Source organism: Symphodus melops (genome assembly GCF_947650265.1).
Source record: "Symphodus melops genome assembly, chromosome: 22".
Lineage (NCBI taxonomy): Eukaryota > Metazoa > Chordata > Actinopteri > Labriformes > Labridae > Symphodus > Symphodus melops.
The window spans coordinates 6,801,207-6,873,295 of NC_136712.1; the positions used below are offsets into that span (position 1 = coordinate 6,801,207).

At 40.3% G+C, this 72,089-nt stretch overlaps 1 protein-coding gene and 3 long non-coding RNA genes across 6 annotated transcripts; 3 read left to right on the forward strand and 1 right to left on the reverse strand.

Moving 5' to 3' along the window:
• The first annotated feature begins 10,859 nt into the window (after positions 1-10,859).
• LOC306818174 lies at positions 10,860-17,076 on the forward strand. Its single transcript, XR_013778144.1, has 3 exons — positions 10,860-11,046; positions 14,924-15,059; positions 16,938-17,076. It is a non-coding gene; the product is annotated as an uncharacterized lncRNA (long non-coding RNA).
• nrf1 (nuclear respiratory factor 1) lies at positions 12,069-22,392 on the reverse strand. Of its 3 annotated transcripts, none has more exons than XM_079335549.1 (11): positions 22,280-22,392; positions 21,907-22,051; positions 21,259-21,373; positions 20,990-21,116; positions 20,713-20,853; positions 18,232-18,390; positions 17,761-17,976; positions 17,582-17,680; positions 16,930-17,087; positions 15,144-15,265; positions 12,069-13,194 (listed from the first exon to the last, which is right to left on the reverse strand). In XM_079335549.1, exons 1-11 carry the CDS (start codon positions 22,346-22,348, stop codon positions 13,034-13,036), a joined length of 1,512 nt encoding a protein of 503 aa, XP_079191675.1. In that variant the 5' UTR covers positions 22,349-22,392; the 3' UTR covers positions 12,069-13,033. The 3 variants fall into 3 exon arrangements, with proteins under 3 accessions (XP_079191675.1, XP_079191674.1, XP_079191676.1); XM_079335548.1 differs by having other exon boundaries at positions 15,132-15,265; XM_079335550.1 differs by having other exon boundaries at positions 15,132-15,265; positions 22,292-22,377.
• Positions 17,072-22,403, forward strand: LOC306818173. Its single transcript, XR_013778143.1, has 4 exons — positions 17,072-17,146; positions 21,254-21,395; positions 21,889-22,037; positions 22,266-22,403. It is a non-coding gene; the product is annotated as an uncharacterized lncRNA (long non-coding RNA).
• Positions 22,404-25,069: 2,666 nt separating this feature from the next.
• On the forward strand, positions 25,070-35,604 carry LOC306818170. The gene is made up of 4 exons (XR_013778141.1): positions 25,070-25,129; positions 25,230-25,356; positions 25,925-26,004; positions 34,729-35,604. It is a non-coding gene; the product is annotated as an uncharacterized lncRNA (long non-coding RNA).
• The last annotated feature ends 36,485 nt before the right edge of the window (positions 35,605-72,089 follow it).

Sequence of the window (72,089 nt, forward strand, 5' to 3'; positions counted from 1 at the left end):
TATGAGACGGGGCCTTCAGAGAGCAAGTGATGGTTGGGAAAAGGTTCTGAGGGTTAAGTCAAAGATACTAAAAAAATATGTTGCTAGTATTTTCTTAAATACTGGTGATCTGACAGCTTGTCAACCAATCTGCATGAACCATCTACAACATGTATCTTTCTGTGTGTTGGGTTTCCAGCTTAGGCTGGCTGGCAGGCAATGGGCCCTCTCTGGTTACAAGCTCTATTTCACTGGAACAGTAGGGGGGTGGGTGAGGTGATGTTGGTGGTGATGCAGCAGCAGCAGCAAGCACTGCAATGATCCCTGCATCTTTACTAATAGATGACCCACTGACAAACATGATCCACCCACCACCACAACAACACCATCACCCACAAATCAACTGCTTTAGTTTCGTGCAGAATAAGAGCGGAGTGCTGAACCATTAAAGTAACGATAAAATGTTTTTAATTATTTTCGCATATTTTCCATCCATACAAAATATGACCAGTGAGCTATCCATTTTTGTCCCTTTATTTTTCCTGCAAATGGATCCTACTGAATAATCCCCTGTTCAATAATCCTCCCTTGGAGCTAAATGTTAAAGGCTGAACTGGGAATCATAAATCTACATTTCTCATCCCAAACGATCACTCTTATCCTTTTATCTGTTATTTAATATTATTTACAATTTCAAATTTTACATTTGTATTTATTTTATTTGTGTGTTTGAAAGGCCTATTCAATTTAAATATTAAGATCTATAGGCATTCCATGTTTCTGACGAGCTTTACATAAAACGGTATCGGTTCCTTCCTGACATTTGCAACATTAATAAGACACGACTGATGTGTTTTCGCATAGCTTATATTCAATATTTCTGAGTTGCAGTAAAATAAATGATCTGCACTCAAGTATTTTTGCAACACAATATTGCATCCTGAAAAAGTGATCCCTATTGTTCTAATTTTCTTTAGGAGCAGCAGACTAAATCTTTCCACATTATTATTTTATTCAGCGCCCTATATCGTATGGCCTGTCTCGCTTCATGATAGACGGACGTGTGGCAGCGGTACAAACTCACCACGCGTCAACCTGATCCCTCCGCTAGCACCTGCTCCATCGGACTCCGGGCACGAAAGCAGCACAGAACCAAAATGAGTGTTTTAAATATTCATATACGGATACTCATCTCTGTATACACGCTAGAGATGATCTACAGTTCAAGTTACAGGTTTTCCAGGTGGAAACCACGTCAGGCTGCTTAGGAAGCTTCCAGGCTCCTCCACAAGTCACCGCGGATTGATTTCACTGTTGCTACTCAATCTGAAAAGGCTGTAACAGAACCCAGCCGCATCACCTCTAAATATTACACGAGTTTTATCCACCTAATTATCTCCCCATTTATCAGCAGCAGGTAAATGGGCTCTCCAGCCACCCGAGAGGAACATGGGTGGAACTCAGGTCCCATATATTAGGCCTCTACAATGAAGAAGGGGGCATACCTGGGGCTCAGCAGGGGACCCATGGGTGCTGTTCAACTCTCTGTAAAGGAAGGAGATAGGGAGCAAGACCCAGGTAAGCAGCTGAAGCGGGACAACAGGCCTCCACCAGGTTGTATGTGTTTTTTCTAGGGGGAGGGGTTTGAAATACTACATCGCAAAGAGCCTGAAAGGCCTCTCTGTTTTGACCAAATATCAATGATGTTGCGGAATTACAATTTCTACAGCCAAGTTATTTGTCTTTCACCGGAAATGTTATGCAATATGAACGGAGTAAACACTAGAGCAGGCTTTAAATGCAGTATTTGATAATCATTAGCCATCTGGACGTGGTCATTTGATCCTGCGGCATCTCGACCCAAGAACTGCAGCCTCAACAGCATCAGCTGACTAAAACTAATCCGAGGTTGGGGGGCTGGGAGGATGCGCCCAATATACTCTCTGATATATGCCTGGAGGTTTAATATCTAAAAATGCAGCGCTTTCAGGTTGGAGTGCACACCAATGAGCTATATAATCTTGCCGATTTTAGAGGCCTAAGTGTAAAAAATAGCCTCATACATACACCTTTTTGTCTCACAGGCTACGTTTTTACAACAAACTCTGTCTCAAACTCTTTGTCTCTTCATGGAGTTTGCAATATGGTCAACGTGTGCTGGACATCTGGGTAAAGTGTTGACCTACCAGGCCTGCAGGCCTCTCTGCTGCCTGTAAAAAAAAAAAAAGGATTAGAGATAATAAACTTACATTCTCTGTCTTTGGGAAACAAGACTAAATAAATGATACATTTAAGCAATATGTGCTCGTTTGCAAAATGCATATAGGCCTGTTACTGGAACATTTGATCTACATTTAAAAATTTTAAATATTAGACTTTATAGAAATGAATAAAAACCAACTCAACCGTAAAGTAATGTTTGTCTTAGCTGGTGTATAAAAGTATAAATCAAATCTTTTTCTAAAAAAATATATTTTTCAGTAAATCCAGTAAAAGCTTTAGTATTTTTTTATGTCAAAATTAAAATTTAAACTATAAAAATAAAGATAAAAATAAATAAAATTAGTTTATAAAAACGTTATCTGGATTAAATTTAGGAGCAGGGGGTTGGTCCAAATTATTGGTCAGGAAATCGTTTAATCCGGAGAGACAAAACCAATCCTCGTCCGCTCAGACTGCAACACTCCCCGAGTTAAAGAAGAACCACGTTTAAGGTCTGCTCGCCCCAAAAGACATTCACCTTAAAAGCCGACGAAGAGCGCGGAACCCGAGGCCGTGAGAGCAGAATGAGAGTCACACGGTCAGTTTGGATCATTTCTTTGGTGCGGTTTGAGGTGTTTCTTTTGTTTTTGGGCAAATCTCTGAACTCGCTGCCTGTCCCATGAGGAGGAAAAACTGATGGAAGCTGTTTCAGCACCACCCTACAAAAACGCCCCCTTTTAAGAACACAGGTACACCGGCTGGTACTAAAAGTACCATTAGAGGCCATGCAGTTTAAATAAGCGGGTATGGTTTTACACGGAGGCATAGTCCGAACATTTAAAATGTCGAAATAGAGCATATATTTAACAGTTAAAAGTACTGAGGGCCACGGCAACTGCTGAAATGCACACCTTTTTAGGAGCTGTGTCGTTCCAGACAAGGGTTTCACCTGTTGTTTCTAATTTGTGTGCCTGCGCCTTTAAAAAGGTGCACGGAACACCTTTTCTTCTCTCAGTGTGCAGTTTGCACGCGCAGGTAAAAGGGAGGTCGCTGGGGGAGTATGGAGAGAGACAGAGAGAGAGAGAGAGAGAGAGGGGAAAGGAAGGAAGGAGGGGATTCTGTGGGAGAGAGGGAAGAGGAGAGGAGAGGAGCGCAGGGCTGAATTTGACATTTGATACTCAGGAAGTCCAGAACGCCGCTTGGATTTCTTTTGTTTCATTGTAATTCTGCAGTCCTGCTGCGGGCAACACAGACCTGCAGCTTCTGTTGCCTCAACACCACTTTAATAGAGGAACTCTTTCAAAGATTAGAGTAGATAAAGGACAAAAACTTCTGATGGGGTTGACTCCTTCACAGTTTCTAGCTCCAGGTATGGCGCGCACAGCGATGGACTCAGAGGAAGGTACGGACTACATTCTTTTTATGGCTTTGCGTTATAGGCCTAATTATACTTTTATTTAAAGGCTTCTTTTTTATAATCAATCTAGCAAGAGAGCGTGAGGAAGGGGAAGCGTCATGGTAAATATCTTAAAAATGTTACTCCCCCAAAAAAATAAGAAAGAAAAAAATGGTTTGGAACGTTCTGAGGTCTGTTCGTTTATTTAGCGGATTTAAAAAAGCAGAAACGTGTCACTGCGACATAAGTACAAACGTAAGGCAGCATAGGACCTCTGATTACTTGATACGTTTCAATTTACCGGATTAAACACAATAGAATAATTACTGGTTTAAAAAAAAAAAGAAAATACCGTTTATATTATAGTTATTTAAATAGCCTATAGTCTATGTTATTCCTGTGAGTGTTGAAAGCTGCTGGTAGGCTGTCTCAGTTGCACCTGTTTATTTTCAGAGGCAGAAAGGTTTCAAACTACAGTCCAGGTATCGCGGCTTAAACAACCTGATCATAAGGAATAATACTTGCTTTAAAACTAAACTCAAAGACGAGAGTAGGCATATTCAGGATAGAAGGCTATTTACATTATGTCAAAAGCAACAACCAAAAGAGTTGGTGGGTCTACGTGCCATAAAATGGGAGCTTTTAATAATGAGAATGTTCACCAGTTTTAAATTTAGTTTACGAATTTTTTTTTTTAATTCTTTGATCATCAGAATTATGTTGATCACCTTCAGAGGCCTGTTGCTTTGAAAACAGGACATAGAGAAAGAGTCGAGGTTGCATGACTGATGGAGAATTTCCATCGTGCTGCGGGACTTAGTGGAGTGATAAATCCTCCTGAAATAACCGTGAAGTTGAGGACTTGTAGACTCTATTCAGACAAATGCGATTAAGTGGAGGGGCTTTTGAAGCTGCTCGGAATTAACGGTGCCAGAGACTGCAGTCCGTAGAATAAAATAGGAGGAATCGTGTTTTATATTCACATGCGGCTTCTTAACCGCGCATGTATTTGTCTGACCAGTCTACCTTTTGTGTAATCTGTTATTTTCTCATTTTTAATCTCGCAGCAATGTCCTGATTTGAATCCAGTTTTTATGTGATCGTGTGCACAGAACACGTTATGAAATGATAGTGTTTTTTTCATGAATGAAGTAAAAAAAAAAAAAAAAACTAGAACAAAATAATAATAATAGGCCAACATAAATATTGAATTTGTGCAAAACTTCTAAAAATATACATTTGAAAAGATTTATTAGTTACTTTAATGAGAAAAAAGGTTGGTTCTAGTTTATTTCGGCTAATGCAAATGGGCTTTGTATTTTGACAGCTGGCCTTGCAGACATATTTAAGCATGATGACTGTATGTATGTATGCTATCTTTTGAATAGATAGTTATTCAAACAAATAGTGTATTTGCAGAAGGTTAACAAAAAAGAGGTTATCTAGATGAACACAACAACTCAACAAATTAGAATGAACATAATCTTGCAAATTACTAAAATAAAGATGAGTTCCTGTGCAGTTGATCTTAAATGATCAATGTATCACCCACCTCACTGTAGGTGCTCTTTAATAAACAATGCAACAGAAATCTCCATTCTTAACTAATAAAGTATGGAATAATGAGGCATAATAAAACCTTTAAAAGGGACACAGGTTCTTCTTCGACTTGGCTTTTTAGTGATATTGATTTCTGCAGGAAATGGCAATGGGAGTCCTGCTCAGGGAGCCATTTGGGCATCTGAGGAATCACTTAGTACATGGTTTGATCGCTGGAATCAATGGGACATCCATGCACTGCAGAGTCCGGGGTGAGGGAGCTAATGGCTGAAGTAGGGTGGGGCGTCTGAGGACGGGTAGCCTCTGCGACTCAGGATTATCTGCAGTGGGAAGATGCTTTTGAGAACACATCCAAGGTCAGGAGATGGATCATTTGCGTGTACTTCATTTTTAGAAAGCCGTCTTTTTTAAACAAGCTGATTTGAGAAAGAAAGAAGCAGGTTTCCAATCTTTTGGAGTCTTTTTGTGTAGAAAAGGTTTTGCATGCTCATTGGAAAGCCATTTTAAATGTTTATTTATTGCGAGGGGTCACACAGGACTCTCAAGGAAGCTATTTTCTGGAATTTGTGGTTTGTGATAATCATGACAATCTAGAAATTGTTCTTCTGTTTCTTCTCACCCTTTACATATGATCGATATTTTCTTATCTAATCTGTAAAGGTCTAATTGACCATGTTAGACAAGGTGGCAACAGTGATGGGATAATACAAAAAACTAATCTGCAGGTTGATTACAAAGGTCAAGTATAGGGTGGCACCCTTTGGATAAATTAGGGGTGTTGTGGGGCAGACAGCCTGGATGAGTAGAGCTTGTTTTTAAACAAGAAACCCCCACAACTTTTTTTTTTAAACCAACCCAAATCAATATATATATATATATATATATATATACACATTTTATCTGGTTGCATCCAGAGTTTTACAGCTGCAGTCCTGCCATGTATGTGGGTGTAGAGTTGTGTAAGTGACTTATTTCGTGTTATTGTGCTGTCTTTGGCCCATGGTCCTTTCTTCGAAATCTAAAGATGGCAGTGCAGGCGATTAGCAGTGAACAGCTAGGTGAGGATGTTTACTCTCTCCTCGGATTGACTGGACTTATATTTAGATGGCAACACCTAGACACGGTATCCTTTGACCTGTTACTTAATGCGTGGATCAATCCACCGCAGTCGCACTGCAGTGTTTCTCGAGTCCTGCTGCGTCACTGCCAAACGGCGGACATTTTTAACGCTCTCTGTGCTTCTCTTCCTGTGTCCGCTTTTTTTTTTCACTCTCTCTCTCTCTCTCTCTGCAGGCTTTTGTTTCTGCTCTCCTCGTGGAGGGTCGGGGGTCTAGTTTGCATCGGGGTTTTTTTCCCTCACAGGCTGGCCGGGGTTATTAGGGTGATAATGACTCCTGTTCTGTGTATGGCACTGGTAGAATTCACTGTGAGAGCTCACTATCAGTGAATTACCATAGGGCCATAAACAGAGCAGAGAAAGAACCACTTGATGATGCCCATCCATGGCAGCTTATACTGTCTCTGGCTCTCCTGTGCTGTGCTTGTGGGCGGGGTGAGTGTGATGTAATCCCTCCGTTGTGGGTGCATGAATCTTGCTGGGTACTTCAACAAGCTCTTTCTTTCTCCGGTGTGCTTCTATAACAACAGCCGCTCCTCTTCTTTGCCCATTTTGGCACTAGCACATTTTTGCTTCTGTATATATACTTTGAGCAATCATGTGTAGTGCCAATATAGGACAAGATAGACTTCCATCGCTTTGGCATAATCCCTGAATCTGCATTTATGGTTTTTTTTTGTCTCTCAGTTAAAAAAAATCCTCCTCAAGTACTTTTCTCCATCCAGTTTCTTTCATTTAAGTCAGTCTTTCCTGAACATGCACTCAAAGTGGACCTGAATCTGGTATACATGCTGACTCTTGTCGTCTAAAAGCTGATTAAATTTTCGTCTCAAACAATGACCCATTAAGACGCTCTAAACACAACTGAGCTAACAATTTAATGAAGGGAGAAGTCGATGTGCCCCAAGTTCAAAATCAACGGCTCCTGATATGAATCTGAATCTACATCTCCGGACTCCGTGTCTGAAGAGGCCTAGCAGCTTTCTGGTGGTGTTTGGCAATGGTAGAACTCACACTGGTGAGGTAGATGGATCCGGTGGTTCTAGACTTGCCAACTACTGCCTGAGAGCACTTGCCAGCCAAACGAGAGACAATGAAGAGGAAAACGCAGGTGAAGAAACCCTCTCATGGATGTTTTAGTCCGAAAGTGAGTGAGTGGCTGACGGTGGTGAAGGGTGGGGTGAGACTGTGTTCCTCCCCTGCGCACCCCAGCCTCAAAGCTCCAGTGACACTTTGATGGAAAGACTTTATAAATATCAGCTCTGGGTCTGCAATGATTTAGTTGGATTCAGGTTTAAAACATGAACTGTTTGACCCCTTGGATTTGGAAAAAAGGAGGAGGAGGAGGGAATAAACTGAGATGTACTGTATGGAATTAAAGGGATTTTTGAGCTTTGATACAATTGAAATGTGTCTCTTGGTAATCATACAGAAAAATGTTGATCAGGAAACCCAGAAACATTACCACTCATATCCCTTATTTCAAGATTTACTTACATATAAGTGTTACAAGTTTTCATGCTGAAATAATATATTGGTGATCATGTTTCTTTGTCTATCCATCACTCTTCAGGTTTGACTCTGCTGTATGAAGGGCTCATTGGTGGTGCAGAGGTTCAGCGTGTCTGCCTTCAGCCCACCATCAGGGGGTTCCTCTCTTAGCTCAGTGGCATAATTGGCAAACTGTGCCGTATCATCTTACCCCTCTCTTTCAATGCAGCCTTTTTCTCTCCTCCCTTCCCAAACGAAAAAAAAAGGGTGGAGAGCGAGTCTTTCTCAGATGTGGGGTTTGGTTTGCTGTAACACTCCATTGACAATATGTCTTGAAAAGCTGCTACACACTGAGCTCAGTATATATCTGGGTCAGGGTCTGCTAATGTAGGTGACGGGGGGATCTGAGGATTTAAACCTCTTTATCTGCCTTTGCATAAATCCTGCTTTATAGCCTACACTTCAGCTTTAGCTAATATGATTTGTATTGTTACCAGTTTTGCCTGCAGGGCAGCTAAATTTGATCTGCATGGACGTGGACATCGAACCTGCGCAGAGGAGGCCATCTTGCTTTTGAGCCGGTCGAGCCATTAAAACAGAAAGACCGAGTAAGTGCAGAGGTTGTTGCTGAATATAATTGACACACAAGCCCAAATTATTATTCACTCATGAAGGTTGACTGTGATTGTGCCTCTTTTTATTAAATTTGCATTGTATATATCCTATGCACGTTTAAGATTACTGCTAGCTTTTATGACATTTTTATCATTTTAATTCTTCATCTGCGATTGAAATAAATGCTTTAAAAATTCAGATCCATGTGTCAGTCTCCCTCTAACGATCTTCTCTGCAGCAAAGTGCATTGTGGGATAACCCTTGTCAATGCAAGGCCTTCTCCAGATGGGCCAAGCAGCTCAGGTTACACCACATTTTTCAGTTCTCTTCTCTATCCCACAGCCCCCCTGGCCCCTTTCTCCATCTCTCTCACAAACGCACATACACACACACATACACACACAGTTTGTGGGTTGGTAGAGTAGGGCTGAGACAGTGCTTCGCCTGTGTTCTAATGCAAGCTGCAGAGCATTAGTGAAATGAGATTATCGTCGTTCTTACGCAGTGTCTGGGCTGGAGGAGGACAGAGGTGTGAGCTGAGAAGGTGAGGGTGCCATTATTAGACTATTAGACTACATTATGGGGGGGGGGGGGATGCATCACCAGCAACATGTCTGCTGATGCTAAGGCTTCTGGGAAAGCTCGTCCAGGTTTTTCAAAAAATGTTTTTGTAAATGACGGTTTTCCTTTTTTTTTTTTCTTCAAGACTCACAAGACGTACGTTTCTTAGGAATGTTGTTTCAATTTGGAGCTTACATTTATTTGTAGGAAAAGGATGCTTTTTTAAAGTTGTGACCCAGCCCTTTGCTCAGGCCGAGGGGCAGGAGATTATCTCTTGTCAGAACAAGTGGGGGCTTGGACCGCGAGCCGTTTGTACATATGTGTGCGTGCCCATGTGGAGTGCGGGGGTGTAGGGCCATGGATGCACGTATTAAGAAACGATTAGTGGAGATTAAAGCTCTGCCCTAGAGTCTGCCTGCACGACTCCAGGCAACAAGAATGACCAACCCCTCCCCTCTCACCCTGCAGTGACCCCCTGTGGAGCCGGGCACTGAAGCCCAGGCTACAGCCCTTGTCAACCTGCTGCAGGGGAATCAATAGCACTGCCTGGTGATCCTCCACCACTAAACTATATTGCCCCCCAGGACGGAGCGTAGGCATTCAAACTGCAGCCTAACTACATTGGATGGTTTTGATGAAATCAGGTTCAAAGTCAGTTAAATGGGTGTGATAATTGTACCATGTGGTATGATGCACATTGACGTACAGTAAGCTGTGTCATGCAGTGTTGCAAAAGCTTCCTCCTCTAATTAGATGTCAGTACAGATAATAGTCAAAACGTCCATTTTCTTTTAAAATATTTGTTTCAGGTTTGGAAGCTTCGAAGTGAAACTCTGTCATTTCCAAATAACATGCGGTATACTTATATGGAGCACAACATTTCTTTTTTTCTTTTTCACGGACCTCAGGAGCTCCATATTATGTGTTGAAATGTTTAAAATGGACCTAGGTTTAGATTATTTATCAAAAGTTTAAATTCAAACTTGGTAGTGGATTGAACTGAATACCACCAATAGAAACTTTGATTTGATCAAACGTTACTCTTAAAGTGGGCGGATGTTCTAGTCTATTTTTAAAACCTAATAATATATCAGAAAAAAACGCATCAAATGAAGCTGGAGGTAGCTGGGTGGAGATGACAGCATGACTATCCTTGTTAAACCTGTGCCTTTTAATTACTCTGCTTGCTTCACTTGTAAATTATGCAGTTGTTTAAGTGTAGCTGAATGGATGAGGGGTTAATGATAGAGATGGTGGAAGCTGAGATTTAGGCAGCGTAAGGTGCAGACCTTTTCCAAGAAAACATGCTAATAATGGACTTTTTAATCTCCAATGACATCTTGGTGCACATCCATGCAACATACAAAAAAAACCTTGTTTCTTTCCTACAAAACATATGACATGCCTCTAACAGTTGTTGTCCCTTTTTATAAGCATACATGAAGAAGACCAAAGCAAGAAGGAAAACAATATATCTTCATCATCTGAATGCAACGTGGTTCAGCTTTAATCTGGAGGGAGAGCAGGATATTCACTGACGCCTGCTAGATTAAGGCATGACCGCTTCTCTCTCTGTTCTACTCTGCAACAGAAGGGACCAGATAGCAAATCCCAGGCTTTAAAGCAGAGGAGGTTCAGGCAGCTTATGATGTAATCATGGCCCTGTCTGTCACGGCAGGGAAGGTGGGGGGTGCTTTTGATTTGTGTGGTTATTCGTTTTGTGATGACTATAGAATATAATCAAGAGAAAAGGGTAATGATGCAGTTGCGTTGTCAGTGTTGAAATCATACAATGTAAAATGTGTTTTTTCCCCCCCTCCATGATAAGGGTGAGAAAGGGTAATTAAATTGAAAACATGTCTGTAACTGCCTTTCCTGGCTAGTTTTGTTTTTCCAAGTTTGTCTTATTTAGTTTGCTTCTGCCGTCACTGAGGCGGAACTAATTATCTCCTTGATTGTTCCATACCTACCTGTTTAACTGACGCACCTTGCCAAAAAGTGCCAAAACAGAAGACGAAAAGCGGAAAAAGTTAAGCAAGGATAACACACAATGAGAAGAAATTTAAAGAGAATAAGGAAGAACGATTTCCGATTAGCCCCGACTAAATAACAAGCAGCCGACGAGGTATGTACGTGAATGTTATTGCTTGTGTTTATGACGTATTCTAATTAGCCACGTGACTATGTATACAGGACTAAATAAACCTCGTCTCTTAATATAGAGCTCGTGACTCGTGTTGTTATCTGTGGGAGCTACAGTGTCCACACAGACAATTCCAGGTCAAATCCTAAACCATGCTGGGCCTGTCCCAAATGAAGATGTGTACTTTACAAATGTAATTAATCTTTGAGCAACACTTAAGGCCCACTGCGGAAACACTTAATGATTCTTGATGAATTAGTGTTTTGTTTTTTTTTTAAAAAGAAAAAGAAAAGAAAAGCGGAATGTATTTTGTGTTGTTATAAAATCCCACTGACATTTAGAGAACAGCAAAGAGAAGAGGTGCCACTCTGTCCACAGGGGGCGCCAAATTCAACAAACTAAAAGTCCCTCATTCTGTAGGACCTAAACCAGGGGTCTCCAACAAGGCCCTCAATAAGTAGCTCGCCAAGCAAATCCAATGTATATTAAAAAAAAAAAAAAAAAAAAAATATTTTATATCAGCAACTCTAGATCTTTCTAACCAGATTTCAATGCCCTGGTCGACAGCGTGCAGTGTCAGAAATGTCATTAAGGTAAGCATATAGTAATATTAAAATGTGCGAATATACACTGTAAAAAAAATTAAAATGAAATACACAAGGGGAGTAGAAGTAGCTCACGACCTGTCTTATTTTTTGAAAGTAGCTCTCAACCTAAAAATGGTTGGAGACCCTTGACTTAAACAATTGAACAAAAATAAATTTAAAAAGAGATCCATTTAAAAGGTGGTTTCTTAATGTCCATGTAAGCAAAGGTTTTTGTCTTTTAACCAGCTCAGGCGCTACCTTATCTTCCTGAGGTAATAGGCTTTATTTTACAGCCCTTATTTGATAAGTAATCACATTTTAAAAACATTACATATTTAATAATATATGTTTCAAAATGTCAAATATGAACAGTTGCACTTTTGGTGCATTACTCTGAGACTCAAAACAGACACAGAATGAAAGATCAAGAGCAGCCGTTTTATTGGACCTTTAAATACTGGTGAGTTGAACCAAAATGTTACAGCTGCATGAAACATCATCGATTCTATACAAGCGGTGTTTCGTTGCAATATTCAAAGAAATGCTTTTCTGATGTTCGCATCACAAAAACTGCGCTCGTGTCCAAGTATGACTTCCTGCGATATACAAAGTGAAGTTGACCACCAAGAGGTCCTGGGTGATGTCGAAGGAGTTTAAATGTCGAAAAATAACGCAGTAAGGGGTGCTCCTTACCGTGCACTGTAAATCATTTGTTTTGTTAGACAAAATGGCTGCTTCAGGAAGACAGTGTAGCAGTCCAGCAGTAAAAAACACCTAAATGTATATCCTGAGTCTTGGCATGAGCGTGGACTACAGAAAAACAGCACAGGGAAAAGCACACATCATGAGGGATTTCAACGTCTTATTTCCAAATACCAACAAGAGTTAAAGGTGAGTCCATTAAGAGCAATAATGAAGACAACCGAGAGGAGAGATTTCTGACTGTGGCACTGAATTGTAAATACGTCCTAAAAACAAAAGAGTCAAGCACAGAGACGGTCATGGAAACGGACAATAGTGACAGTAACACACTGTGGGTGAATCAGCGGTGGCTTTCCTCCTGGGCTTTTTGGTTCATCTTTGTTTGAAGTTTAATTGAAAAGAAATAAATACTTAATTCTCAACATCACAGTACAGAGCTAAAAAAAACCAACAAAAATATGGCGCTAATTGGGAGAAAAATTACACAAAAAAAAAAACACAACACACTTTTTTACATAGTAAACACAACGCAACGATGCCTCACTTTACTTCCCCTGCAGATGTACATTTAAAAATATATCTGACATTGTACACAGCATGGTTTCTTGGAAAACAGTAGGATAAACATAATTTCCACGGTGGCCTCTCAGTGCCTCCTACTTCTTCCAGGGTCACTAATGTCATTGCTCCAGGGTAACAACCTCTACCGCCTGGCCATCCAGTGTGACAGTGTTATCTATGCGTGTGGCAACAGGTGCCATGGCAACCTGGACAGGCCTGTTACCCTGGGCGAGGCTGGTAACGACTGTCTGGTACATGCTTACTGGAATCTGGACGAGACCTGAGGAGAGGACGCAGAGATTGTTTGGATTTAGACACACTACACAAGCCGTTATTATATGCAATCTTTTTTTCTTAATCCACGATCGTACGTTTTATCTAAAGAGGGAATCTCGCCATTAGATTTCATGCCATGGGCCGGATTCAAGTCAAGTGTAGTTGTCTGTGACAGGAGGCGGCCATGTTACAGAGATGGCATTTCCAAACAATGCTTCGATTGAACTTTCCCAGCCCGCTTCCCCCCTTGCCCAGCTGTGTGCGTGTGTTTCTGCCTGTAGGGATTATCGCTGCAGTCACGTGGGCCTCTGCCCCACCCTACAAGCTGTCACAGTGTCACAGGCAGGCAAGAAGGTCAGCATAGGGGACAGCAGAGGCTCATACTCATACCTGCTGCCATTACTGGGAGCTGAGACACTAAACATGAAATGCACAGGATACACACTACCCATGAATCCTTTGAAATAATAAAAGAGGTGAAATGGCTAAAATACAATCTGGGGTAGAACTTATTATATCTTAGATTAAAAAAAAGGAAAACTACAGAAACTCCTAAGAGGCTCCTGAAAATAAGAACAGCCCCTTTTTACGAGGTTAGCCTGTAATTGTAGGTCCTATAATGTGGCCCTTTTTAAGCCCACTCGCCAGTGATTTGTGACAGGGTTAAGTTTCGCCGATGCAGGTAATTGTGCTGTTAGTGATTATGTTGGAGGGCTCAGGGAGCAGGGCACTGGACTGGCATGGTGACTTCCAGACACGGCACAGTCACCGAGTGAAGTGCCTCCCTCGTTTCTTACTTAAATCATAAGGACCGTGTCTGGCGTGGCTGTATTTGGTGTGTGTGTGTAGTAGGGTTTTCACGTGTGTGTGTGTGTGTGTGTGTTTCTGTGTGCCTTTGTCCATGAAGGGTCACTACACAAGCCAATCAGCGGCGTCTGGACCAGTGCACTTCAAACGCTGCTCTCCACTCGGGTGTAGCACTACACTGATTAGCTAAGGTCAATAGTCGGGAGAAGGACTGGCTTTGGCAGCATTAGTTGTTGAAGTGAGCGGCTGCAGCCAAACGAGTCCTCATGGTTTAGAAAGCAAATTGCCAAACAACAATCTGACTGCAGATGTAAGATTGAAAGGACAAATATGCACAAGCATACTGAGCAGTTTTTTGCCTTTTTGACCAATGTGTTATCACATGCATTCTGTCATAGACAATGCCAAGACTCATATTTAATAGCACTTTATCTATATGTAATAGGCCATATTTAGAAATCCACATCAGATAATGAATGTGTACATCTTTGACAAGTGGCAGCCTTACGTTTACAGCAACAGGATATTGACTGAGTTGATGCCAAAAATGGTTGTTAACGCTAAGCAACGAGGATGCAAGGATGTGATTACAATCCCAGCAGACACACACTGCCACAGCAGTGCATGCAGTATGCATGTAGGGAGGTCGACGCTGCAGCCAACGTATCATTAAAAGCAGGGAGTGTGCGAGAAGATACACACACACACACACGCACACGCCATCTGTCACATCAGCACGGAGTAGATTAGAGTGTAGGAGCTCAGAGGTCTCACCGCAGTGCTACTGCAAGGAAGCTCATGCTTAGTAAGACTAATTAGAAATGCCACTGGCTGGGGAACACACACAAGTGGCAATTAGTCAAGATGTGAGGCCAAAGTTTCTTTACAAAACGCATCAAGTTTTCCATTCTTGTATTTCCGTTTAGATGATGACCAAATCACCCAGGATCTCCCACTACCTAGATTGAGTTCTAGTTGGCAGATGCATTGTGGGCATCGAAGGACACAGAAACTTGACCCAACAGAATGAGGAACCCTAGAAGTGCGCTGCTCGGAAGAAATGTAAGTTACAACATATTACTGCAGAATTATTTGTATTTTTGTATTTTTTTGAGTATTGAAAACTATAAGCACCTGTGTATGTACCTGTGGCATCTTGAACCCCTGCAAGTGCCCCGACAGCAGCTGCAGCGTCAGCCAGCACAATCTGCCCCCCACCTTGTAGAGTGGCCTCCGCCAACGTTGCCACGGCATGGGCAGCTGCCTCGCTGCAACATAAACGAACACACACGGAAGACGGAGAGTGAAAATCATTAGAATGCAAATTTTAAGAAAGATGTCTACAAGCATATGAGGTATAACTTCCCGACAGAATCACTGGCACAATGCAGAAAGTGCAGAAACACACACACACACACACACACACAAACATGGTCTTCCCACAAAGGACAGGCTTATTAGCGAGATGCGGGTGAAGATGTAGGAGTGTATGAGCCCTAAGAGGCTTTTCTTGTCTGGACTTATGGAGAATCTGTCACATCTCCCTAAAGGCCAGGTGCTGCGGGTCTAACAAAGCAGTTTTATTAACTAGATCCATCCAGTGGAATTACTACGAGCCTATTACCACACCAGCTTCGTTACGAACAAATGGAAGTGTTCACAGCTTGCTTGATAATCTCATGTGAGACTGAATTATGGAGGACAGGAGGGCTGGGCCATATGGACAAAACAAAAATCTATCTTGATATTTGTCAGCTAAACGTTGATAAACTATATTCATCTTGATTATTTACTTTGCATCTTAACAAGACAAAACATTGCCACGCCCCGGAGGACACATAAGGAAGAAGAGGAGGACAAGAGGGGGCTGACAATGTACAGAGTTAGACTGCATGAGTAATGTCCCTGTATGACACCCTATGTTAAATAGTTAAATTATGGAGTTAAAGTCCAGGAACATCAATATAAAGTGATTATTTGTTGATAAGGGCTGATTTAAAAAAACAAAAACATTATAATATTTTGGTAAAAATGTAAAAACGGTAGTGACGACAGGGAGAGAAAGAGGCTCCTGAGGTAGTAAGTGGAGACAAAATGTTCCACAGCCTGTGGAGCTGAGAGCCCAGGTAAACAGGAGGAGGAGGAGGAGGGGAGAGGAAGGAGGACTCAGGTGGGTGCAGGTAACAAGGCCCTGTGGGACATACCCATACACTTCTGAAATGATTACCTTGACACCACTGCAGTGACAAAACAACCGACATGTCAGTAACTCAGCAATAACTGCAGGAAGATTTCAGAACCTGTTCGTCCTCTTTGTGTCGATCATGAACGTGAACGCTTTACCAGACACTTGTTCTTTAATGGGGCGCAGTTGTCGATTCAAATGGAATAACAGTTACAGAATAATAAGAGAAAAATTCACTGAGTTCACTGAAAGGAATATGAAAGTCGAAAGCAATAGTCACAGAATGTGCAGACGTTCAATTGTTTCCTCAGCTATTTAATATTATATTGCCTTTTTTGCAGCAGCATTTGAGCGGGCCCATCTTCTTTACTCAACACATGGCAAAACAACCAATTTCATAGTGATGCCCCTTGAATACAGGCTAATTATTTTCATGCTGAACAAGGCGGATGATTGGAGCTTTACTCATTTCAAGGGGACACTGATCACCTGCTCTGACAGTTGCCCCTCTCTCAGCCGGAGCTGCTGAGTAATTATGGACTGTTCTAGTTAAAGCCCTAAACCAAAATCTAAATAAATATTAAAATCCCTATTGACAAAACAGTAAGTGGAATTCTGCGGTCTTACAGTACACCATAATGTTGTCATTATTATGATATTATTATTAAAATGAGATTTACTTTTTACTTTGAAGCCGTGATCTCCAAAGACTTTAAAACATTATGTGTCTACTTCTGTCGCTCTCACCCGTTCAGAGCCATTGTGACGGTGGCTCCCTGCTGCATCTCCTGACTGGCAGCGACGGCGGCTTCGGCCAGAGAAGCGACAGCCTGCGTGGCCTCGGAGGCCTGAGTGGTTTGGATTGTCATCTCGCCTCCTTGGAGGGTGGCCCAGTTCTGCTCCACCTTACGCAGAAACGACACAATTCCATGAATCGGATGAAGATCAGCAGTGGTGTAACAAAGTAAGTAGCTTGTTGTTTTTCAGTTTGAGGGATCCTAACAAGGTTTTCTGAAGCAATTCAAGTGAAACGGAATTTCCAGAGTATCTCACTGTTGTGCCAGGATAGAAACATGATAGAATCATTCACAAGGTGGAAGGCAGGTGATAATGTAGGGATGAAAATCTTTTTCTTTTTTTTCTTTTTTCTAGTTTAGGAATGATAAAAAAATTAAACTGATTAATACCCAGATAGGGCTTTATTGAAATATTTATTGACAGATAATTACAAAATAATTTAGATTTTACACAGGAATGCGGGATTAAAACTGGGAAATTGCATTTTTTAATTTCACTTTTAAAAACAGTTGCAGAGCTGGTTGACCTCTTAAACTGTGATTTTTTTTTTTCTTCATATTTTATTGTATAAAAAGGGATTTGAGGTGTGTAAGTGTGTTACCTCTCCATCAGTCACAGTCGAGTAGTTGACCTGTGCAACCGTAACACCAGGCAGCTCGGACGCATCAGCCAAGGTGGCGACCGTGTGTCCTGTACCAACCTGAAAGAAAGAGCATTGAACCGCAGAATGAATGGTGAAGCACAAAGACTGAGAAGGTCAGTACAGCTTCCACAACTTACCTGGATGAGCGAGACGGTGCCGTCAGGGTTGTTGACTGTCTGTACAACGGTCTGTGAGGGCACGAGGTGGGCGATGCTCTGCGCAGTGGTCAGGTGGTGATGGGTGGCCGTTACAGTGGTTATCTGTTGGTCTTCAAAAGCGTACAACAAATCCTCCCGGCCGTGCTGCTTGTAGCAGTTCTTAACAATGGTGCGCAACGCCTGCGTCCAAGACACCTAAGGGGAACGAAATACAAGTTTACATGGAGAATAATCCTAAAAATAGATTTCAGGATTACTGATAGAAAAGATAACAGCTCAGCGTCAGCAAAGACTGAGGAGGATTGTTTATTCAGAGACAATTTATGGCTCTAACAGGAAAGGATTAAACTGCATTGCCTCGCTTGCATGCTGATTAAAAGGAGAACAATGTTTCAAAGTTTACTGTAGGTGTTTTTGGACGCGACATCGATCCAGCAGTATTTTTCTCACCCTCTGTTTCTGCTCCTCTGTGCGGACGTCACTGCGCACGTTGGCCCACGGGATGTCTTCAGGCCACCACACCGGCTTGCAGCTCTCTTTACCCCAGCCAGGTTTCCCTCGGCCCGTGGAGTACTTCAACATCTCCGGGATGAACGCTCTCAGCTGGGCCTGGAGCAAAAGTAGACGGAGGAGAGACACACATTTATTCAACACAACTTTGAAGGGGAAAGGCTGAATTGTCCAACACAGTAACACATCGTCCTTGAACAAGCGCTTGGGGGGGGGGGGGGGGGGGGGGGGGGGTCATATACCTGCGAATAGAAATAGTCTTTCTAAAAGGGGAACAATATTATCATGTTTATTAACAGACCAATCTAAAATTGGGAACATCTGAGGTGATCTTAAATCGTTTCAGCTCTCCTCTCTGAGGCTCCTGCACACTCAGCATTGTCAATATTAAAAGGAAAATCAATGGCCAAAAACAAACCTCATGATGTGTGCCACTTTGCCAACACAAGTTATTATTATTCAATGATTTTGGGAAGATCAGATCATGAAGTGCGTTTACCCTTTGAGTGTCGCATTAACAAACAAGGAGCTTCTTTGTCTTAATGTCAAGAGTCCATCACAGGAATAACATGTTCTTAATAATGCAAATGTGAGGCTTCTTATTTTCAAAAATCAATCAATACGTACAGAGCTACTCATCCTTTTTTTTTTTTTAAAGCTAAATTTTCTTTTCTTCCATGCACACGGCGATTTTGATTCCATCAATACGTATTCTAAAGGGAAACTTGTCGGCTGTTGATGCTGCAAAAGCGTACGTTCTTCATGTGTGCCATTGAGCTGCACACACATATCCCCCTGACCGTTACATCAACACTCCCAGAACCTGCACACACACTCACTAACAGGCCGGGGTGGGGTTTAGCGCCCATGTCCTTAGTGTCCTGGTAATATGAAAGCATCCGAGGGATTATATTGCACAGTGAGGCACTGCAGCGTCTGCCTGCCTTGACATCACGGTCTAAATTTGGTTCTGGGAGAAATAAATCCCTTCCTCCTCCCCTTTTAGACCCCTGTTTCGGACTCACAATCACACATCACCTCTACGCTGAGTTCTTTAGTGCCAAGAGATATGACCTAATGGATTCCAGATAGGAAAACAGTTCTTCATCGCACAGCTTTGGGGAACAGTGAATGCATCTGGTGGATCCAGTAAAGGGGCTTCACCTCAGCCAACATTTGGCACTTTGACAGAACAATCTGGATTAGCCCCAGAAAAAGGACGTAGCAGCAGCAGCAGCAAAAAAAAAAAAAGATGCTAGCATTTCCACCTGTGGCTGGTCCATGCGTGGGTGTATGTGGATGCATGTTTGCTTGGCCAGATGGCCTAATTACAGTGGCTACTGATTTAAGTGGCATGTTGTCCTCGAACCCACCACCCAGCCCCCCAAACCTAATCCTCCAAGCAATGGTCCAATCAGTATTTAGGAAGGAGGCTATGTTGCCGGGTCCCTAGCCTTTACAAAGCTGGGGGGTAATTATGGGCTCAGGCTAGACCCGGGATCACCTGCTGCAGGTGCTCCATAAATCTGATTGGCCAATCCTTTACCTGCGTCACTAAAACTCACTTGGGATTTCTCTGTACCTGCGCCATACCCCACTGCAGATGTCTGCGTAGGAGACCTAAGGCCTTCCTGGTACGGATCAGACACACAAAGGTAGAATTAGCTCACTTTCATCACAGTTGTATGTACTTGTGATTTCCGAGGATGATCAACATTTCTAAGCAGGACAGGGCATTATGATGTCACTAATTGACCTTAGAAAAAAAAAAGAAAAAAACTCCAACCCCCCACCTGGCTTGGCCAAGCTAAGTGAGGCAACAGGTTTCTCTTAATCATCTCGTCCTACAACTTCCAGAAAAACAAGCACAGACTAACACCGAACCTACGAGGACACATCTGGCACTGGGATTGGCTACGGTACTCCAAGGGTTTTAGGGCTGTCTCTGAGGGCCGCTAACATGCTGGCTAGTCTGATGATGATCCAGAGAATGCGTCAGCAGCACTGGGAGGGCAGAGTAAACAAGCCGGGCTCCCTGGGGTGAAGAGAGAGAGGTTGGCAGCGGTGCTAAGGTTGCAGTGAAAGACCTTCTGAGTGCAGTAATATCCTCTCTCTGTTCACTGTTAGCCTGACTTCAGATGAAGACACTACGTATACATGCTGAACACACTCTTTTCCATGACAATGTGTGCATGTATTTTTGAAATAATTCTGGTTAAATTGACGGAACTCTGGCTTATTGACTGATGTCAAAATGAAATTGTGTGTTTGACCTTGATAAAGCTAGCTAAGCTCCTGCTTACAACATAAAACACATTAGGTAAAAATTGCCAGCTGGCGCCCTCTGCTGGAAGTCTTGGTTGCTATAAATACATAGGCGATGGACAGTAATTGATAAGCAGAAAGAGAAGTGAGCCTGACCTGGGTCATTTTGTCCACAGACACAGGGATGCCATCAATGGTGAGAGGGGGCAGCTCAGAGGCCAGCTCTCCACCTGCAGGGGCGTGTTCAGCAAGAGCGTTCTCCAGGTCCTCCAGCATCATGCCCTTATACTTTCTCACCTGCAGTGTACAATTCCAGATATGTGCATGAAGGTCTGACAGCTTAGCCTGATCATAATGGAATTTTGCAGTAACTAAGGGACCTCAGGGAGGTTTCATTGTGCAGCAGAGAATGTGTCCTGCCTGTAACACTCACCACGTTCTCCAGGGGAGCAGCACCAAACACCTTGAATACAGGGTTGGGTTTGCAGGGGGAAATACACAGCACGATGGCCTGTTGGCCCACTCTGGTAGTGTACTCATCCAGGGTTGCCCGTAGTTTCCTGTTAACACAAAATTATTTTCCTTAATGTAGGGAAAAGAAATCTGCTCATTTGAGATTACGCAAGAATCTGATTTTTTTAGTCATCGTTACTGTTGAGTAAAAAAAGTAAAATACTACCAATTGGGTTTTTTTCAGCTCACCTGAGCAGACGAGTCTGCTGCCTCTTGCGGATTGAAGGGTTGGATTCAAAGATATGAGGTCTCTTTCTTTTCTTACCGGTTGCCACAGCAGCAGCAGCTGCCATGCCTACAGGCCCTGAGAGACGAAGAGGAGGACGGTAAGTAAAAAGAACATGTTAATAATTAAACTGTGCAACATATCTAAAACTCTCATGACACGTTCTTTTCTTTCAAGTCTGGGATTATCATCAATGTAGAGTCTTAATTGTTGGTATTGTAAAATCTTTCATTCTTAACCCAGTTCATGAAAGGATACAGGTGAAGTTAAATCACTGGCAACATTTGGTTTCTAAGTTAATAAGAAATTCTGTAAAGTATCTTTGAGTGTTTTAGAAAAGTATTACATGTTTTTTTTTGTTTTTTAAATAAAACAGGAGTAGGCTAGAAGGAAGTATCTGACAGGAGGCAGATTATTATTCCTCCATTAAATATCCACTAGCACCACCTGCTGTCCATTTGAAAACACACCATTGACCACGAAGATGCTGATTTGTATCTGATGTAGAATTTTGGAGGCTCATGTTTAACTGCTTAGAAACACCTTCAGAAGGTGCTGACTGTTTTCAAAAGCTTAACACAGATGTTTCCTAGGGCAGAGTGTTGAGGTACCTGCAGCCGCCAAGTGTGCTGTGATCTCATCAGTGCCGGCCGAGTTGAGGATATCGGTGTCATCATAGGGATCATCGTCTGGTGAGGACGTCGAATCTTCCTCAGCGCTCATCATGGATGCTTCAGTAAAGGTAGTGACATGTACCTATACACAGGAAGGAAGTACAAAAAATCAGGTTACATTTTTGAAGCAGCACCCTTGTAACTGATGGGTATCTTAGAATTGTGTTACTGCATCTATTCTGGTTTACTGATCTAACTAGCTGGTAAAGTGCAACTAGCTAAATAACATGTTTTGCTAAGAAGCAAGACAAGCTTATCATTCTTAATTTCCACTGTTTGATGTTCATGTTTGTTAGTGCACCAATGGGACCTGTTGACTGACAGCGCTGGCCTCGATCGTTGTCATGTGTTCCGTCTGGTGAACGACGTGTTCGTCCATGATTCGCCCGCCTGGTCCGCACAGCTGGATCTTCGGTATCCACTGAGGAGATAACTGAGGAGAAAGAGGGAAAGGAAAACGTGTTTTACTCTGAAAGAGCACAAAACTGATTTTGAGAAATTCCTGCTATATTAACTATTGATATGTAGCTTTGCTTAGTAGCATCGTATTGCATTAAAGAATGACGCAGTGTGTACTACCAGCTGTTCTAAATATATATAATATAATATAATTTTATTAGTCCTAAACCAAGATTTGCTCGGAATTATATGCCAGCACAACTTCATCATGCTGATCACTAATAAAGGCTAGATGTGTAAAAAAAAGAAAAAAAGAAACCTCATTCATCATTACAGGATCAAGCAACACAAATGTATTTATAAGGGGGAAAAATGCCTGCTGTGTTTATGGTACACACAATGTGTGTATTCATTCTCTATTCTTAGTGCGCCATACATCTATGTACATGTTACACTAATGCACAGTAGTTATTATTCTTGTTTCAGATTCTTATTAAGCCTGTAAACTGCTGGTATTTATCCAGACTGCTGCTGTTCTGCTTCTAGAGGCCTTCAAACTGTACCATACTTTATTTAACTAAAGACAGAATTAATAATCGTTTTATTATACAGTTTTAATGTCTTACATGTTAGGCCTTATGAAATGGGTTGCAAATCATTAATTCAATACATGATAAACAAGGTTGCTTAAAGTCTGAGTCTAGTTGGTTCGAGGAATCAGTAATGTCAGTTATTGTAAGTGAAGAGGTTAGAGATGTGAGAGAGCTGAACATCCCTTAAATCATTTGGCTTAAAATTGCCCATACAATAAGCATTTTTTTTTTCTAATTTGGATATGCATGAACCAATCCTTCTATGGTCAATGCAATAAACAAGTAAAATGAATCACTGAGGCAGTTGAATAAGAGTAAACCTGCTCTCTTTATTTATGATGTGTGCAGTTGATATATTTACTTGGACAGGTCTGACGTCCATTGTCCCACATTTAAGAGACCTGGGACAAGAAGATAGTTGCCAATTCTGGTACAAAACTAAAAACACGCAGTGTTAGAATGACTTTATGACTTGAGGTTTATTTGAATTCAGCACCACCTTTACCCTCTGTGGACTGTAACGAGCTGCAGACAGGAGGATCAATGGAATGATAGACGAAACAACAATAACACTGATGTTTGATCAAAGCCATGTCGTGTTAAAAGCTGATTAAAAGCTGTTCATATACAACTTGCAGTTTTAAATGGCTAACATTATGGCCCAAACATTGAGTGCTGTAATATTTGTAAACCTGCCGGGTAGGTTGACAACAACGACTGCTAGCCATGTCCTACATTTGGCTAATAAGCTAGCTGGCTAACTATTTGACTGTAGCCTCGGTAATCTGAATGAATATCGACTATGATCGTAAACAGCAGCGGTTTGCATGAGATCCAAACATCAATATACATAAATAAATTCAGTGTGCATTGGGTGGTAAACATCGGTTACACATCTGCTCACATGAAACCCGCGCAATACCAAACAAAACAGACACCAGGCCCAGCGGCCTGCGACTCATTCAATGCTATTCTACTCAGTCGATGCGCGCCTACGACACGATTCGCCACAAAAAAAGAAGCCGTAAATGTATAAAATCTTGCAGCAGTCAACATCTAAACAATCTGCATGTTCAGCCCCAGCGCTGCCGGGTTGGATGATGCGGCTGCGCCGGGGCTGAAATAACTGGAGATTGCGCGGTAGGGCACTAACCTCAGAGCGGCTGCGCTACTTCGGGCCTGCGCCGTACAGCGAGAATGGGACCGAGCTTGAATGGAGGACAAGAGAGGGGAGCCAGCACACACACACACACACACACACACACACACATATACATACATACACGCACACAGCGAACAGACCGCTCACAATACTGAGCTGCACTAGTGGTGCCTTCAGGTACACCTCTTTTGTTGCTCGAGCCAATTCAGATGAAGACTTTGGAGCGCGTTTTTAAGTATTTGGGTAAAAAAAAATAAAAAAACGTAAAAGCACCTCTTGATGTGTTTTGTTTCTGTCCTGCTATCAAAGACGCACATTGTGTTGAAAAATACACTTTAAGTGAAAACTTGCCCATATGGCTACAAAACGTTTTTAATTCAGCTGTTTAACAAGCTCTGATTATACAGAATGTACTCTTTATTTAACTTGGCACTGAAATCCCTCTTTTAGTCAAGTGATTCTTGTGTCTTGTAAATGTTTTGTTTGTAGTGTTTTTATGCTCTCATGTGCAAGACAAATTCCAGGGGCGATAAAAGGTTTTCATCCATTCAATTGCACGTTATCTTCTTAAAGTTATTTGTAGATTTAAAAAAAACGTTTCAATGTTCAAATTCAACATTGAAAGGAACAAAAACAATATTAAACAAATTAAGTTGTCATCATATTTCTTACACAAAAAAATTCTAAAAACTGTAATTAGAGTTGTCAACAATCAATCAAATTATCAGAAGAAAAAAAATGCTGCAAATAAAGGTGAAATAACCTTATGTTTAAATATTTGCAACTGTCTTCAATTCTAATAATAAACTAAGATGTTATATATTATTGTATTACAGTTCAGAAGAAATGTTTTTCTAATGTTCCCAAATCGGTCATATTTGTACTGTAAATAAATTTCCGATTGTTCCGATTTTTCTTGAATGTCACACAATACCCAGCAAACCACGCCCATTAGAACAAACTATCGCACTACAGGCAGCTGCTTCAGACGGCCCGCTTCACTAAGGTAAAGTTAATTGATGCTTGGCTTGAAAAATAAATATAAAACAAACATGACGCTTAACATTATATTTCCAGAGTTTAAAAATGTGTTTACTTAATTTTAGTGTCACTGCTGCCAAATTTCGACCAAAACAAACTTGACGTGTAATGTCTCATGAGCACCTGGCTGCAATCAGCGATACCCCTGTGACGTCATGCGCCTCAGCATGAAACTGTTGGTTTCCCCATGAGGTTAGAGATGACTTGTTTACACTTCTATATACTTCTATATAACAAAAAACAAAACAAAAAAACATGAACTTGGACTGGGAAATAGCCCAAGGTTTTGTGATTTAGGCCTAAAAATGTAAATAAAATAAAGTAATTTCTTATGTGTATTTGTTACCTCTTGCTCAACGAATTCAGGTATAACATGAAACTGCCCAGCTTTAAGAAAACCCTTATTCCATGATTTCAAATTTCACCTATGCAGAGATTTTGTTTTGCTTTAAATAGAAGGATTTTTTAAATCATCCTCTAATAGACAGAATAGGGTGGAGAAAATCCCACATTAACTGTAATGGATCTCACAACAATAGTAGCCTACCCTTTCAAAACAACACTTTTAAAACTAAACATTTAAAGGCTTCTATTATACAAGTAGCCATAGGCCTACGACTTGTATAGGAAGTTTAGAGTACTTGTAGGTAGGAGGGCCTTACGAGGTATAGAAATGTGTTTACAGTCGTAATCTTGCAGTTTACAGTTTGCTGGGTTGCTCTGATGATGTAAATGTCCCTAATTGCTGTACTCCAAACAGGTGTATGGAACGCCTGTGATGGGCAACTTTTGGTGATTTTAGAAGATGGCAAGCTCCACAGCAAAGCTGATGAAAGAACAGTGAGTGTCTGAATGTTTAATCTTGGACTACTTTATTTAGACTAATGCAAACACACAATATAGACATGACTAACACTACATAATTAGTCTAAATTTTCCTTTTGAAACTGGCCCCTGCAGTCCAAACTCCAAACACACCACTAGGGCGCAGTGCTGCATTAAAAATGGCACTTTACACAGCTGTAACAGGAGATGACAGTGAGGCATCATTGATGTGCCCCTCTGCAGGTGCCCTGGCATATTTTCAAGATGATGGATGTTTTACATTAGTGTGTGTTGACAGCAGCTTATGTTTGTGTCTCACTAAATGTCAGCAAGTATCATATTCAAAAATCTGGCAAGTGAGCTGCAGAGTGTGACTTCACAATTTACAGCTTTCATACTGTGTAACTGACCTTCACACTACCATAGACTGTTTCACTGTCGTGTCTCAGGATACTGTCTCATCAATACAATGTCCCATAATGCTATATGGTGAGCAGGTTCTGAAATTGATTATTGTACTTTACACTTATTTACATGAAACCCAACTAAGACAAAATATACTTTTTTGGGAGTTTTCATTTGAAAACTCCAGAATCAATAAATACATGTGTTGCTCCTACCTCAATAGCTTTACTTCAGCCCCATGACCATTTAATAAGATGAGTTGGTAACTTGCATTCTTGTCTATAGAGACTCTTTACGTAGTTGGAGCTACTGTAAAAAGTAGTTATTCTGCCTTTGTTTAATTTATTTCTCAAGGGCACTGCAGGGAAAAACAGTTTCCACTTGGTAGAAACATGATGGTGTGACTTAGATGAAGTAAAAAAAAAAAAAAAAAAAAAGCAGAGGTTAATGAACCAAGTCCTATTATTTGCTCCTGTTCTGCGTTCTCCTCCGTGTGCTATGGTTGGGTATAGATAAGGCTCACAGCCTGGGGCTCTGGAATCAATAATGGATGTAATTGGTGAGGAGGAAGTGAGGATAATTGAAGGTAATTGTGTGGACCATCACAAGCCTGGAAGAGAGGTCAAGACAAGGAAGGAAGAGGAGTTTGCAGGAATAGGGACAAAAAGGATGTTCAAGTCTTCCTGTACCTACTGCACATAGTAGTACATCACTGTGCTAGAGGCCCCTCAGCCTTGTTGACACAAAAGCCTCATCTGAAAAATATTGTACGTTAAACTATATGATCCTTAACCTCGATAGCAAGGTTTGATTTATTCTGCTTTAATGTTGTTGACAGCAACAAGTTGAATTCAATTCCTGCAGTGTTGGTAGAAAAATATGAAGTGAGATGTTTTGCCTTCTGTCTCCCATGTGTGTAGCAGCACGAATCAGCCCTGTTTGGGGATGTGTGCATGTTGTATCCAGTTTGCAGATGTCTTATTATGTCTGAATGCGTGAGCTCAAACTTGTTCAAGAGTTGTTGCCATTTGGAACTGCAGGTGTTTTATTATTCATGAAATATGTTCTTAATTTGGAAATCTGTGTATAAAGTTTCTTGGTTGTCAGGTAAATATTCAGTCTGATTAGTCTGAATTCACTTTTTTTGTAGTTTTGCTGGCTAGAGGATGATGTGGCTGACCAATTTATACATTTACTTTCTCGTTCTCATAATGTATCTTCGTACAGCCATGTTATCGTGTTTCTGGAACCACTTCTTGCTTAAGGGCACGTCATAAATGTTTGAATGTTTGCGGTTTAATGCATAAGCTTATTTGTCTGAATTATTTTAGCCAGATGAAATCAAAGTGGGCAAATGTTAAACTCCACAGCCACAAGGGTGCAAGTGCAGCTTAAAGTCAAGCTTAGATGTTAACAGTAACTGGCACACCCGGCATTCCTTTGGTATTATCTGTCCGCCTCAGATCAATGACGGGTGTGTATTCCAAAGAATACTGATTGAGTCGATTTGTTTGATATTCAAGGATATTCCTTTCCCAGTTTCCACAGTTACGGGAGTCCATACACTTGATTAAAGCAGGATCAATATCCTACATGGTCAACAGGGGGCACTGCAGCTCCATGCATTTAGCCCAAACTAACCTGCTGTAGAAACTTTTCTGCTGCTCTGCAGAGTCATGCCTGCTGAATGATATGACACATTCATTCATATTTTACTCTGAGAACATTCAAAGATTACTTCCATCTAGTAGCTCGGAGCAAAATTAATCCAATATCTGTGCTATGTTATCTTTCTGTGGATTTTATCGAACATGGGCAGCGTTTTTTTGCAGTTGGAGTCATTTTAAGTTGCAGAGAGCAAATTTATTTTGTGTTGCTTTTAAATAAATGACGAGACTTATCTCGTGTAAAATTGAAGCCGTGAACCTTGTGAGAGTAACTCCACTGCACAAACTGCTTCTTTGACAGTGTGGATTTTAAAATTTTGTGAAGATAATTTTGAACTGCTTCACTGAAAATTGGGATGTACAAAGTCAGATCTATCGCTGATTGATGATCTCAGAACTTTCTACACTCACAACAATTTTAGACCCAGATCAATATTTGTATCTTATCTCTTTAAGAAGCATTGTCCCTTCAATGATTTGCTCAAAAGTGAATTAATTTCATATGCATATGAGGCTCTGCACCACCATCTGCTTGCCTGTGATAGGTTACTTTGCCAACTTACTGCAGAGTCACAAAACAAGTATAATGCAAAGACTATGCTATGATGAAACTTCTTTAAAAATTCTTTCTTCTTTTTTTTCTTTTAGCGGGGACTTTTAAAAATGGTCTTTGCTCATTTTCCAAAGCAACTGATAGCCAACCCTAAATCACAATCTGTGTGTTTTTATTGAAATCCTCCTATATCTCTGTAACTAAAAATGAGGCTTGGAGTCAATATTAATAGATGTAGATTATCTAAGGTGCATGGGAACCAGTACAGCTCTTAATATTGATCACACATTTTGGCTCTATTATCTGTGTTACCTGCTGCAGGATATGTTTGTTCATTTTTCAGTCCGACCATCTGCTCTCCCACTCTCCTCCACTCTCCCTCTGTCTTTTCTTGTAATGCATTATTTGTCAGTGTTATTTAGTCATTGCAAGATGAAGACAGTGGTTCAAAACAGAGCGAAACAGAGCCAGGTTTTTTATATGAGATAATCAAGTCAAGCCATTGCATTAATTACCTCACTTCACTACAGCCTGTTGTCCATAGAAAGGGTAGAGATGATGATGATAAAGCAGGAAACAGATGATGAAGGGGGGGAAAAAAGCAGAGATTGTAAAGGAAAGACGGTCTGAAATCACTTTCATTGAGTGTGTCTGCAAGTTTCTCTCTTTCCTCCTTCGCCATGTGTTCCCTTGTTTAATTGGAAATGAGCTGTAGGTAATGAACCTGTTTATGGTCTCATTACTACAAAATGCTGTATGAGCGCAAGTTATTGTGGACATCAATGACAAGAGCTGTGGAGAGTGTTTCTTTGAAGGTAAAATTGCGTTGCCATGAATGTTCATATGTTGATGTACAAAGATATATCTCAGGTGGTCTTTGATGTCTCATCACACATGCCTATTATTGTGACCAAGAAAAGTGGGCCCCTGTCGCCTTGTGTTATTCCACAAGTGCTTGGTGTAACGCTTGATGAATAAGGGAGTAGCCGCTTCAAGATAATCCGTCGTATACGGTATGTTGAGAGCTACAGGTTTTTACTGCAAGGCTCAACATCTAGAGTGTGCTGGGCATGCTCTGTTAATGGTGCAATAACTGATAACAACAGAGGAAACATACCGCCTGCTGTGCTAGGAGGAGAATGTGACATGGTCAGATATTGACGGTGGAAATGATGTTTTGTCATAGTCATTGTTATTCCGGCATGGTAGGGTTTGAACCCTATTCCAAACATCGGACATGAATAGCTAAAAGAAGGGGACACATGACAATCTGCTTCTATAACAAGGCTGTTTTTGGTCTTTATCCATGTGCTGGGTAGATATCTCTGCTCTACATGTGTCGCATTGTCTGCATTATCACAACCTAACCAGCCAGTTGCAGTATTTTACTTTCAGCAGCCTCTATTAAGCCTAGCTGAGTTCTCATTTAATAAGTAATACTCAGCATGAAACGCTACGACCTTTATTCTGATGAAGCCGGTAGCATCTAACACATGGGAAAAGATGCATCTGCTTTAAATGAAAGAATCCATAGTTCGGTGGTTGGAAGAGGTGTGTTTTGATGCAGTGAGTCACTCTATCATACTGAATGAAACAATATTTTCTTTCACTTCAAGACTTCTACCTCAATACTCTTGAGTTTTTGGTGCAATTTTCTTTTGCAATTCAGCAGCAGGGACAGTTTTCACTATGGATGTGTGTCGTGTTGAGGTTAGATTGTAATCATGTCCTTCTGTAGATGTGCCACACTACAATTCAGCGTTTCACCACAGAACCCATTTCCCCATTAAATAGTATATTTACTGTGTCTCCAATGCCATTTGTCTTTACAGTAAAGTCTGCTTCAAACCACATCCAATGGCATTATCTCAGCCAATAGTCCCTGATGTGGATCCATTTGAAGCTAGAGAAAAAGAGCTGACGAGAGGTGAAAAGTAACTCTGTTTTTAAAGGCCATCCACTTTTGCTGTGTGTGTGTGTGTGTGTGTGTGTGTGTGTGTGTGTGTGTGTGTGTGTGTGTGTGTGTGTGTGTGTGTGTGTGTGTGTGTGTGTGTGTGTGTGTGTGTGTGTGTGTGTGTGTGTGTGTGTGTGTGTGTGTGTGTGTGTGTGTGTGTGTGTGTGTGTGTGTGTGTGTGTGTGTGTGTGTGTGTGTGTGTGTGTGTGTGTGTGTGTGTGTGTGTGAGCGAGCACGCTTGTGCCGTCCTTTCTCTAATTGACCAGCTGTGGCTACGTGTTCTGACTCTTTAACACCAGCATTGATCTCTAGCTGTTTTAAAACGGGGCCTCGTTGCTTTGCTTGTACTCTTCGCTCCAACTGTTCATGGCACCTCTAAAGAGGGATAAGGAAATGTTGGTGACTGTGATTGTGGTCTGATGATGAATACAAGAAAGAGGGAGGTATATTGAAGGAAGCAGAAAGTCATCTAGGGAATAGATGATCAGAAACGGCAAGATGGGTTTGTTTTGACACGTAATGAATCCGAGGTCTTCATGAAAACAATTTACAAGATAAATTGGCTATCATCTCAAACTGATATTCAGGAGTTTAATGTGCGCTGATTCAGTACATTGATACAAGCACAAATAAAATGCTTAAGAGTCCCACAAATCCCACGACTGTTCCTACATTTCTTAAGTGACAAGCCGAGTACATACCGTAATAACACCTCGGCTATTTTTTTGTTGGACAGCTTCTTTTTCTTTGTGCCATATAAAAGCAAAAACCTGAAAACCAAATACATTTGTAATTACCATAGCTGCAGGCTAAGGTCACAGAGTCAGGTACTCTCAAACTTGGCTGGCTTTGAATGCATGCTTAAGCACATTTTCAAGGAGAGAAACTTGTGAAAGTATTGGTTAACAGATTCCCATCGTTATTTAGTCGATGTAAAGATGGCATGATGCCAAACATCCCACACCTCTGAGTTTCTCTTGCTCTCTTATATTATACAAACTTTGACCTTTCCTCCTCCAGGACTCTCCCTCTGAGTTGTGGGCCGGGGTCAAGTCCATTAAACATGACTTAATAAGCTGCTGAGCCCCCTCTGCTCACCTGCCTCTGCAGGTCCATGGGAGGTCTGAAGTGTCAGCAAAGTCAGAGTCTAGCCCTGTCAGCAGCGTCCAAAGTTTGTCCTGCACCTCTCCCTTCATCATAAACGACATATTGAGCCTTACTGAGTAGCTGTACTCCAGATTAAAAGTTTGATATTGGCCTGCACAATCAATGTGTTATTGTTATCATTGGATAAGCATTCACAATAAACACTCTGCAAAAGTCTGAATTTAACACAATAAATAATTAGAAAAAATAAGAAATTATGTCATAATTGCAATTCATATGGCAATTCTTTTTCACTTTTTCACTCAGCATTTGGACATTGAACAGTACTAAGCAGGCATGAGGATAATGGCCATGCTGTCTCACTATTTCAAAGCATCTTCAGGAAGCTACAGCAAGCTATCATCAACCTCTGATGAAAATGTGATTGGAGTTTTGGATGGATGGTGTGTTGTCTTTAGTTCTGCAGGCTAATTGGCTTCAGGTTTACCATCGACCAGATTAAAGAGCTTATAAAAACCTTCTAATGCTCATCATAATTTACAGAAGTTCTTTGTTGTGATTTTGTTTGGAAATTGTTTAATCGGTCAGTCTTCCTGTGAACCTGAGTGAAATGCAGAAGTTTTATCATATGGGTGGATTAGTTTGCTTAAGTGCAGAGGTGTTGTATAGGGACATGTGTGCTGTGCTTGTTTTTATAAGACTATGTCTGATTAGTTTGTGTAACATACATGTTAACGTTTCTGTTGTGAAATAGATGAATTGCAACGTTGCAAAACTACGCCAGTGTTTATTTCTCAGCCTCTGCATATTGACTGACGTTCTTGGATACCTATATGTATATGTAGAAAGTGTGTTTTCCTTTTTAACTACAGCCTACTTACATGAACCAATAACTTAACTTCATCATATAGTATGGTTTAATAACATACTCATCATCCTTTTACTTTAGATTTAGCCTTTGCATTAATACAATTCATTCTCCACTGTACAGTAAATGATACTGTCACATCTGTTCTAAAAGCACTAAATCAAAATTAGCATTGCACATGACAAAAAGCTCCTCTTATACGTGATTCCTTTCCTCCATATTTAGCACAAGAGTTTGTTCTGCAGTGTCTTACTCCTGTGAGTCAATGCATTTTTAATGTGGACTTATTTTCAACTGAATAATTTAGTGCATGGTCAGCAGCAGGGGTGATCCAGAATCTATCAGATGGGCAGAAAGAGCACAGTGGGTAGATCCAGCTCAGGAAGTTTGAATGGGCATGAAAATGCATAGGTTAGCACTGAGATCAAGTCCACACAGAGTCTCACTGTGGAAGTGCTGCACCAGTGTAATTAAAAACAGCTAGGCTGCTAGTTTATGGCCAAAATCCTAATCAGGATTATTTTGATTGATTTTGAGATCCTGGGTATTAAACATGATTGCTCATTGATTTAACAACATCCACATCACAAGCGGTTAACTTAAAGACCCCGAGCACTTTGAAAAGTGGACAAAACCTATGATCAAGATGACAGTGAATGTTTAATCTCCATTATCTTGCTTCCATGATTGTGGGAAACCAAAATTAAAATTTGAACTTGATTCATCGCCCAACCCTAACAGGTACCTCTTTGTCTTCAAATAAATCAGTTTGTCTGTAAATCTATGTGTGAGGAGTAACAATCTGATCTTTCTTGTTTATTCCAGTTTTATAGTCTACTTTAAGTAGTCAGCTGCTATGTACAAAAATCATGGGCTGGTTTACTTTCTCTGGCCACGCCTCCTCTAAGCACACAGACGGGACTGTATTCATTTGTTTTATTGTGTTGGAGCATTATGTTAATATGTACATTGCCAGGCTCTGGAGGGTGAGTGAGCCCGTGGGGCTGATTGGAGCATACAAAGAGGGCAATTTAACAGCCAGCCATGAATGCCCGGTAACATATGTCAGGTTGTCACACACACACACACACGCACACACACACACAAGTGGACATCAACATCATCATGCAGGAGAGCAAGTAGACCCATCTGTGCAAGGGGGGACCCAGGCATCCAGGGGGCGTTGTCTCTTTCATTTACCATGACCGGGTGCTGAGTATGAACCCATTCTGTGTGAATGTCCTGTTATTAATGAGGGCTCTTTTGGTGCAAGCAGACACACAGGGCTACTGCTTAGCAGCGTGCCCTCAGCCGATGTGAATAACAAAAAGGAAGAGTGGGATCATTAGGCCCCCGGACGCCCAAGGGGTCCACCACTTTAATCATGTTTGTGTAATGAATGCAGCTGCTGTGAATCACTGCTTATTCATAATGTCGGCACAATGCAGTCGTAATGTGGTATTAATGTTGCTCCTGCCCTGCCAGAGGTGCTGCGTGTCTGTGTATGTAATCGAGGTAATTGAGATGGTGTCAGCTTTTATTTCTCATGGACACTGGCCCTTGTGTTGATTGGATAGTGGTACAATGTTATGACAAGGCCTGAGGTCATTCTAGATGGATCATCACTCTAGGATTTCCCTATTCTGCTATGAGAAGGAGAGATGATCATTTAGAAAAGTCATAAATATCTGTAGTTGGGTCACTACACATGTACTGTGTCTAGGCCCACATTATTGGGATCTAATAATGATATGTTCTGTATAAATAACTTCAACACTTGAATCTCTCGTTCACTGATTTGTAAAGAGAGATTTGACTCTCAAAATTCTCATCCCCAAAGTAATTTCTTATTTCACACTGAATGTTTTAGTCCCTATGTATTCCGTTGAGAGGGAAAAGGCCTTTAAATAAATTCTGTCACTATGCAGAGTGGGGAATTTAGTTTTGATTTAGCTTGAGGTTAAGAAACACATTTTGATCTGAGACCACCACTCTTTCTTCTTTTGGCTCTTAACCAACCACGGGAGGTTGTGTACCTACAACCATAATAACTAATGTCCAAAGCTGAGATTTGTTTCCTAATGCTTTGACTTGAACACTGGCGTTGTCTGCTTCCATGTAGTCTCCCTAAAGCATGTGTGATCATGTGCCAAATAAGTGACCTTTTCCTATTTGTCTTCCTCAGAGGGGGCTGCACCAGCGCTGAGCGTTGTCCCCAGCTGTTAGGCTTATAAAGCGCCCCTGGAAAACAGCTTGTCACTCATCTTTTCATGTTCTCACTATGCCTTACTACTTGGAACAACAGGGGGAATCTCTACACGCCAACATGTCTAAATCTAAATGAAAATGTCTTATCATGTCATGAACCCAGCCTTGTGTGCCAAGTGCACTTTAGCAAATATTAAAGTCCGTCAGCCTCTCCTTTTCTTCTCTGTGGAGCCAGTACGTCTGAACTCTTTGAAGGAAAGAGAGCAAAGGCTGCTGTCCTAAATCCTACCTTTTGTAAACCCAGTTACGGCTTCGTGCTGATAGAAGTACAGAGATGTTAGCTGCATTTCTATCAAGATTTCTGCCTATTTGCATATGCAGAGAATGAAATCATTGTTGTCATTTTATTAAAAAGGGGAAATCCCCCTCAGGCAAACACCAAAAAAAGAGCCAATTTTGATGGCAGACATGCCTTCATGATCAGCTTTAATAGGCAATTTTACTGGGGAGCTGCATTGAAGTGGAGCACATTAAGAAACTGCTTTAAGTGGCTCATAAACTGCTCACAACCTCCAACACTCATCATCATCACTATCATCATCATCATTTACCCAGACAGAGACAAAACAATCCGTTTTGAGTATTTTCTCCCCTATTTCCCCCCCGACAGTCTACTTTGGTTTTGAAGTTGGTTATGATGTTGATCTTGTTGTGTTTTAACAGGTCTTCATCTTTTTGTGTTTTTTTATTTGAGAGAAAGGTGTCTGTGACAAATTAGATGACTATCAGACATATCACAGATCTGGTGTCACTTTTAAACTTTATTGTTTCTGTCTCAGTTTGTTTATCAGATGTTTTTGTAAAAAAGTGAAAAAGCTGTATAGAAACAGATTTAGTTTTTAAGACAAGAGCCTTCATGAGGGGGATTAAGGGGCTTCCACTGAGGCCAAAGAACTATCATGGTACCATGGACAGCGCCACTGAGAAAAACGTCCGTCCATCCATCCATGGTTAAAATGGTCTTTATTGAAGTAAGTATTAGTTAATCATATTGAAGTATTATTTAAGTAGTGTTTTTAAAACACAACAGAAAAGCAGAGAACAAAATACATACCATCTGATTGCTTATTATTATGACATCGCTGTGTAAAAAGACAACAGGCATGTTCCAGATGTAGGAAAGAGCTGAGGTTGCATGGCAACTAAATCTTCAAATGTTAAAACCGTCACGGAAAAATCAATAATTTGCTAACTGGTGAGGCCACATTCTGTGAACAGATTTGAATGTGCAGATACTGTGATTCAGGCCTGATAGAGCTGGCAGAGTTCCTTGGTTGGCAAATGACACAATTTCAATGATTTATCAGAGAAGGTCACAAACTCACAAATGTCGAGCAGTTAACTGGTTTACATAAAGCATGTTGCTGGGCCTTTGAAGCTCTGCAGATAATTTAATTTGACTGATGAAATCCTCCATTGAAGAACACAGTATTTGCACTTTAAAAGATCAAATGTTTATGGAAAGAATTTAACATCCAAAATGCTCTTACCGTTGTAATGCAAGTTGTGTTAAAGCCTGTTGAAAAGGGAAAAACTAGATTAAGCTTTTGGATGTTTCATAACTGTATGTGATTGAACCTTAAGAATGAGCAGAAGACCAGTGTTGTTCATGTACTCAGGATGTCACAATAAGTTCGATTGTATTCCAAATTGGGAATGCACTACAACCTCATTGTAATGTCATGAAGAGTGTAACAGTAGGTGGTTTCAGACACAGTCTTGCAGTCTTGAGTAGGTAAGAAGCCACTGGATGTAAACTCAACTGGCCATATTTTTTTTTACTATTATGCGGTTGATGACTGGCCACACTCACCACATCTGGAGCTGTGATGCCTTAATTTGGTTATAAACAGCAGCAACAGGTAAATAAAGCTGTTAATAATATAGGTATCATGGTAAGTTACATGATCAAATGCAGTGATGAGCAGACAGTGGTAATTATGCATTATTCAATCTTTTCTCTAAAAATAGCCCTCACCATCTGCTGGGCCTGTGAAATGAATCCCCATGTTTTTTTTGTTTTTTTCATTTTGTAGATAAATATCATCAGCCAGGAGAAGGTGCTTTGCTCATTTTCCCATCCAACTGTTGTTAATTGGTGACTAAATGAGAGACTTAACCTTTGTTAAAAAGCCATGTGTTCGTACAGTACCTGGATGCAAGCTGTTGTCCATTTTTATGAGTTTGAGAGAGCAAAAAAGGGAGGGAAACATGGGGAAAAGAATGATGCCAAAGTATAGAAGAGGCTAAGATGAGGAGCAATAGAGGGAAAGGGCAACTTTTCACTTGGCCTCCATCCAGCCCTCATATCGGCTGTCTGTTGAGCTTTTTCAAAGGCAATTTATTTTTAGATATTTCAAAAACTCATTTGAAAGCGATTTTCACTCTATAGCTACAGCCCTTGCCTTCGCTCTCCTCCCTCTGCACCAGCCTCAACCCTCTCTCATGTGGCACCCGATGTGTCGCAGAGCCCATTCCTTGGCAGTCAGCACAGTTTTGATTTAATTCTGAGGGCCATCTGTAATACCCTGCAGGACACAGAGGGCCTGTAGCCCTGCACACCAAGCCTCTCTATCTCACTATCTGCCTTTCTTTTCCCACTGCTCTCTCTGGACCCTACCTTTTTCTTTCTTCTTCACTATCAGCAGCCCCCCAAAACCACCGATCAACACCCCCCCCCCCCGGCTCTAGTGCCCCACTGTGGGACTGACAACACATCTCATACACGCAGGGATAATGGGATTGCAGAGCTTCAAAGATTTTCCCCAGGTGGAAAAAAGACGTTAGACTCAGAACCATGACAGCAACTAAATGCAGTCATGTTCTGGATTGTTGTTTGGTATTTAAGTCATCTGTCACGTTTCACTGAGCACATCGCCTTTAAGCCGTAACCTCATTAAAAAGCATTAAAGCCACTGTTTTTCTTCAAATGAATTTATTTTGGAAAAATTCCCAAATAGCATTCTGTACTTCCATCTCTACCAACAAACTGTCTTGTATGGAGAGAAATTAAATGTGGATTGATTGATGATGAGTTTATCAGAAATGAAATGATTTTGCTTACTGAAAATCGCCCTCGTTTCGGAACAAGCTTTATCTGCTTGGCATTTCGCCTTGATTATATTTTCGTTTCTTTGCTGCAGCGTCTGCTTGTGTTATATGTGCTGGTTTGAATCGCGTCCAATCGCTTAATTGTATCAACATAAAACACCAGCTCCCCACCCAGAAATGTCCCCTTTCAACTGAAACAAACCAAAACATCAAAGTACAGGCAGAGAACAGGGTCATTGCAGACGCAGTCACCACCAAACACGTGGATGTCCAAAAGTGATAATTGAATGGCATTACTTTTCTATTTTCTATTTTATACTCAAGAAAAACATCTATGGCGGATAATGCTTATTATTGAAGAATCTGAAGGTGGGGGTCAAGATTATTAGTATGAGAAGCATTCCTGTCTAGTTTGTGGTGGTGGTTTCCAGACTTCAGAGTCTGAACTAAACCACTACCTCTACTCTGTGTCTCTTCTTGTTCTGTCGTTCCAACCACAACAGAGCCAAACATTTCTGATACAAGTTAAAGATTCTGGTGCCGTGGATACAGTATTCCAAAATACAACTTTGTGATCAATGTAATTTAACTTAGACGATTCATATCAACTGTGTCATCTTGCTCTGCCATTGAGCACACATGGGAACGTCTTGAAATAGGACTTCCTGATGCTTGAAAGGTAAATGTCAGTGTTCTGAACTTGCGCAGAAGTTTAAAAAGAACATATCTTTGCTGCTGAAAAGTTACACTAACTAGGTGGAAATATCTTTCCTGGACATTGCTCTCCACAGGCTGATTGGAACTTACCCTGCGAGTGTCTGACTGTCAGGGTAAAGCAGTTTGGCGCTCGGTTGACTCTGTAAGCTCTGGTCAGAGATAAGCACCTGGCTGGAGAGCTTTTCCATTTCCTCCCAAAGCACCCAATCAAGTAGTGGCTGCAACTCTGCACTAAAGAGACCTAAATACTTCTTGCTTGTCCTGCCTCTGTCTCCCTCTCCCTTGTGGAAATCTCTCTGACTCTCACCTTCATACTGTCTCTGTCTTTCCAGCTCCTTCAGTCTCTTTTTTAACTCTGTCTGACTCCTATCCCAAAGAGCTTCAGTTATTGTATCCAGCGCTTTTTATAGGTCACATTGTCGCCTTCAAATATTAGATTATGTGACCAATACTCTACTTTCTAGTATGTGTCCGTGGCTATTGTTTATGACCAGACCAATTTAAAGCCACTTGGGGAGGAAGTGGTTATCTGCCAAACGTTGGCTGACTGTGGTAGCTAAGGGTTATGACATCACTGTGGATTATTAGAATGATCAGGGGACCACAGTGGCTGTAGTCCTGCATGACCTGATCCAAACACAAAGACTGTATCTGCCTTTGCACTCTTATCGTACCTATTTAGTGGTCATTCAAATGTTTTACCCCTTTTCAGGATTTTTGTTTCTCTGCCAAAACATTTGAAGCAATTTGTCTACATGCATATGCCCACCCATGATCATTCTTTAGCTCATGAGTCGCAAATTCTAAAGGATGGATATAAACGTAGATGAGTAAGAGGAGGATTTTTGAGGCTTTAAGATAATTGAGATATGGATTATGCAGTAGCGGCAAATGCCATCTGATTATTTTTCAAATATGCTTGGCCTTTACAGGTAATTGCAATGAATGAAATGATGAATGGGCGGAAGTCTTTAGATTAAATTTTCCTTGTCGTCTGCATTTATTTTTAATTACATAGCCTTCTGCTAAACAGCATTGCTCAGTAAACATTAAAACCCCCAAAAACTTTGTTAGACTTTTTTTCCTATGCAGAGAAAGTTTTCAAAATATTACAATGGCACTTAATTAGGTGAAGTTTTTTTTGCCCAAAGAGAGATCCAAGCGGTCATTCAAAGTGGAAACAATGTCATATAATAACGAATATGTTCACAATCAAGATTGTCCTTTCTGCCAACATTTGTCTCATCATCCTAATGACCAGGATTTCTATTTTTCTTCTACTCTTTTTTTCTTGACATTGTCAGGGAATGTCTATGAAAGTGCTGACTCAGCATTGTATGATAGGCTGGCTGGATAGTTAGTCTTGCTGGTGACCTTTGCTGCTCCTCTGATGTCCATAACAAATTGCCCCAGGGTATCGGCGTGATCATGCAGTGGCAACACAGCACATGAATATAAAAGTGTGTGTATGTGCGTGCGTTTTAATTACAGTTCTCTGTGTCTTTTTTTAACAAGAAAATCAACACTGTCCTGCACATTTCAATTAATTACAGATTCCCAATGAACTACCGTGTGTGTGTGTGTGTATACCTTGCTGTGCCAAGCAGCAATAATTAATAACTGAAAAGCCCACAAAAACATGCATTGTTGCTTTTCTGTGGCTGGAGGCCCAATTTTAAATTACAGGTGTGTGCACATTCATGATTGCCAGTATTTACCTTTTTGTCCCCCGTACAGTAATCAGTGGCTTTAGTTATTAATGTGTTTAAATATGTGATTTATTGAGTGCAAATGGTGTATTGGTCAAACTGTAAGTGGCTGTGTCATCCAAGAGTGCTGCAGGGGTTGTAATTCCCTCCCTGTTCAATACATACTCTCCGCTCTTGATAAACAAGCTGGTCGGAGCAATTTGCTGCAGAAGCAGGATTTTATAGTGTGTGCTTGGTGTGCCTTTATGTGTGTGTGTGTGTGTGTGTGTGTGTGTGTGTGTGTGTGTGAAAGTGGCGATACATTAGTTAACACAGAGATGTGCATGTTTAAAAAATTCTGAAATGATTTTGAATCATTAATCTGCCATGTAAAATTGCATACACATACGGCAGTGAAGCACTAAAACACTGTCAGCTCTTCTATCCAGACCTGAAAGGCTTTTTCACAGTCAGAGGCACACATATGGACCTATGAGACCTCATCACATCCTGAGCTCAGCATGATAGATGAGGGCTCTTATTGTTGAGCCAAGATAGCTAGCTTGCACCCTTGCCCCACCCTACAAATCTGCGCCACACATCCACTTTGCTGCTGTCGCAGCAGTGCATTGGCACACACTCTCAAAGTTCCAAGGGCATCGATTCCACTTGGCTTCATTAATATGTATTGGAAATTATTTTCCATTTTGTTAAGGCAAGTCTTGCTTCCCTGAAGGTTAGCTCCAGTAACAGAGTATGCAAGTGTGTGTATGGTCTTAGCTGTACCAAATACTGTAGAATTGTTGTAATCATGTATCATAGGCGTTAAAGTCTTGCAGAACAAAAAAAAAAATGCTTCATGCTTCTAGATTTTTTTTTTCCTTCAATTTCATTAGCATATCTTTAAGATCGATATTACAAGAGAAGCTGTTTGGTGTTTAAGTGATGACTCCCCTAAAATTTAACTTTGACCATGATTGGCTCCAATGAATCTATTCAAAACTGAAATTCAAAAATTTAAATGTTACTGTTGTTGATTGAGGTTTCGTGGGCCAAGACTCCAGTTAAACCTTTAAAAAAAATCTGCATTTGTCAATAACGTCATTATTTGAATCTGCAGCTTACTTTGCAGCTCACTTATGTGAAGTTACCCAGAGCAAATTAGTAAAGCATTAGAAATGGTTGGGATTTCTCTGGCCAATACCGAGCCCTCAGAAAAGCTTGAATCTAAACCACTTCTTTCATGCCGCTGATACCCCTCCTGAATAGAGTTGTACTGAATGTTGCTCTTGTTTGTGAAATGACTATATCCAGAGCTGGATCATATCAGTTTTATCCTAATAATGTTACTCTGTAACAACTACAACGAAGCTTGAAATTAGCTGGTTTCTGCAAGCTGCTGCCTATTCTTTGCCAAATATGAGATGAGATGAAATATTGTTTCCTAGAAGTAAAAAAACAAACAAACAATGACTCTAGTTGAAGTTATGTCTGTTCTCTGAAGAATGATCAAGTCCATTTTACTTGTCCAGAAGAGACTTAGTAAAGACAGAGCCCCGCAATATGCACCAGGTGGTTTCTTTGTCAGATGGCTTAATAACAGTAATAAGATGGTACTTTATATATTCTCGACCTCATCTTATTTTCAGGTTGGGGAAAACATTATTAAAGTTCATATGTCTAGCATAATGAAGTTATAGTTATACTAGGGGTTTGAATCATTCTGATTAAAAAATGTATTTGATAATAGGTTTGATTGTATTTTTTCAGATTTACACCCGACTTCTAAAGAACCACAAACGCTGCTTGAAGACAAATCTTTAACCAATAATTTAGTTTTCAAATTCTTTTATCTCTGTGGCATCAGCAGCAAATTAAATCTTTAGCTCATGCATTATGTACCATAATGTTTCAATTCAGTTAAAAAAAACAACAACTTGTGTCTTCATTGTGATTTGCATGCTCATTAACATGATTTACTTTGCCTCTCTTTTTAAACTGCTCCAATGATGGCCCCAAGGCTCCTCAACACTCTGACTACATTGTCTGATTAAGACTTATCAATCCAAATGTGTGCATGAGTCCTGGCATAAAGCTGGTCTCACTGGGGCAGTGCAGATTTGATTAAAGCTACTAGATCCTTTCTAAATCTGCTCATTACACTGGGCAGTTTGGGAGCCCATGATGGGACTAATTAACATGTATAATAGGCAGGTAGGGACAATGAAATGGGGGGCTGGAGAAGCATTGAAAAGTTTTAGAAAAGAAAAAAAAAACTTTCTCATAAAAGATTCCAACAAAAGATTGAACTCATGTTTAATACTAGGAAAATGATTTTTCATCTTTACTTATTGTTCCACCTTCAGATATTATAGACCTCTTGTTGATGAAATGTCAAGTGTAATTTTAATGTGGCTCATGTTTAAAATATGGGCCTTGGATTAGTGAAGACCCAACCCAAAAGCGCAGTTTTCATTCCCTGCAGCACATGAAATGACAGCCACATGCATTAGTGTTTGAATATCCTAACCAATGTCTAAAATTAATCCACAGGAAACTCCATTTAATTTTTCAAAAGAGCAGGAAATGTTAGCCTCTTTCAAATTGAAAATATCATAATGACAGATTTTTACTGCAAAGGCATCACACACATTTCCACCCCCTACATGCAGACTCACACATAAAGACGACGTTTCTCCCTCTACATCCACTTCCTTTAGAAATAAGAGATTTAAATGGAGGTGTCAGCGGCGGGAAGATGGATAGGTCTCAGTTAATGTGTTTTTTCTCACTCGGTAGGAATTAACTCCTCTTCTCAACTCTGGCTCACCCGGGACTGCAGAGTAATGAACCCTAAAAGGAAAGCGCTGAGCATGTTTATCTTTTCTCCAGTGTCTCTGCCGCCACTACCCCAAATTCCTCGACTCGACCCATGACTTATTGAGGGACTCAAAGCTCAGAGCCAATTTCACAAATATGTCTTCCATCTCCTATTTACTCATAGGTGTGTGCATTGAAGGGGGAAAGAGGGTTTTTAGTATATATAGGTTAAGATTCGTCTATATCGTGTGCATGATTGTGCAGCAGTGATTTGGGGAAACAGTATATGGTACATGCACCTAGGGAGCTTTAATGCTTTCAAAGGGAGAAAATATAGCAGATCATATAGAAGTGCAAGCGCTTGTGTTCCTTTCTGCACTAGATAACAGTCTGCACAGAAGTGCTGAAACATCTTTCCTCTTTGTTTCTTTTTCCAGACACAGGAATGATATATGAACCACTGATGTTCCATAAAAGTTATAAGAGTTATGTGTCTCAGTTTTCACAAACATTGGAGTGATGCAAGCACAGTGATCAAAACCCCAAACTTTCTGATACTTGGAGACAATAAACAGTCGATAAAGATATTGTCTAATGGTTTGTCATGTCTGGATATAACCAATTGGCCCTTTAGAAACATTCCCCAACAACTACAGGCCTCTCCTTTTTATATCTGGGGAAGAAAGAAAACCAGGACATGGAAGCACCTGACTGGACCTTAGTCCTCAGTGTACTCCCTGGATGGTTCTCTGCTTCCTGGCTTTTTCTCCATCTTAGCTTGAAATTACTTCGAGTCGAGAGGAGTTGATGCAAGGGGGGATATCGAAAGACACAAATTAAATACACTTTGAATGCATACCTGCAAGTTTATATTACTCATTTATCAAATGACTTAACGATACGTCTTTATCCAGGCAACCCTTTGAGATACATTTTTAAATTATTGGACTAAAACTAAACATTTAGCAATATGCTGTTCAGTCAAGATTGAAGAAGATTGTTACATTTCAGTAGTATAACTTTAGTTTTTCTTTTCAAATAGTCTAAAGAAATAAGTCCCTGTCAACATACTTTTACCTGAAGATAAAGTGCTTCTCAAAAAAATAGTGGAGCTGAATTTAGCTTCAAGTGAACCTTTCCGTGTCACTCCCTCCACTCCTCCCTCAGCACGGGGCCCCACACCCCCTCTGTGTTTGCTGACACATCACACAGATATTGATGTTAATTCGGAGGCTTCGAGCTCACAACTCAGGCGCTCAGCATTATCTAACCATCCTTTAAAAATGTGCAGTGTGCCCACTGAATACAATTTTCTTCAAACAAGATAGCCATTCATCAGCCTGTGTCAGCTATTGATATGTGGGTAATTAATCGCTTCTACAGGTAACGCAACACACTTGGTCACGTGATTGAGCTCTTTCAAAGTGCCTGCTGTGTTATCATACTGATTGATCTGCTGCTGAAGTCTCTGCGTATGTGAATATGTGTCCAATGTTTTCTCAAAGCATTAAATCTGCTATTTCCCACCAACTGGTATCACTGGAAGTCTTAATTACCATAAGCTGGTCTGGCGATGTTTTAGGACTCTGTATTTTTTTATTTTTCACAAAAGCCCTCTTTAAAAAGTAAAAAATTAATTGAAAAAAAAATCCTTTTTATATTAATGGTGATGTTCTTTCATTTCACTCCTGTGGTCTGTGGATGTGCCACAGCCAAAGATAATCTACAGGATGATAGCCAGACTCAAAGCCACTATTTGATTATAATCCATCTCCCTCATCAAAGATCAGCCCCTCTGATTGCTTTGATCCGTGTTTGACAAGATTAAGTCCCTTTTTCCATGTTAGACATGAAGATTGTGTTGTATATGCTTCTTCTCTCGACTGGAAATGTAATTGAACTACACTAAAAGGCACAATGATCTGTGCACAAGTAGTTCCAGGCCTGATATCTTTTATTTATGACTGTATTAAAAAGCAAAGTTCCTGTTAAGCAAACCATAATCCTCCATTCAGGGTGAGATGGTTGACCCTGTATTAGCTGTGGTTTATGATTGTTTGAAGAAGGAGAGTTGTTGTTTGATTTGAGTATCCCCTGATGGCTCTGAATAACCGGCCCTGTGAAAACTTTGCATTTGCCTCACCAGCTGCAAAACACCGTCTTAGCCACTTCTTCCTCCTTATGTTTACAGTAAACTGAAATTGCATTATGTGATTAAAGGCCTCAAACAGCTGCCAGGTGAGACATGGCCAAGTCATTAAGGCATTTCACTCTGAAACTCAATTCAACCAAAAACTGGTGAATAAGCTAATTCACTTTCAACACTAACTTTAGAGTTAGATGAACCGGACCAGATATGAGCCAGACCCATCAGGGAACTCTTACTCTTGATTAAACATGACTCACCAAGGACCAAACTCTGTAACCTTTAGAAAAATCTCCTCAAAAGGAAGCATTGCAAATATAAAGTCAAGCATTGTTCTGTTACTACAGGACTTCTACCAAAGCTCATGTCTTCTGGAAGCTCATTTTGCTGTTCAAAAATTTCCCAAATGCGTGCTGACACGTGAAATCATTTAAACGAAACTTAAAAAGTTTCCTGTACTTTTAATATCTATGTGATACAATAAGCTAAACATTGCAACAATAAAGTCAACAGAAATGATTGTTTTCAGAGGTTTACTGCATATTTGTAACCACAGGCTATGGATGCAATTGCCTGGCGACTTAGCCCTGTACCATTCCCCTCATCTGACCCAGAAGCCCCAGCAGTCACACAAAACGACTAGCTGAGATTACTTTGCTCCACTGCATCAAAAACGACCTGCCCAGGGGCAAATTTGATTGGTTAAAACACGGCATCCGTGGCTAGTCTCCATGTGAAAGAATGGGAGCCCACAGCAATTCAGCAGCAGAGCAGGTTCATAATACATATTTATACCTGCAGTGTGTGGAGCATTTATACCTTTACACTTTTCATTTATGTGTTGCTTCTTATCTGCTAACCCCTGGCTGTGTTTCTCATTTATGTGGGCAGATTTGCCTTTTGTGTATTTTTACAATTATCATATTCATTCTGCTGCTCACCTTGCGAAAAAAGCTCCAGGGGAACAATGATGGAAGACAGTGGCAAAGAAAAGAAAACATCAGCCCTAATCACAAACTTTTGAAAGACTTCCTTCTGCTTTATTATTATTCATATAGTTATTGTATTATTGTTTATAGTGAGCAATAGTTATTTCATGGTTTCTCTTAAATTGCCACATAAGTTATTGTACTGTAGTGGGAAGTATTTAATGTTGCTTGTGGCGTGGCACTTTACTTAAGGTCAGTTGATTCTTGCATCATATCATACTTTTTACTAGAAGGATCGTTAAGCATATTAGAAATACACTTTTACAAAACAGAATATGAAATCAACTTCCTTTTTTTATTTTGACCACAGACAGTAGAAAAGTAGTAGCTTCATTATGAACCTCTTCTTAATTGTAATCATACACTGATAAGATCACTGCACTTTTATTTAGATTATGAACTGTGAAGAGGCGGGACAATTGTGAAGTGCTGACATAAGTGTAGAGCAATACCGCATCCTTTCTGTTCTGCCGAGAGAACATCGAAGGCTCAGGCGTAATGATTTGGAGCACTATATAGCAAGTTGACTGACATCACATCCTACAATTGCGAACAATGCTGTATAGGCAATGGAAATCTTTGCAGATACAATTGCTTGCTACCATTATGCACCAGGGCCTCTTTGGCTTTTGTGGAGAAGGCACAAAATTGCTGTTATTATCTGAGTGTTCCCCTTCTCCGCTCATCAACTCTTCTTGAATAAAGTTGCCCTGAGAGCAAGATAAGCACAGAGTGGAGGTGCAGAAGGTTCTTTTTCTTTTTAGTGTAGAAAAACCTATGCCGGTTGTCAGGATTAGTGATTAGGAAATTGTGTGTTCCTCTGTCTTGTTTATTTACCTAAAAAGAAACACGGACGAGGATAGAAGAATGTATTTAGTTCTGTTCTTGTGCCAGGTATCCCGCAGAGATTGAAGGAATTTCCTGTTCAGTGTGACATCATACAGTCACACCCTCCCACTATTTCTGCTGTCGTTTACCTTCGTAGTTGACCCCATAGACTATCCAAATCCTTTCCCACTCCTCTTCTCACCATTCTCAGCCTGTTTCCCTCCCACACGTTGCTATTTTTTCCATCCATTCCTCCTTCCCATCATCATTTGACTGTCTGCTCTCCTGACTCCTCAACTCTCCTGCTGTTATTCTACTCTTTACTCCCTTGATTTCACTTGTCTATTTCCTCCTTCCAATCACCCTCCCTTCTTCTTTTAGTTCTTATATGCACTCCCAGAGGGGGAAGTATAGGTCTGGTGAACATGGAAAGCCCGGAACAAATCATTCTATTGATCTGTCGATGTATCCCTCGTTCTGCACCTCTGATCGTCAGCAGAAAACAAAGTGTTTATTAAGCGAAACCTTCCCAATCTCCTTCCACCTCTACCTCCCGACCTCCCCTCACTTGGTAACGGAGAGCCTGTTTCTGGGACCTGTCCACCCAGCTGAGGCTTGTCGTCTTCCAATTACATTTCTTTAGCAAAGTCCCACCTGTCAGGGTGCCTAACTTCTGCATTTCTTCACCTTCTCCGTACCCTGTCCACCTCTGCTGCCAATTTAAAGTTGTCCTGAACCGTTCCCAAAGAGAGAGCACACAGCCAGCTTTTATTTATGACGATGCACTGCAGCAAAGCTGAGCCAGAAGGGGGGAGTGACGTGGAGTGGAGTGTTTATCAGTCATCTGCAGTGTATAGGGCTTAAATTGGGCCTGAATTTTGTATGGAACGATTGCATTATGGCTTCTTTTGAAAGGCCTGAATTTGATTGAAATGGAAAGCAGTGCCTTCTTGCTCTGAAAATACATCACTGCTGATTAGATTATGGAGAACTGCAGGAGGGTGGAAGGGAGGGTGCTCAGCATTGGCAGATATGCGGTTGAAATGCAAAGAAAATGAACTATGCTAACGGTTGAGTTGAAGGAGAAAGAGAGAAGGAGAGGAATAGTAATGGTCGTTTCACGGGAGAAACCGACTGCTAACAAAATAAATTCCATGGATCTCTTGATCTCTCCTTGTCTGGTTGCGGTAACCTCATATCGATACAGTATTAGCTGGAGTCTGAGGTTCTGCAGCAGAGCGGCTTGCCTTTTCTTTGACAGACAGACTAGATCCATGCCATTCCCACCTGCGGGGCTCCCCAGCCTCACATAATCAATCAGCCATTAATGGAGTAAGTGGCTGTGGAAGGATATTAAATGTTAATTGCTGTAAGGTATTGATAACAGCTATTGATCCTCTAGATAATTGCAATCAGTGAAAACAAAGATACATTGTATGAGACTGAGCTCCTTTTACCATAAGCCTGGGCTAAATGATGAATGGATGAGGCATGCTTTTGTTGTGCACATCACTTGCCTGTGTATCCTCACAGGAATAGATCACTGCAAGATTCACCTGCAAAAAGAGCTGCCTAAAGGATTCTTTAAATGATCAAGTATTTTAGAATTTTTTCCGTCATCAAAAACCCTTTGAATAATTTCCTCCAGATTAAACTTCATGAGGGCAACACTTTCCAACACATTATTTTGCTTCCTATAGCAATATGGATGGATGTTGTAACTGCGTTTCAATTTTTTTATGGTTAAGTCAACCATGTTGCAGTGCAGTCAAAAGGAGATAGCAAGAGTTTGCATTTAGGCATTAAACGGAGTACATTCAGACCACAGTATCCTAAGCTGAAAACTGTTTTTTCTGGCCTCAGGTTTGACTTTGTTAACATTTTGTATTCTCACTGAAGTATAGAAGTATAGTTAACATCTTTAAGAGTGCATAGATCCCTCGGCGATATATGTACTACAAACTGTAGATGTTAATTTTAGAGCAACTAAAATCCAGAGTGTCAAAATATCTTGAACATGAAAAATATCCATTCTGTGTATAAAAAAACTGCACCGTCAAAGGATGCGAATAGAAACAAGGATACTATCAAGTGAATGAACTGGAGAATGTGGGAACTTCAATTGGGCCAAATAATACAAGATAAATGTACATTCAAAGAAGACATTCTTTAATTTATATTTCCAACGTAATGACGGACAAACAAACAACAAACTGTTTAGTTTAGTTCTACAATGGAACTTAACTAAACAGTAAACATTTGCGTCTCCTCATTGCCTTCTGCACAGTCTCTTTTCTCCATGCTGTTTGCAGTTTGTCTGCCGGGGAAGCTTGATGCCCATAAATGACTTGTAGGGAACAGAAAGAGAAGGCAGCATCAGTCAGTTCATTATAGATTAACCCCTCAGTGGAGTGTGAGGTCGATCAGAGAGCAAAACAACAATCTACAACCTCCAGTCGTGTGTGTGTGTGTGTGTTGAGGTAGAGGTATAGGCATGGGTGGATAGAGAGTTGTGGCTACTCCCTTGCCACCTGAGAGGAATTGGCAGGCCCTGGTGAGGCATCGTGTCAGAATGCCTGTTGAATAATGCATAGGCTCTGTGCAGTTGCGCTCTCTAATACCACATGACTCTGAGACAGCCCTCCTAAGATCAATAACACTTAGAAGCTGCTTTATAATGAAGGAGACACTAAATTTCCATCATCAGGCAATTAGTTGAACTCTGCCTGCCATCCCTCACTCCTCCTCTCCTATTTTATTTCTCTCTGGCCATAGTACAACATGAGACACATCGCTTGTTACCAGAAAGTAAAGTGGAGACAGGTTCCCTTGAGTGTTTCTGTGTGCGATGGGGGAATTTATAAAAGCAGTTCGCTGTTTTTAACACCAGAATTTAGGAATTAAACGCCCTTTTTATAGTGTTTTTTTTATTGCTCAGTGTGTGTGAGAAGAGTTAGAGAGAGAGAGAGAGAGAGAGAGAGAGAGAGAGACAGAGAGGTTTTGCTCTTTTCTTGGACATTTCTTTTGCTCTTTTCCCTGCTGCTCTATGGCCTGGGGCACATGTATTAACAATCTCTTCTAAACTCTGGCTACATATCAAAACATGACACTTGAATAGGAATGGAAGGTCTTATAAGGGAGTAGAGGAAAACACATGAACTCTGTGATTGCTTGCAGTAGTGAGAGGCAGTGTATGTGTTGGTCATGCACACACTCCATTATCTATATATGCTAACCCCCACTCTTTTACAGCAATATGCCATGTGGTCTGTGTGAATGCATATCTAATGACTGAATGAGCTCTGCAGAGAAGTACTCTCTCTCCTCTGCTCCACAGGGAGGTCAAGGGTCAGGAAGTGATAATGCAGTGTAAATGTACTGGCTTGGGATTTGGAGTTCATTAGATGTCCATTATAGTCTTTTAGTGACATCACTCTCTCGTGGAGCCACGAGGAAATAATAGATGTGCAATTTCTCATCAATGAACCTTTTGATGGATGAACTATCATCATCAGCATTTGTACCAAAATTCACGACATTTTAATCTACAGTATTACTGTCAGTGAGTGGCTTTCAAATATGTCTCAAATAGGACGAAAAAGACTCAATTTAGACTCCTTAAAGGTTTGCATCTTGGCCTAATCATGAAAGAAGTGTCACTTTAAGGCGACACATTGCATTGATCTCGGTTAGTGTTGTCATGATACCATAGTTTTAGACTTTGATAAGATACTAGTAAAAGTCAAACAATATTTATACCTGCTTCTATACCAGCACAACACAAATAGTAGTCCCAGGCACAAAGTATGGGGAAATTATTTTTTTTATTTAGTCCTGCAAACTGTCTAAATTTCACAATTACATTGGCAACATTTTGTGTTCTTTATCCTGGTAAAACAACACAACAGATCCCTTGTGTTCTTTGAGTGTTTTTGCGGCCGCGCACCTTTTACTGTTTCTTTTGTTACTTTTGTGCATTTTGTATTTCATTTAATTTTGTAATTTAGATAGTGTCTTGGGACCTTTAAAGGGACCACTAACTGCTCTCTTTTTCCATCTCTGCCTGCAGTATTTGTTCAAAAATATAATTAAAAATCTCTCTTTTTTTTCTTTTTTTTAAAGCTGTGACACTTCTGGATATGAACGATTATACAAATAACAGAGAATTTATCATTTTAAATCACGTGGTATCAAAATTATGAAGTTAAAAACTTCAAAGTGTCCAAAACCCCTTATTATTTTAGCCCATATCTAAAAGTTATTTGTATAACCAGCATCTGGAAAACCTACTGCTGTTTTCCTTCTACTGTATATCCCCATTCATTAGCATGAGTGAGAAGAAGGAGAGTACCAGTGCGTAAGGTGAATCGTCTTAATTTGGAGCATAGCCAACATCTCATTATTCTTCCTATCTAATGTTTATCGGTGAGATGTGGGCAGAGAGGTGATCTGGGAGCAGTCAAAGAGTCATCCAGGGCTGCATGGTCCTACAGGGGATCTTTTCTATTCGCTCTCTGGGTCCTTGAGGTCAATCTGAGCTTTTGCCCTCTCTGTCAGTCTGGAATAATAGAATAATGGCATAATTAACTGGCAAGAAGATTTTGCCCCGGGGACGCACTCTGCTGCCGCATTAGAAGGAGCTGGAGCCTTGGTCTGGGCTGTAATTAGGTCTCCATGGGTTCTAATTGTCCTGCAGTTTTGGAGTTTAAATGGTAGCAGTGTGGCAGAATGAGATCTGCAATGAGGAAAGTAGAACAACTTTCATGCACAGACACACAGGAGGTGTGTCATTTTTTAACGTGACCAAGTAAAGGACAAATGCTCTTCAGATCTGATGGATTGTGGTGTAAAAGTCCAAAAATGAGCAACTTTATGTTTCTCCCTAATGAAAAATATCAATCATGAAGATATCATAATTCAATGACTTGTGTTATATTGGACAAAAAATACTGTCAATGGTACCAGCTTTTCATATGTGCTATTTTGCTACTTTGTATGATCTTTTCGTATCATGATACTTCATGGGCACAATAAGAAGAAATGTGACTCCAAATGGCATTACCAGTGATGAACACTGGCAATAACTTTTCTAATTTCTTGGGATTAATTAAGACTTGTCTAATGTTTAATTGTGAACGCTCATACAGTATCCTATGAAGACAACATTGAGATGAATTTGCTTAGTGTTGGAATTGGACATTTTAATGGAGGGTCTAACTCATGGTTTATCCAGGGTGCATGGAGAAAGGAAATAGTTTGTAGCAGGGTCACCCATAATGTTTGGCTCTTCCATGGACAATGAAAGCCACATAACCTGTGTGTGTGTGCAATATTCATTGATTGTGTTTATGAATGGACTTGGTTGTCTTTTATCTATTTTATCATGCTAATCATATATATAATGCTCTTAGACTGGGTTTTATGAACCCAGAGGTCGCTATGAGCAGAACTATCTTTTTTTTTTTTTTTTTTTTTTGTTCATTAGGTTGCATCCAAGTTTTGACTTTTTGATTTTTTGTGGTACATAGAAAAATTGAGTTCCACAAGCAATGTAAGTTACATTAATTGCATTTATTTTAATGCAGGACTTTTTTTGGTGATGATGAATTAAGAAAAAATAAAAATAACGAGCAATAGTGTTGTAGATGTTGGTAAATATTTTTTGCCTACACATTCTCATACCACATGCCACAGTATATTTGAGCAGATGCTGAGACTGTAACCTCTTTATCACCCTCAAACAAATGCAGACACCTTATCTTGCTGTTTCATTCTTTGAACACAACAGAAGACTCTGTGCTGTGTTGACTCTGTGATGGTTTAACAATACCTTAACCACACAAGTCTAACTGATCTCCCATTGAAAGAGGTAGCGGTGGTACATATTAGTTTTTCATACTTGTACTGTGCTCAAATGGATCCACAGAGCTGCTCCGTTTTATCCCTGTTTCTGATTAATTTGAATTTTCATCACCTCAATTGATCGAGACCATTTACTCAAGGGACAAAGATGCAGACTAAATGACTATTGACTGCCAAATGTTTGAAAAATGCATTTGTCAGACCACCAGTGCTATTGATGAGGGTGCAATACAAAATGTAGCTTCAGAATCAATGAGGAGGAAGTGAAGAGTCCATAGCAATAGACTACCAGCAAGCTGTATTATTTGTGCTCAGTCCCACTCTGTACCTCTGACTATTCTCTTCTTATGTCTGTCTTTCTCCTTATGTGCTAACCACTGTTGGCGCATTGCAGTAAACTAGGGGAGGTAGAGTAGCTTGTGTGCGTGTGTGTTTGTGTGTCAGGGGTGTTGGAGTAGAAGAAGAGGCATCGACAAGCGTCCCTGAGTTTCCATAAATCCCACTTACCCACTGCACACGTGCACACGCACATGCGCCACATCCAGACATACTGACCTTTTCTTACAAGCTTCTCTTTTTTATCTTCATGCAAAACCAAAGGATGAATCACATTGAAAATGTTAAAGTCAAATACATTCCCTGAGGTCAATAGTGATGTTTGGAATATTCCAACATAAGCAGAATTGTTTAAACACTGGCTGACACACTTGAACAAAATGTGCTGTCTATCTATGCATAATGTCATTGATGAAGCAGAAAATAATGAGTCTTCAAAAAATAAAATCAAAAAGTATTTTGTCCTCTGATTAAAATGATTATTTGTGTGAATTAGTTATTAGTGTTTCATCACAGGTTGCTCACATTTGCATCACATAACAACCAGGATCTATATATTTGCACTGCACCTTAACAGGATTTGAATGACCATTTTCTGCATAGTATCCTCTTCTTCTTTCTGTGACAGCCATGTACAGGATCTTCATTCTTGTGATATTTGAATTTGCAAATCTTGTTTGACTTGTGGGCCAATCAGAGTTACAGTCATGCATGCTAAAATGTTAGCTATCTGGCAGCTAGCAGCACAGTTTGATGGTTGTGTTTGCTGTGGGATTTTAACATCCTCATTTCATGACTGGCTGGACTTTATAGAGGAGATGATGAAAGGTGCCACAGTCTACACATCTCATATATCACGCTCACACACGCGCACACACACTGCTCGGCTTCTGTCCATCTCTTCCCCTCTGTATCTCTATTTTATCTCTCTCTATAAGCTGGCGTACCTTCCAACTAATGCTCCATCAAGATCATTAGTAGGTGAGGGAAAGCTTTTGATGCATGTCATCATTTACTCGTAGAAGAATGTGTATGTTATTGACTGAAGCGAGTCCCAGCTCAGCAAAGGTGCAGACCGACCCTTTGACATCTGAAAGCAGAAAACCCAGGAGGCTGAAATGATGATGGACCTGGATTAAAGGAAGTATCATCATAAGGGTTTTGAATGTTTGGCCTTTATTGTCACAGAAGAAAATCAAAGAAATTGTGGGTTTCTGCAAATACTTTCAGTGCTTGAAAGTAATATTGAGAGCATTGATTTTAATCTAGTCCTGAAGATTCAAAAACAAACAAACCAGATCAGTCAGAAATAAAAAAGACAAACAGTTCATAGTCGATTTTAGCTAGTGCTTGTTCTTATATTTTTTGTTGGATTTTAAAATATACGCACTAAAACTTGCTCCAAAGCAAATGGGATCTAAGACTTATGTGTAGCTATTGTAATTCTCTGTTTAGCGTAATGATGGAATGGTAAAGGGTTCAAGTGTAAAATCCACGTTCAGAGGACTTCTTAAGGGACAAAGAGAGGACTTGAACTTTAGCCTAATTATCTCGAGGGTGGGTAGGCAAGTGATTTGAAGCTCTGAGGTCAAGACGCGTCACTTCCTTGCTAAAGATATTGTGACTGTGTGTGCATATGCTTGCACGTGCACAAGCACCTGCTTATGTGCATGTAATGGTTAGTGACACCCAGTCAGCAAACCCAACTTGTCTCAGTGATGAATGGCATTGTAAACATTGACGCGGGCCTAAACAGCCCCCTGGAGGCCGTGCATGTGTGTGTGAGATCAGCAAAAAAAGCTCTTATCGTGCCTATTATGGTCCGTCCCTTCAGCGTGGGATGGTATGTGCTTTGCATCTTAATGTCCTAATCTATTCTTCATTAAAGCTTAACGCTGCAGTTAACACGCCCTCTGATAGCATCACACTATGCCCTCGCTGCAGCACACGCCAGGCCTGCGTGCCAGTGATAAAGCATCAAGAAGCAATAGAGATGGATGAAATACGGCTCAGAGAAGTCCATCTCGGGATGCCTACACTGCTCCGCAGATACTGGATCTCGTTAAGGAGACTGAAGTGTTAATTTTAGGAAGGAGATCTCCATATTTCTCATGCCTCCATAATTCATAGAGGACGCTGATGTTTAGAGGGCCCTGTCATGAGGTGCCATGTGTTCCCTGGCGGTTGGTGCCATCTGGCTTGCTTTACTGCGGGCTGCTGAGGCCACCGTGAGGGCTCAAGCAGATGATGTTTAACTGGCACCAACTTGAACCCTAAACCATCTGAGCGGATTGTGTGTAGGCAGGAGCTCTCCCACACCTACAGTATGTTAAGTTGTACTGCCGCACTATGACAGATGTGGCAGTGTTTGTGCCAGATTTTTTTTCTGAAAGTATAAGACTACATGGGACATATTAATGAACACAGTGCCAGCACACAGCCTGAAGTCTGATGTATTAAAAAAAAAAACAAAAAAAAAAAACAAGAACATTTGATTGGAAATGTTCATCAATCTGTCACCCATATCAGGTGAAAGAGCCTTGAGAAAAAGAAAAGAAATGTTGGAATACAAAGAGGAGTGCAATGTAAATCTCAGAGAGAATGAATAATGGATCATGGAGTGGAGGAAAAAGATAATGGGAGAAAAATAGAGTGAATAGGAGGACCGATGATTGACACTGACAAGTAAGATAATGGAGAGAGTGATCAAAATTCAGCAGGCAAAATGCATGAAGCTGTGCTGTTGAACGCCTTCAGGTGTTGAAATATCTCCATCTGCACAGTGGCACCTCAAAGAGCTGGGTGGTCATATTAAGTTGGATTTGGAGATGATTTTTACATTCATTATAGTTTATCAGTTAATATGCCAGCTCAGATGGTTACTGTGTTTGCAAATGTATCCAACTTGCAAAAATATTCTGCTGTCAAGACAAATAATTCTGATCTGTCTCTCACTGCTTCTGTTGTGGAGCAATAAACAGTGGAGACGCTTTTTATAAATAATCAGATGTCTTTAAAAAATAGGCATTAGTTCTTCCTGGTCAGATGTTAAATAACACTACTGGAGCTGTTTTAAAACGTCTGCCTTGTTTTTTGTCATGCTGTTTGAAAAATGAAAAGGGAAAGTCAGTTTCAGTCAGCGAAGAAGCATTCAGTTTTGACGTTTAACAATTGTCTGATTTTACAATACCATTAAAATGCAACGGAAAATATGTTTTGTGAGTAATGCAATCCTTTTTTTCTCCAAACTTAATGAAACAATTTTATAAAACTATCTGAGGACAAAAACACGTTTTATACTCACTTTAGTTTCTTAACTTTCCCAGATTGTATTTTTTGTTTCTACCCAAACTAAACCAGGCAAAAACTCAGATTTTTCTTTTTTGTTAAGGCTACAAAAAAACAAGAGGTTAATGAACGGATGTTTATTTTATCTATACATTGTCTATATTTATATATATTTCAATCTTAATACTGAACGCTCATTTGTGGTTTTATATCTATTAATCAGCTAATTGCTTTTTCAGCACATGGCTAGTTAATTGCAAGAATAATTTAAGTTTTCTGGTGGGAGAGTAATTTGGATAGTCGTGCCTTGCTGTGCACATTAACAAAAACATAGAGGAGAGTGGTCATAGTTCCCATGGTCTAACCACATTTTCTTCATATCAAACTTTATCAGCTCTTGTGTAGAATCCATCATGTTGTCATCTTTCCGTTCAGCCTCATTGTCATTGATTAATGGAAGCAAGCATGTGGGATCACTAAATGAGTTCCAGATTAACATTGTGTTTTATTAGCCTTCAGGCAGCAAACTGTGTGGACTAAAGGTGTGTAATTAAACCCCTTACCAGGCACTGATCATCATGTTAATGTGCTGACCATAGCATAATCATTTCACACTCACCAATGTATGTCAACACACAGGAGAAAGAGACTTTGTTTGTGGTTAGTTGTTGCTTATAAATAGTCTGTCTTTATGTTTTAGTATTGCCCTTTACAGACAACATAAGTAAATAAGAATGAGAAAAAAGACTGGTGTCATCTGCATAGAAATACAGAAAAAATAATTTGAACTGTTAATACTCGGAAATGTTTACTTAGTAAAAAGATTATATGTTGGCTGAATATCTATTTTTTTTTAGTAAACACAAATAATGCAAACCCAACCTTGTAATCCATTTAAAGGTTTCTCTTTCGTACAAACTATTCAGTCTGAACTGACACATCCTCTGGCATATCTTTACTGTAATTTCTCATCATCAGTCAAAAAAATCTGCCAAGCATGTATTTGTGTTCATCCTATAAAAAAATATATAACATTCCATGAAAGATATAGAAGGATGTGTGAACCTGGATGAGTAGATGTAAAGAACTTTAGTGAGCAAAGTAAAGAAAAAACACCCTGCATACAATTTAGATATACAAAGTATACCTAGAATATAGGCAAGCAGTTTATGAGTTTCAATTGCATACATACAATTACAATGGTTGGTTTCCTTATACTGAGACTGAGTTGTACAGACCACCTGTTGCTGCCAGGTTAGTCATCCTTTTGTGAGCTGTTTCCCTGGCTCTGTTTCAAAACTTCAGCCCTGGTATAACATTCAATGTTTGTATAAGGTATAATGACTGAACACTGAGCTTTATTGAAGAGAGTGGAGTCAACAATTTAGTCGCACTTCTCAGGAAACTCCTTTTGCTGAATAAAGGAGCTCCTTACTACCTTTTAATGTTCATTTACCTCCTCTCTAAGTGGCTGTTATGACATACTGTAGTGGACCTGAGGATTTTCTTCTGTGGAGCCTCGACTCCATATAGACTCTATATATGTTAGCAATTAGATCAGTTATTAAAGAGAAAAGTGCACTGCATAATATTTTAAAGCCCTGGTGTGGAGAATCCACATCGTCACTAGTGCTCTTTGGTGATTTTTCTGGTTTCTTCACATCTTGGCTGTGCTGTATGTGGAGGGATTTACATTAACAAGGAACTTATGGAGATGCATTTAGTAGAGGTGCTTCTAATAATGTCTTTAAGCTCTCTGTGCTTCAAAGTAGATTTCATAGTTGTTTAATTTGTGTCACAGCATGCTCAGAAAATCTGGAGGCAATGTAGCCAATGCACTAATCCATCTGCTTGGGAGAGAAAACAATGTAACCCTGAGCTGCCTCGATCTTCCTAACTTTGCAGAGAACTCTGTGGTCCCACTCTTGTATTGTCTCGCAGACGTAATAAATTACCCGGGCTCTGTCTCTAGATTTATGACCTGATGTCTTGCATGTGCAGCTTTATGAGGTTTGAAGGAGTGACAAAATCTAATATCCTACACTTAAATGATGAATAATGTCACATACCTCACACAGCCCATAGGTATTAAAGCAGCGAGATATTAAGCGTGCCCAAACTCAATCTGAAACCCACCGGTGGGAAAATAGCGTTTATAATAGAGGCGGTAGGTGATAAGGTTTGAGGTTGCGAGCGGGCTGATCAGAGCTATTTTTCCACTTTCAATTTGAGATGGAGATTTGGATTGGCAAAGGGCCGTTTTCGACAGGTAATCTGGTACAGCCATTAGTGCCTGTTAAGTGGCCAAGTCTCAGTGTCACACCTTGTCTATCAGTCTCTATTTGTCGAAACATGGACTTTCCATTTCACCCGATGCTCTCTCTCATTCTCTTTCCCCTCTTGGATCCTGTCTCCAGAGCAGGTAACCAAATGCTGATAGTCTGGCCCGAAGTGCTGACACCCAAAATCGTCCACACAGTCTAATGTAGTGTAAGTGGATGAGCTGACCTGCCACACCAACCCCCAGTCCTGTGTTAACCCATCCTCCTCGTCAAATCTCTATCCAACCACTTAACCATAAAGGGCCACGACACGAGAGGGGCCCCCGATAGCAAGCGTGTAATTCATTCTAAGACTGACATGTTCATTAAGTAAGAGGAATAATTAGGGACTTTAAAACCCCTCATCAGATAGGGTAGATGAGTATCTGTGTGCCAGGAGAAGGACTGACAATTCCTTCACGGAGTTGACTTCTCTCGGCAGCAAGATAACCGGGAAGCAAATGTGCTGCATTTCTGACCTGACAGATCGGTACACATTGAATTTAGCCAGCAAGATCACAGCTGACCCTCTGCAGCCCCTTTGGTCCAACTCTTGATTTCAGGGCGCAGGTACAGAATGATCAGGATGAGGACTAAAAGAGGCATCACATCGTTTGTACCCCGCAGCATTATGATAAGTGTTTGCCATGAGCTTTGTTGGAAAAATACTGAATCGTGTGCAGGTCTGATACTGGTGTCAATAGAGTTTTGTCTGTCAACTTTTTGTTTGCTCTTACCGAAAAAGCTGACAGAAGCAGTTTTTTTAAATTGAGCTTAGCATTTACTTATTACTACTTTTGAGCTATTTTCTTTATCTCTTCAGGTTTCAGGCATGAATCTGTCAAACTTCTCCGCAAATGAAATCGCAGGAAAACATTCCATGATGAGGGGGAGGGAGGGAAATGAGGAAAACTACCATCAAGCTGGAACTGACCTTTAAAGGTCAAAGTACAGGAGGGTAAGAAGAAGTCAAATTGTGATAAAGCCCATTGACTTTGTGCAGGGTTTTGTTTAAATTGTTCTTGAAATGGAAAGGTTGTATTCAGTGTGCAAGCAACACAAACAATCAGCTGCCAGCAGTTTATTAGTTTCCTGTTAGATAAGCACAACAACTATGTCTAGTGTGTGGACGGCTGACAAGTCGGTCTACCCAGAAGAGCTGGCCATGTCTGAAAGTTTTTTTTCCTGTTACATCACATGGCCATCAAACTGAGCGTGCACATTTTTGGATTTCTGTCTCTGTCATATTTTATTAACAGTAGTCATTAACTCACAATTGTTCACAATAAAACCACTGCTTTCTTTTTTCTGACTTTTTTACATGTGTGAACATAGAAATACTCCCTTTGGGCATTAGTGTTGCATCATGTGTTGGCATGGAATGTAAAATAGTTGTTTTATATTTCTTTACTTTAAAACTTGATAAGGTTTGTGATTTTCTGTGATGATATTGTTCTACCCTGTAGAATAGCATCCTCTGTACAGTATGTGGAAAAGTGCATCATTATACCATAATCTTTGATTGTCCCTCATTGACTCATCAGCAAGCTTCATGTCTATAAAAGCCTGCGATGTATCTTCTCGTCTGTCTGCGCCCGTGAAGTGAAATGAATTCTAAATGTTAAAAGGTGCTTTGTCGGTGGAGAATAAGGGAAGTGATGGCAATCACACCCTTGATGAAACAATTATCCTGATCTCAGTCTGCTGCCACAGCTGACAGTCTGAGGCCATGATGGCAGTCTGCACCCCACTGCTCCACTTTCACCACCTCCATTTTTCTCCTGTCCTCTTCACTCTCCTCCCTCATTTTTTGTCTTCTCTTCCACCTAGCCATCACTGTAATTAGTGCCTCTGTCATTTGCTTTGACATGGGTGTGCACATATCAGTTGTATTGCATGTGCATTTGTGTGTGTGTGTGTGTGTGTGTGTGTGTGTGTGTGTGTGTGTGTGTGTGTGTGTGTGTGTGTGTGTGTGTGTGTGTGTGTGTGTGTGTGTGTGTGTGTGTGTGTGTGTGTGTGTGTGTGTGTGTGTGTGTGTGTGTGTGTGTGTGTGTGTGTGTGTGTGTGTGTGTGTGTGTGTGTGTGTGTGTGTGTGCGTGCGTGCGTGCGTGCGTGACTGTGCGATAGGGGATAAAGTGGAGCAGCAATAGGTGGACTTCCAGAGCGATCGATTCTCAATTGCCGTTGAAGCGCTTTTCTCCTGTTTTTTTTTGCCAATTCAACACATGATTAAAGCCGGCGGGGCAATTACCATTCATCTGGAAGGAGACAAGAAGAACAGGCCCTCAAAGAAATGTGAGAATCAATCCATTATGAGCAGCTCTCCTCCTCGACAGATCTCTCCCTTTCTTTTCCCTCCCCTTCTTTCTACTCTTTCTTCATCCCATTCTCTCCTTCGGTCTCTTCTATAATCCTTCTTTCATCAATGCTCTGTTTCTTTCCTCATGAATATATCTTTCTTTCCCCCTTTCCATCACTCCCCTTCTTCCTTTGCTCTGTCTGTATTCTCTTTATTCCTTGTAACCATAATTACTTCTTAGTCTCATTCACTTTTCTCCCTCCGATATCACTGTATGACCACTACAATATCAGCAGCACTTCATCCGCCTCCCTTTTATCAGCTCTTTATTCTCCTAAAGAGACTATTGATCCTGTGAAACGACATCTCTATAAAGGAACCGTTTTATCGGTAATAACATTTAAAGTTCGGATAACAATGCTCTACCTGAAATAATCTATAACCTTGGGGTCAAATTGGAGGTAAAGTCACAGATAGCTTATTGTCAAGATCTTTCAGTTTTAAGACAAAAATAATCACTTTCTCCTCGATATAAATAATTAGCATAACTTCAACTATTTTTGAGGCCCTGAAGAGAAACATATTTTGGTCATGAAAACAAGACATGACAATTCTACCTTTTCATCTCAGGCAGAATGTTTTGAAAGATCACAAAAAAATGTTGTAGCTGAATTGTAGAACCTTTTTACATTCAAGGAAATGCTTTGTGCTGCTAGTCCTAAAACAGCAAAAAGGAAATCATAGTAAAGTTCCATTACTCCTCTTTGCTCTGAAAGAGATTAAAAGCTGGATGTAATGTTGGAAACAAGGATGTGTACACTTTATGTTATTGCTTTTTTAAGTGGGACTGTCCCAGGTCTGGGTCTCCGGTCATTAACCCTGGAAAATAATGTGGGGTAAATTCATTAGGTCTGATAACTGTTGACTGCAATGCATTGATTAAGAATAAGCAGAGCTAAGGTCTTGGTAATTCAAGTTCTTTGCACATAAAGGGCTCACCTGTAGTTGAAGACATACATGCAGATGTAAATACATACTCAAATGTCAATTAAGATACAGGAAATAATGTTAGAATGTAACAGGCCTTGAAATCAGCGTATTTATCAAAAGATAAATCCAATTTGCTTTCATTCCGTGTGAGAAGTGATAAGCAGCTCTTCAGTGTGAGGGGTTCATCTCCACTTTTGATGGAAAGGTGACAGCTGGACACAATCCAAGGACAAAGAACTCTGTTCTTTACCTCAGAACACCACAGCCAAGTCATTCTTCATGGAAAATCAGAGGTGTAACTCTCTTCTCTGCCGCCGCAGGAAAGCATGACTGATTGAAGTTGATTTCCCCTCGCAGTGCTTTGCATCGCAGCAGAATGGCAAAACATGCAAAGACGCTCGAGTAGGCAGACGTGGTCAGGCTGATAAGTAGAAAATCAACCTCCACCCTCCAGCACTGGACGACATTGTGTGCCCACAAACACTGTAGAATTGTGTTTATACTGTAAAGTTTTCTTGAGGCATCTGAGTGGTTAGCTGTGGTGGGTGTGTATTTTTATTTTTTTACTGTGTATCATGAACAGATATTGTTGAATCACAAACAACAGATCCTGGTCTCTCATCAAATCAAAGCTGATCACACACAAAACATGGAATAGAAGTGTTTTGACATGAGCTTAATCATATCTATAAGATGGCTATTAGGTTTTCAGATGTTCTATTGTCAGCTGTCTCTTTAATTTCCATTGCTTTGTATGCCTAATGTTAGCCTAAAACACTTACTTTTGTCCATCGACAGAATTACAAATAAGCACATAGCACCATTAAACAGCACACTGCCTCTGTGCCCTCAGGCCAGATAGCAATGAAATTGATTGATAATCAGCGAATAGGATCTCAGGATATTAACAGGGCTATTGTAGTAACACATTTTCTTTTCATTAGAGTCCAGAGTACCCTCCAATCTAATGAATTGCCAGGCATTAAGAGTGCTTTTTAGGTGGCAGACCTTGGTTGGTTATTAATCATATAAATGGCACAGTACCAATTAAGCCCCACAGTGCTGGGTATTAAGGCTTTCAAATAGCCCCAGATTACCCTGGTCCACTCCACTAAGAACCTCTTAATTACTAGCCTTACTAGGAGAAGGCCTAACCCAATGACTACATCAATGTGTGGATAAATTCATATAGAACATTATTTGTGTCTCCTTGCCATGATTGACTTTAGGGGGAGGGTCATTTCTGATAGAATGAATTTGAGATTGCGTTTATGGTAGAGCGAGATAATAATGTTCCTGGTAAAGATATATTTGCATTAAAGATGGAGCAGACGAGGGGCGTTTTTTGGTGAGCGGTTAGGAAGTGCGCCCCATGAACGGAGGCTGTAGTGCTCCTTTTCCTCATTCACTACTCTCTCTGTCCCCTTTTTCCAACTCCCTCCAATAAAGGCCCAAAATGTCCCCCCCCAATTTAAAAAAAAAAAAAAAAGAACAAAAATGGAAAAGGAAAAACAAAATATAGTCTGAACATTGTCAGGCAGGATTCAAGGTCAAAAGAAAACATTATACTTGTCTGTAGTCCTGATTGGTATCAGCAGTTTGACTTTAATGTGAGAAATTAGAAGAGGAGTTGTAGAAAATGAATTCATAAAATGCTCAGTGGAGTTGTACCAGTGATGCTAATCGCCCTTAGTGTGTATCTCATTAGACCAGACGGAACAAATGCAAACCACAGTCCAGAAACAATTAAATTATATGCATGCAAAGTGGAAGCATTTGTCTAATATGTAATCTTGTCGCTTCATCCAATAAGGTGTCGATTCTTTCTCATTGTGCTTCTCCAGTTCTTGTCTTATTCTGATGATGACGAAACACAAGAAGAAGCGCCCCGTCTCATGGAGCTCGAGATATGTCATTAATTAAAGAGAAGAAAATTGAATTAATTATATTTTTAAGATCTTCTTGAGGAACAAAATGTGTAAAATTTCTCTGGAGACAAAAGATATGGCCAGTTATCATCAATGAGAAAAACTAACTATTCTACATTAGGATCTGCAAAAAAAACAAATGATATATTTCCATGTAATAGAAATTGAGACCATTAGGGAAATTAGTATAATTAAGAGATTAGTAGCTGAAATTTAGTTGACCTTTTTCATTTAAGAGTTTAGGAGGTAGTTGACTTTCCCCCAGACGCACGTGCTGAACTAGCCAGTACATGTTTTGTTTTAATTGGGTTTAGACCATTATAAAGATTATTGGTATATAAAAAAGTATGTCATGGATTTTTTTGCATTAAAATATTCTCCAAAAGAGGAGAGACAGACATTGTGAGGAGCAGGGATGCATTTTAAGAAAAAAGATGCCTGAGTGTTCAAACTGTCCAGCTGATAAGCTAAGCAAGCAAAGCAAATTTGAGCTATACGAAAAATAAATAAAGAAGAGAAGTCATACATGAGGTAAACAAAGTTCATAGATTTGTCATTACAACACATACAGTGCTTTAATTGAAACAAGACATGATGCTGACTACTGTCTATGTCCTCTTTTTACATAATAATGTTTAAAACACCAGCTCCAAAAAACAAGCAGCACATTTTACATCAGACAAATCTGGTATACAAAGCCTTTTTGACAAGGCTGCATCTCATTAGGTTTGTGTTTTAAATTTTGTCAAAGTTCCCCTTCTCTGTCTGCAACAGTGGAACCATGTAATGCTTTTAGTCAGCTTTTACACTGAAACACTGCGAGGGTGCTTCAGAATTGTTATCATGATAATTTTCTTTCTTCTTGAGCTCCCTGTTTCTAAGGCTTTTGGAAGCAGCCTAGTTTTTACTATCAACCGAAGCTTCACTCTTTTAGCCGATATCCTATTGTTCACTCTGTCTCAAATATATTATTGTTTTAATAATTTCAAAAGAGTAAATGAGGAGAGATCATATTGTTTATCTTCAGCGTCTTCAGCTCAATCAGCCGTGTGTTTCACGCTGTTGTTTTACTAACAACAAATGCTCCGCTGTCTGTCTGTCTTTTCTGCCATGTCATAAACAAAACCCTCAGACTATTACACAGGCATAGACACGAACACCTTACACTAACAAAACAACCAGCTGCCTATCAGATTGGAACAGCTGGACTAAACATTTAAAACATATCTGCATGCTCAGACGCAGCAATCAAATCCTGAGCCCTGCAAACACGATTGAGAAGAGGATGTGATGAACAGATGGAAAGCCAGGCATCTGAGGATGTGCTGCCTGCTATGAGCCAAACTTAGACCTCCCCAGTTTTGTTCGATTATAAAGGCTTAGTCACAATAGAAAGGCTGTGAATGTTGGGTTGCTAAAGACAGAGACCTTTTCTCATGTTAAACAAACCCCAAAGGAAAAATGTGCTATTATCTAAACTCTATTAAAAGTATGATGTCATATTTGACCCATATCATTACATCATGACTGGGATGCATTACCATTTTGAATGATACTGCTTCTCATTGTATATATTGTGTATGCACTTGAGTGAAACTTTTGGAAATGATAAGCTGTTTTTAAAGTCCTGAAATCAAGGTCATCAAAAAACAAAAAAAAAACAATACTGCAGCATTAATTGTTCTAAACGTTTCACAATCTGCTGATGACAAAATGAAAACAAAAATGTTGTTGTTGGCACACAAAGGCCTAAAACTTCCAAATAATCAAACACAGCTTCATGTGCACACATTCACCAAGTGACACACTGCATGATTGAATGGACACTGGCCTGTAATTACAGACTCCGACAATATGTCTGCTGCCCCCTGGTCCCTGGTCCCCCTCCATCCATCCCCCGAGCTGCTGACCCGTTACCTTCTATTTAATGACCACTGAACGGGTCATTCTGTCTTATTGACACAGCCATACTCAGCCTGGACATTATGGCGTGTCAGTACTGGGATCACAGGTCCAACAGTAATGACTGCTGTTGTGGCTCACGATCCCAGTTAATGACCTTTTCTATGTGAGAGGAAAGTGTCTGCGATGCTGCCTGTGTCGCTCTGTCCATCAGTCTGTCAGAAGAACTCTGGAGGTCACAGCCTATTTAGGGAGACCCACTGACATTAACAGTGCATTCATTCATTCATCCATACACGAAGAAAATCAGACACAGAGCACCCAGCTGTGGACCCTAGGTCCATTAGAGTGACATGTATGTTGACCCTCCCCTCGAACTGCCTCCAGCAATCCCACATATTGTGGGGCTGGAGCACAGAGCCTGAACGCAATGATTATCCAGGCGACAGATGGAGGGGACACATGGAGAAAGTGGTCTGCCTTCCATCATAACCACACACACATGCGCATATACACATATACACACACACACACACACACACACACACACACACACACGAACACACAAAGCACACATCCTGGAAAGAAGGGATGTATCTATTATACTGTATATATCCTCTTATATTAATGTCATATTTGGCAACAGTTTTTTTTTCTCAGATGCAAGTTAGATCTGCAAAATAAATGAAAACAATTGTCCTCCATAATAAAAAAAAAATATATATTAAAGTTTAGTTTTTTTATATACACAAAACAAAGTGCATCACTGCCATCTGGTTTCTGATTAATGCCAAATACAGAGTGCTTATAGATTTAATCATTTTATTGGCAGTGATATGACATGCAGCAAGGTAACCCAAGGTGTTAACAAGCAAACATTAGACCACTACTTACGCACAAAGATATCAGGGAAAGTAAACACTGTCTTTAGTTGTGTAATCTGTATATCTGCACAGTTTGAAAGTAATGTTAATTTTCCTCACCCAAATGTAACTTGAGTGTCGGTCATTTCATTAAACCTGCTGTTACGAGTCATAAAACAATCAGTTTTAAACTACACAACAACACAACTTGGAAAAAACCCAGTTTTGAATCCAACCTGTGGCTCCTTTCCCGCATGTCATTCCCCACTCTCGCTCTCCCTGAATTCTGACTATCCACTGTCCTGTCTCTACAATAAAGGCACAAAAATCCTCAAAATAAATCAAATTAAAAAAAGGAAGCAAGATTAGACTTGTCTTTCGAGAATATGATAAATGCATGTACAGGAAAGGACCAACAAAGAGATGCAAAATATATGTCTAAAATGATATTATTTAAAGATAATGTGAACCTGCAGGTAAAAGTACACTCAGTTGTCAAACTATATTAATGTTCTCATTCATACAAATAAATCACTTGAGCAGGGCTGCACTTTAGTTGTCCTTCAGACTTAGTCAGTTTCTTAAAAGGATTCCTGAAACCTTTGCAAACCCCACATGGAGAAAGTATTGAGAAAAACATACAACTTGAGGAAATATTTTCCTGTAGTTTTAGGTTTTGAGATGGGCTTAGAGAAGGAATGTTTGTTCTCAGCATCACAGGGGTCATGATATTTGGAAGTGTGGCTGCATGCTCAATACAATGAAAAATAAAATGCATGCTAGTTCTCTGTTCCATTTCACTGGATTGAGTGGCTTCCATCCCCCAAGGGTTTGATTAGGATTGTTCCTAGATATCCAAAAACATGGTTACCACTTAAAGGTAACGTCTCTGGAAATGCCTGCATTGGTCCAGTGGGAGCAGAATTTTGATGAGGCTGGAAAGAAAGCATAATCTCTTCAATTTTATTGTTTTCCCATTTCTACATTATTTCCATGAAACACGTGCGTCTTCAGGCGGTGCTCAGAGATTCAGTGTGGTGAAAGTAATTCTGCCTGTGTTCCCTTGGGTGCTGAATAGGTGTGACTGACTTTAGCCTGAATGCCTAAGGCCCTGATGGGATCTTTGCCACCCATGTACCTTATAATCTCTATGCAACAACACTGTCCCCAAGTCTCTACCTAGCCAAAAGACAGGGTGTGTGTGTGTATGTGTGTCTGATAAACATATATATTTTGGATGTCTGGCTGTCTGACTGAATTTATGTCTGATTCGTTCGGCCTAGTTGCACGAGTGGCTTTTTTCTCCCTCCTTTTTCCTGCTCTCTGTCTTCTATACAAAGATTAGATCGGTCAGTGTTTACAAGTCTATCGCCATAGCAACCAAAGCAGCTTTTTAGCACCGCCACACAATTATCTTCCTTCCTCAGGCATCTTGGACTCTCTGCAATTCCTCCTGTCCCAGAACATCTTTATTCATTTGTAGACTTGCACAAACTTTCATACTTTTACACACATTGTGGGAACTCGGATAAAATACAAATCATGCAGTGAACTAAGTTTGCCATAAAACTTAAGTCAGTGGCAGTATAAATGACTGGAGTCATTCTGAAGTTTCTAAATTCTTCACCTTTTCAGTGACTGCAAAATAAGAAAAAAGAGTTTATATCTGGAATATCTGCACACTAAATTAAAATAAAATTCCGCTATAACTTGCACAGTAGATGTGTGCTCGAGGAAAAAGTAATTCAGTGAGTCAGATAGATGAAACTGACTGAAATCTTAAAGAACAGATTTTTAAATTATCAATGAATAAGAAATTAAATTAGAGTTATGCATTCAGATTGAATCTTATTCTTGTGAAATTATTCATGACATTTTTTTTGCAAGATACCAACAACTCTTCTAAACTTTTCTTTCTCACCAAAATGACAATCTGGAACATTGGCGTCAAACCCTTCTCAGACCACACGGGGACTTTGATCACCACATGGTGTTTGGTGTTGACATTTTGCCGTTGGATGTTCCAGGTAGTGGATAAGGTCACTGCTCTGAAATAGCTTGAGCCGAGTCACTGGTTCTGCCTGAGAGGGAACAGTTCTCTCCTGGCTCTGAGGCTCGTCCCTGTGGTTCATCCATCTTGGCATCTTGGGTCGTCCATGTTGAGTCCTAAACAAAGTTGGCTGGTCTTAAAGCCTGCACTCATGCTGATTGGCCAGAATTTATTTTGTCTTTTGGAGATAAGGGAAGTTGTTCTCTTCGACCCTCCACAGTCTTTTTGCTTGGCTGAAGTCTTCACTGTAGGTGAAGGGCTGGAAATTTGGCAGAAGTGGTCCTCAGTGGACTGTCAGTGTGTTTTATTGAGGAGAGCAATATAACACATATGTGTGTGTTGAAAAGACTAATGTAATCCAAAATATTTTTATTTTTTATTCACATAAAGTCCATTAAGTTCACTATTCCTTCCTGCATGCTAAAGCATCAAGGCTCTATTCTAACAACTTATTTCTCTCAGGACTTTTGTTGTTGCTCTATTGATGTTGGATAAGTCTTCTCTCTTTCCTGTTGCTAAGACTTACACAAGTTCAATTACGCCAACGGGAGAAAGACCTGTCGGTTTTATTTGGTGCATAACTGAAGTTTTGTTGTTGAGGTGAATTTGAAGTAGCAAGGTCATCTGGAGAAGGAGACATTAAGGTGGAGGAAAGCAGAGAGGCTCAGCAGGCAATTATAACAAGATTAAGGGGAGATTGGAGATGTGAGAGATATTGTACTTGCTTGCTCGTGCTCATAAGAAGACAATTTTCAGCCTCTCCCACTCACTCCCCTGCACGATCACACAAAGCCCTGTCATATACTTTGGCACATAGCGAGAAAAAACGTGCGTGCTGCCCTTTCAGACATTAATGTCACAGAAGCCAATGAGACAGTTGCAAATGCAGAAACTCTGACAGCTGGCAGTGATTTGTTCCTAAAACAATTTCATTAAGCTTTTTGTTATACTCTGTCTCAGTTCTTTGTTCAAATTGGGCACTCTAAGATAGGTGTATAAAAAGCTGTACCTCTTAATGTACCTTTAATTTATTGTTCTCAAAATGTGGATTTTGCTTTTTAACTGTTCTTTATGTCAGATCTTCAGAGGTTTCTCTGACGTAAATCTCAGTTCAACATGTTTGCAAGTATTTTTGCACACAGAAGGGAAATACAGAGTTATTTACCTCAACAAAAGCCTGTCACAAGTTCTTTTTCTTTGTCTAAATTTGACATCAGTATATTTTACAATATGATAAAGACTTTTTGGTCCCATTAAAAAGAATTGTGTTGACTCAAGTGCTGCACACATTGCGCTGCCTACAATAATTTTATTAATAAATACAAACAGTGAAAATCGGCCAAAAATCCACATAGTAACAGAAAGGCACACAATAATAAATGGGTCGTATAGCAAGCAGGACAGCACCTCATAACATGGAGTTTATGAGGATAATTGTTTCACTTAAACAGCAGCAAAACAAAGTTTTATTAAGATGTGAGATTTCAAAGTAATAAATGGATGTTGATTCCAATTAGTCAGATCAGACCCATGCATTGTTTTCACGGTTTGACCTTTTCACTTCGAGTCCATTTGTCAGCACCCATCATTTTTATAGCTCACTGCTGAAACACAGTGTACACACCCTGCCAACATTTGCATTGACAAATGGCTACATAAGCTCATAGCTGCTACCTCACCACCCATTAGTCAATTAAAGGGTTAATGACATGTCAAAGAAGAAGGTTCAGTCGACACGCGACTTCCAGGCGACCAACCTTTAATCTAGCCCACTTAAATATGCATGAGACCTCCCATGTGGGGCTTTAATGGCCCTTAGTTCCTCCCTCCATCTAAACCCCGCCCCCACCCCCCCAGACAAATGAGATACTACACCTTGAGTAACTGAGACAACACTTTGCTCAAGGTTCTGTGAAATAGACCATTGAGGGAGGATCTTGTCAGAAATGTGTCTTGGCTGCTGTCAGCAAGCCTCTCCTGACCTCATTTACATAATGATGAGTGTCTTCCTGTGATACCAGTATGTAAATATCATCCAGACTGATTACCCACTATAATTAGGATCTGTTATTGTAAAGTAATTTATTGCAACTATACATTTGAATAAAAAACTGGTATGTATATCGGTTCCTTAAGTGAGTGGTTGAAAACCATTTTTTATTTTGAAAACTCTATTACCTCCTTTGAAATGTCTCGCACCCCCAGATGCCTTGGTTTTCAATTGGCACTTTATTATGCAATATGCATATGTCTGAAACTGGAAATAGTGAAGGAAACTGTAACTTGATCTGTGCTTATTTCATTAAAGAATACACAAATATTTAAGAGTCAATGCAATAAATACTAAGACCCCCTCCACTCCTTCTTTCTATGCTCCTGTCTCCCATGTCCCTAATGACTGGAGAGTGTATTGCTGTCTATAGGCATTTCACAGATTATTTTCAGATCAATCATGAACATATGGAAGTTCTAGGAATGGCAGATGCATGGCCATTCAGTTATTGTAAACAGGCCAATGATATCAATAAAAGGAGGCTAAACAGCAGAGGTCGTTTGGATTGGCTCTAAACATGTCAATAATGTTTATTTAAGAGACTGAACTGGGCAGTATAGAGCTCACTGTTCCTCCACAGATCCATTTCAATGCATAGATGGGATCAATGTGAAAGTGAGCTTATGTCATTTGAGTATGAATCGAGTGGTTTGCCCTTACTTTTTCAATTTTCACTCTGACCTCACACAGATCTCCACTAGAATTATAATGGCAAAGTAGGGTGGTAACTCTGCTGTAGTGTAGGGGACAAGTCTTAGTGCACATGGGAAAACAAGGTCACGCTATAACCTTCTGTCTCCAGCTGCAAAGCAAATACTCCAATGGAAAGACCACCATTACCAGCTCCCCAAAGGGAGTATCAAGTCAAATCCCATCAAGCACACGTGCAATCACAAGCAGGCCAGAGACAGATAAGTTCGACACACACACACACACACACACACACACACACACACACTGTCTCAGACATGTCCACACTCCCCTCAATCCCCCTGACCTCACCTCAATTAGTGGGAGACATCTTTGTTTAGGTTTCCGTTGCCTAATTAGTATGGTTCACTGCAGAGCAAGTGCTCGCTTAAATTCATTTATCAAAGAGGGACTAGGACAATGCTTCATGTCACACCATTAGGATTGCAATCTCTCT

Excerpts from the sequence above, each read along its gene's own strand:
- nrf1 (XM_079335548.1), bottom strand. The coding sequence starts at position 22,348 with ATGGACGAACACGTCGTTCACCAGACGGAACACATGACAACGATCGAG. Across the intron at positions 21,374-21,906 it reads AGCACACTTGGCGGCTGCAG|GGCCTGTAGGCATGGCAGCT; the intron begins GTACCTCAACAC and ends TTCGTCTCTCAG. Across the intron at positions 20,854-20,989 it reads CTGCTCCCCTGGAGAACGTG|GTGAGAAAGTATAAGGGCAT; the intron begins GTGAGTGTTACA and ends TGTACACTGCAG.